Genomic DNA, 56,637 nt, shown 5'->3' with positions numbered 1-56,637 from the left:
TGTTTTGACTTCGAATTATAAATTGTTAAATCTTAGGAGATAGATGTCTGCCTAACTACAAGCACAAGAGTAGATGTGAAATTTTGTCTTTAGAACATTGCATATGTGTAAGTCTCAATCTTCAAGTTTATCAATCTATATTACTTTATTTCTAGTTGTCTATATTAAATTTGTACACAATTAATGTTGTAATTTCGTTATAATTATTATCATTGATATTTTTTTATTATTCTCATTCCAACAGAACTAACAAAGAAAGCATTTGATTATTATATCTCTACTAATTAATGAAACCCTCTTTGTCAACCAAAAGAGAATGAAAAGACAAATTAGTCTTCTATCACACAAAAAAAATGATGGGCAACAATGTAATTTCACAGGTCCAAAATTTACTGTTTTTAGTGAAACCTCACCTACAGGTGATATTAAAATACCTCCAATATTTAAAAAAAAAAAAAAAAAAAAAAAAAAAAAAACTAAAAACAAAAACCTCCCACTCCCCCCACGTTCTCTCGCTCCCCCCTCTCCTTCTCATTTTCTAAAAAAAACATGAAACATGTTTATACACACAAAGTGTGTAGGCAAATGCTTGTACTTAAAAGAATACAAGGTGAAAATTATCACAACAGAGCCAATTTAGGGTCTCTGGGTAGAGAGATAGAACGGGTACATATATAACACAACTCTTAAACATATGTTTTACTCAAATTGTTTAAAGTGAACGGAACATCACTATTATATTGAACGAAATAGTTATTGGTTTGGGAAGTGTTATTAGCACTCAATAAATCTCATTATACACTCCTTACAAGTGTATTTTTCTTTTTAATTATAGAAAGTTTGGAGTACAAAATGAAATTTTTGGAGTGCCAATAACAATTCTCATTAGTTTAATTAATAATATCTCTTTTTCTAGTGCTGAAAGAGTTTTCTAAGTTCAAATCACTACCTTATTGACTACCAAAAAAAATCACATAACACTGTTGATGCAGAGGATATGGGAGCTGCGTAAAGTATAAAACAACATACACGACACTGTTTTAAAAATCTCCACCTATCACCGTCTAGAATCTGTCTAGCACTGTCTTGCCCTCGTCTAGGCGCTAGGCGGCTGACCAATACCCTGATTAATCCTTAGACACTTGAAAATTAAGAAAACGAATCTAGACCTACCTAAGCACCCGTCTAACTCACCTAAACCCGTCTAAATGTTAGACTCAGCTCGCCGTCCTATTAGTGCATGATGTTTTTTAAAACTTGGATTAAACATTAACGATAGAAAGAAGAAGAAAACAAATCTTAATTAAATTTTTACAGCGGCTAATACCATTTTACCTGTGCTGCGCTGGTAAACAGTTGTCTTTTGTTACTTTGCTATCACCCATCTGCGATAAACATTAATTGCATTTGCATGTCGACTACTCAAGTAAAACTTCAAGATGCTAGTCATGTTTTCGAACGCATTGCAAAAGTCTTCGGCGCAATAGTCCATTGCATCTTGACACTGACCTTTTACAACAAGGCAATGTTTTCTGTTTAGAAAATGTTACGGAAACCATATTTTTAAATTATATATCCTAATTTATATGAAATGACAGTTACTAGTTGAATTATTTTTTTAATAATTTAAAGAAGAAATACAATTTTCAATCATCTGATCTATAAAATATGATATAAACAGATAAGCTCTATAACATCATTCTGTCTGTTTCAGTGTAAAAGGCCATGTTAATTTGATGATAAGTCAAAGTTAGGTTTGATGGAGGGGCTTCTTTGTTGATTTATATGTGATAGTTAGAACAAAAAAAATTATCAACAACTATTGTTCATGAGATTGAAATTCTTAATTTCGTAACAAATTTTGTCTCAAAATATGTACATGTTTGGAATTTCACCTTACGAAAGGCTTAGCAACTTTGTCAATTAAATTGTTTAAATAAGTGAACAGCAACAAAGCTTGTATAATATATTACATATTATACAAAAAATGAATGTTTTGTGTACTTATCAACTCTTATATACTTCATAAAAAATAATAATAATAATAATAAAATAAAATAAAAAAAATCTTATATACATTAACCTAAGCTTCATCACATATCAAGTTTTTAAATATAAATAAAATGATCATGCTGACATGCTACAATGGAATCACCCTTTTTTCTTTCTTGAAGTATCACTTATGAATCATGATCCTCTCCAATAAAATGAAAACTCGATAACGCCAGACGATAATATGTAAATGTAAGTTTCTACTTAAAATTCATAATACAATACGTGAAAATTCACAATCAGAGTCGATCCAATTTTCTTATTTATTTTTTATATTTTTAAGTTTTCTAATTTCTTACATTTTTTATATTATTAATCAGTAAGCATGTCGTAAATGGAGTTAATTTTCGGCAATCAGATCGAATGAATTGATAACGATTAAATTCCATAAAGTAACAAGAAGTGTAAGAAGTAAATTGGGATGTGTGGATAGCACACCCCAATTCATTCCACTTAATAAGGGCTTATTTGGAAGTGAATTTAAAATTGCTGAAAATCCTTTTCGTGAAAATGTTTTAGAATAAATTCGTAGTAAAAATACAAATGAATCCTGAAAAAACATTTGAAGTACTTCATGAAAAAAGTACATAACTGATGCTTCATGCTCCTGCGCTTCAAGTGTTTTTGAAATTGAAAATCATTTCTCTAAAATTACTTTTAATTATTTTAAAAGAACTTTTAAACGAATATTAAAACTTAAGATTTTTATTTTTTATTAAATCATTCCCAGACTAGTTAGAAGTCGTGCATCCATCAAATCAACGGACGTCTGAACAGTGGCGGATCCAGAATTTTAAACTCGGGGGGTCCCAATTATAAAGGTCAAAAAAATTATAGACAAAAATAACATTGAAAATTTAAATACAATACATTTTATTCAAAAATCATATGCAAAACAATATTACAAATTATAAAATCATAATTCAAGTGTCCATTACGAGGTTTCATAAGTTACTAGGGAGTACCTAAGTTATTGATTATCTAATATGAAGCACTAAATTTAAAGGGGTGTTGACACACCCCGACCGAGATCAGGGCGTGCTGGCCGTCACGCGAAGGTGACGTAGCCATGTGCGCGTGCGGAAGCTATTAAGATAGTAATATAAAAGTACGAATAATTAAAAACCTAAAAGCATACAAAGTACTAGTGTATGTGAGACACAATTCGGAGCAATTCTACAACAGTCCAAAAGGAAAAGATACGATGTATGTACACCCGAAGGTGACCCTACAATGGTGAGTGTCTGTCAGAAATGCCGGGACGCCCTCTGGGATAAACCACCGAACTTGCTAGACCACTAGAACCTGGAGGGGCGCAAAAACAAAGGCGTGAGTGGGCAAAAACAAAGTTCTTTGAAAACTCTTTAGCAAAATACATTCTAACCCCTCGCCGTAAAACCTGTATACTTCCCAGAAAATGAACATATATACGTATGTATAGGTATGTCAATCATGCTCCACATATGCCATTTATGCTCACAATATGCCATTCATGCTTGAGAATATGTCATGACAGAAACTCATAATCAAATATAAACGCTCAAGCGTAAATCATATCAACAACATATAAACTGGCAGCCGGGAGTCACCTAACGTGACATGTACCGCTGCACCTAGAGCTCCACGCTCAACTCAATCACTGAATCTGCACACGAGTCGGAACCACCTAACGTGGTCTGCACGACAAGCTGGGTGTAATATATATGTATGCTCTAGTGCTACGATCACGTGAAGCTGGCGATAAATCGCGGGTCACCTACAAGTCGGAACCACCTAATGTGATCTCTACGACAGGCTTGCACCTAACTTGGATCCAAGACGAGCATGCGGTGCTGGTGAACATACACGTGAAGGCTGTGCCCTGGCCCTGGACGGGAGCACTAACACCGGGGGTGCAGATTATAAGCTCTCTAAGCATTTCAAACTACTATTGCATAATAAACAGGAATGCATAACCACCTGAATACCGCTTACCTAGCACTTACCTGTGCATCCACCGCACCAAATACACATGTATATATGTATGTATATCACCAATAATACATGTAATGATGCGTAAATAACATTCATATGATGCATGGCATAAAACAATTAACCTTTTCTATTTAATTTCTGGGAATTAATATGTATATAGGTATATACGGAAAACAAAAGCCCACTCACTGATAATTAGAAGGGTCGTAGCCCCCCTGCCTCGAGTGCGTACGCTCGTCCTCGGAAAACGAATCACCTATACGCGACAAAGTTACGAAAACATTAATTTAAAAGCACCTAAGCAACTTCTCGTAATAACTTCTCATACATTGCTCAAATTGGACAATTGAATATACCAATGTGATCTACACAACCTCAGGATCACACCCATATTTTTAAAATAATTTTTGGACCACGCACGCGCCCCCACGCGCCTGACCACGCACGGACCCACGCGCCCCCACGCGCGGCCCACGTGCACTGCACACTGACGGTGTCAACAGACGCCGTCAGGAATATTCCGTTAACCTGACGGAATATTCCGTTAACCTTAACTGACGCCGTTAACTGACGCCGTCCACTGCCGTTAGGAATATTCCGTTAAACTTAACGGAATATTCCCCTTCCTTCTCCGGCCAGTCGCCGTCGCCGGCGCCGCCGCCGTCGCCGGCGCCGTCGCCGGAAAACTGGAAAATTTTCAAACCTTGTTTTCTCCTTCGTTTTTCAACCATTTTTCACGATTCAAAAGCCAAAATGAAGCTTAGGACTAGTAGAATCACGATAGACTAGTTTCAAGGCCTAAAAATTGCTAGATCATACCTGTTTTCAAGGTCAAATCTCGGCCAACTTTCGAACCTAGCCTTCCCGACGTCCAAACTCGTCCAACGAACTACTCCCAAGCTCCTGGGAACCTCACAAACACAACTACAAGCTTAGAATTTCCTAAAACAAGCTAGATTAATCTTGCATGAACAGTGTTCAAATCGGACCTCGTCGAAACGACGTGAAAACAACGATATCCTTACCTGAAAATGGCACCACTGGACTCCTCTCAACTCCACGAACACGATGGTGGTCTTGGTTTCTTGATTGGTGAAGGTTTGAGTGTGTTTGTGTGTTTGCAGAAGGAAGAAGAAGAAGAATTCGGGGAGAGTGAGAGAGAGACAGGGAAGAGACAGAGAAGAGACAGGGAGTGAGGGAATCCCGGGGGAGTGAGACGAGGTGTAGGAGTGTGTGTGTGTGTGTGTGTGTGGTCCTACACACCACACAACACAAAACTACACGTAAAAATAATAACTAGGGGTAAAATTGTAATTTTCCATGTACGTTTTAAAAATTCCGGGACGGGATGTTACAACCTACCCACCTTAATAGAATTTCGTCCCGAAATTCAAAACAACTAATTACACCCCTAACGGTCAAAGAACAATCTAGGATATAAATCCCTCATCCGTTCTTCTGTCTCCCAAGTAGCTTCTTCAACCGAGTGATTCCTCCACAAGACTTTCACCAAATTCACCGTTTTGTTCCTCAGAACCTTCTCTTTCCAATCCAAGATCGTTAACGGTTGCTCGTCATACGTCAAGTCTGGATTTATCTCTAACGGTTGAGGAGGTATCACGTGCAATGGATCGGCAACGTAGTGTCGGAGCATAGACACGTGAAAAACGTTATGCACTTTAGCCAACTCCGGAGGCAACTCCAACCTGTAAGCTACCTCACCAACTCTTTCTGTGACCGTGTACGGTCCAATGTACCTGGGACTCAACTTCCCTTTCTTTCCAAACCGCACAACACCTCTCCACGGTGAAAGCTTCAGAAATACCCAATCTCCGACCTTATACGTTCTGTCCGTAGCATGTCGATCTGCTAAACTTTTCTGTCTGTCCTGAGCTGCCTTCAGGTTAGACCTAATTACCTGAACATTTTGAGTAGTCTCCTCAACAATCTCCGGACCTACTAAAACTCTTTCGCCAACCTCTGACCAACACAACGGAGTGCGACAAGATCTACCATACAAGGCTTCAAATGGCGCCATGCCAATGCTCGAATGGAAACTGTTGTTGTAAGCAAATTCCATCAAATCTAACCGCTGGTGCCAAGCATCACTGAACTGTAACACCGAAGCTCGCAGCATATCTTCCAAGGTCTGAATAGTTCTCTCAGACTGTCCGTCCGTCTGTGGATGATATGCCGTACTGTAAAGTAGTCTCGTACCCAAAGCTTCCTGAAAAGCTACCCAAAACTTCGATGTGAATCGTGGATCACGATCCGAGACAATACTTACAGGGACACCATGGTACTTTACAACCCTTGAGATAAACAATTCTGCTAACCGGCTCAAAGAGTACTTCTCTCTTACGGGAATGAAATGTGCCGACTTAGTGAGCCGATCAACGATCACCCAAATGCCATCAAAGCCATTATGTGTACGCGGCAACTTGTACACAAAATCCATAGTGATATTTTCCCACTTCCACTCTGGAACGGGAAGCGGCTGCAACAATCCAAACGGCTTCTTTCTTTCTGCTTTAACCTGCTGACAAACAGCACAACTGCTCACATACTCAGCTATCTCCCTTTTTATACCCGGCCAATAGTAAAATGGTCGAATAGTATGATACATTTTAGTTGCCCCTGGGTGCATGGCATAAGCCGAGATATGTGCTTCATCGAGAATTTCCTTCTTCAAATCCACATTACTAGGCACGAACATTCTACCCTCTAACATCAACATGCCATCAGAATCACGAATTCTGAGGTCTCGCCTCCTTCCTTGATCTCGAGCTCGAATTAGTTCTTGAGTCTGTTCATCAGCTACTTGAGCTTCAAGCACCCGATCAACTAAGATTGGCCTAACTTGAAAATTAGCAAGTAATGCCACTTCTCGATCTTCTGCTTCTAATCTTACTCCCGTAGCACGCAAGTCCACCAAAAGAGGAATACGACTAGCGTACAATGCATTAATACGGCCCTGTGACTTTCTGCTAAGTGCATCGGCCACTACGTTCGCACGACCTGGGTGATAATCAATCGTGCAATCGTAATCGCTGAGCAACTCCAGCCACCTCCGTTGGCGAAGATTAAGTTCCTTCTGGGTGAAGAGATACTGAAGACTCTTGTGATCTGTGAAGATCCTACACTTCTCTCCGTAAAGATAGTGTCTCCACAACTTCAACGCAAAGATGATAGCAGCCAATTCCAAATCATGTGTAGGGTAATTCATCTCATGAGGTTTCAACTGCCGCGAAGCATAAGCAATCACCCTACCATGCTGCATCAATACACATCCCAGACCATTCAAGGAAGCATCGCTATAAACCTCGAAATCACCACTATCGTCCGGGAGTGCCAAAACAGGTGCATTAGTAAGACAATGCTTCAACTGTTGAAAACTTTGCTCACACTTATCATTCCACTCAAACTTAACGTCTTTCCTTGTTAACCTCGTCAGTGGCAAGGCAATCACCGAAAAATCCTTAACGAATCTCCGATAATATCCCGCCAAACCAATGAAACTTCTCACCTCAGTGACGGTTCGTGGTTGCTCCCAACTCTCCACAGCTGCAACCTTTTGAGGATCAACCAGAATACCTTGAGCAGAAATGATGTGCCCCAAAAATGCGACTTGATCTAACCAGAACTGGCACTTGCTAAACTTAGCATACAATTGGTGTTCCCTCAACCTCTTCAACACCAAAGTAAGATGTCTAACATGCTCTGCTTTGGACGTAGAATACACCAGAATATCATCAATGAAGACAATAACAAATCTATCCAGGTAAGGCTGAAATACCCGGTTCATTAAATCCATAAAAGCTGCTGGTGCATTCGTCAACCCAAACGGCATAACCAGAAACTCGTAATGACCGTAACGAGTCCTGAACGCCGTCTTAGGAACATCATTCCTACTAATCTTCAGCTGATAGTACCCAGACCTCAAGTCTATCTTAGAAAATACACAAGCACCTCTCAGCTGATCAAACAAATCGTCGATACGAGGCAATGGATAACGGTTTTTAATCGTCACCCGATTCAATTGTCTGTAATCGATACACAGCCTCAAAGTTCCATCTTTCTTCCTCACAAACAACACTGGAGCGCCCCAAGGTGAAGTACTAGGCTGGATAAATCCCTTATCCACTAATTCCTGTAATTGCACTTTTAATTCCCTTAACTCAGCAGGAGCCATACGATAAGGAGTTAAAGAAATAGGATTGGTACCTGGAAGCAACTCAACATTGAACTCCACGTCTCGATCTGGGGGTAAACCAGGTAAATCTTCCGGAAAAACATCAGGGAAGTGTCTAACCACTCTCACATCCTCAATTCTGCTAGGAACGGTCTCTTCCAGCACCACATGAGCTAGATACCCCTGACAACCTTTAGACAACATCTTTTTCGCTCGCAAAGCCGAAATAACACCGTGTCTTACTCCGCTTTGCTCACCCACAAAAGTAACCTCAGGTAATCCAGGACGGTGAAACGTAACTACTTTCCCGTAACAATCAATGTTGGCACGATAGAAGTGCAACCAATCTGTGCCCAAAATCACATCAAAATCAACAATATCTAACGGGATAAGATCAGCGGGCATAACAACACCCTCTACTATCACTGGACATCCTGGGTACATACAATCTACGACACATCTCTCTCCTCTAGGCATAGCGAATTCTAAATCGTACCCTAGAGGTGTGGGGCGAGGTTGCGTTACTTGAGCAAATGTATGAGAAATAACGGAATGTGTAGCTCCACAATCAATTAAGACTCTAGCAAAATAACCAAGAATATTTAACGTACCCATTATCAAGTCCGGGTTGTTCTGAGCATCCTGCAGGGAAATATTGTGAATACGCCCCTGGCCCTGCTGTCGTCCGCCGCGACCTCTGCTCGCATGAACACCGCGACCTTGAGCTCCACGCCCCTGACTGGGCTGACCCATCTGTCTCGAAGATCCTGCACTACTAGTGGCATTCTCACTCTGTTGATACTGTCCTCCTTGGTACCACTGAGAACCACCAACTGGAGCTGGAGGATACGGCATGTAGTTGCTGGGATATGGGGGATAACCACCTTGTGAATACGGGTCCTGGGGGTACTGATACGGTCCCGGGGCATAGGGAACAGCATCACCCTGATAGTGATAGGCACCACCTCTACCTGCTTGACCATAATTACTCGGACCCTGGATTTGCAGAATCGGTGCAGGTGGCGGCATAAAGGTCTGCTGCGGCTTCTGCTGCTGACCCTGGGGACAATTCACTGCTTTATGTCCCGTCCGTCCACACGTGAAACAAGCACCGCTGATCTGCCTGCACTCGCCGAAGTGTCGGTTATTACACCTCCGGCAAAATGGGGGTCGGTTTCGGCCACCATCACTTTGTCTCTGGCCTCGAGCACTTCCATAAAACCTACCTCCGCGTCCTTGTCCAGAGGCACTGAAACCACCACTAGACGAACTTGAACTTGCACCACCCCTTTTGAAGTTCTGAGTTTGGCGAGGCCCCAACGATGTTTGACCTTTTCCTTTGTCGTCTTTCTTCTGATTGCCGTTTTTCTCTTCGTCACTATCACTTGACATATTCTCAGAGTCCTCTACCCTCAACAATATCTCATAGAACTCCTGATATGACTCACAGTGAGTAGTAGTCACCATAGAACGCCATTTCTTCTTTGTGCCCAAGCGAAAACGACGAAGCATTTCCGCCGGATTACCAGCGACATCAGGATAGTAACGAGACAAATCAGTGAACTTACGATAATACTCGTTAGCTGTCATCTTTCGCTGTTTCAACTCAGTAAATTCCTGTTTCTTACGGTCGATATACTCAGGGGGTACAAATCTCCTTTGAAACACATCCTTGAAAACATTCCAATCGGTCCTCTGGGCTGGAGTCAACATACGAAGTTCTTGCTCCCACCAAGCTGCAGACTCCATCTCCAGAAACCATGACGTTGTCTCAACCCACCTTTCCATAGGAAGGTTCCCCTGGTTATGTAACACACGAAAAGTCTTCTCTATGTGTTCCAACCAACGTTCTGCGCCTTCATGACCCTCGTTACCTTTAAACTTATCCAACTTCAGGTTATACATAGTCTCCAGAGGAGTCCTCTGGGGAGGGCGCATCACTGTTTGAAGGGCTGTAGCAATCACTTCCCCCAACTGAGTAAGATCAGGGAAATTAGGCTCATCTGAGCGACGTGGTTCCCGACGAGGCGGCATGATTCTGACAGAAGACACCAACTATTAGAATACTCACAAAGACACAGGACTGCCAAACCTAGGCTCTGATACCAAGCTGACACACCCCGACCGAGATCAGGGCGTGCTGGCCGTCACGCGAAGGTGACGTAGCCATGTGCGCGTGCGGAAGCTATTAAGATAGTAATATAAAAGTACGAATAATTAAAAACCTAAAAGCATACAAAGTACTAGTGTATGTGAGACACAATTCGGAGCAATTCTACAACAGTCCAAAAGGAAAAGATACGATGTATGTACACCCGAAGGTGACCCTACAATGGTGAGTGTCTGTCAGAAATGCCGGGACGCCCTCTGGGATAAACCACCGAACTTGCTAGACCACTAGAACCTGGAGGGGCGCAAAAACAAAGGCGTGAGTGGGCAAAAACAAAGTTCTTTGAAAACTCTTTAGCAAAATACATTCTAACCCCTCGCCGTAAAACCTGTATACTTCCCAGAAAATGAACATATATACGTATGTATAGGTATGTCAATCATGCTCCACATATGCCATTTATGCTCACAATATGCCATTCATGCTTGAGAATATGTCATGACAGAAACTCATAATCAAATATAAACGCTCAAGCGTAAATCATATCAACAACATATAAACTGGCAGCCGGGAGTCACCTAACGTGACATGTACCGCTGCACCTAGAGCTCCACGCTCAACTCAATCACTGAATCTGCACACGAGTCGGAACCACCTAACGTGGTCTGCACGACAAGCTGGGTGTAATATATATGTATGCTCTAGTGCTACGATCACGTGAAGCTGGCGATAAATCGCGGGTCACCTACAAGTCGGAACCACCTAATGTGATCTCTACGACAGGCTTGCACCTAACTTGGATCCAAGACGAGCATGCGGTGCTGGTGAACATACACGTGAAGGCTGTGCCCTGGCCCTGGACGGGAGCACTAACACCGGGGGTGCAGATTATAAGCTCTCTAAGCATTTCAAACTACTATTGCATAATAAACAGGAATGCATAACCACCTGAATACCGCTTACCTAGCACTTACCTGTGCATCCACCGCACCAAATACACATGTATATATGTATGTATATCACCAATAATACATGTAATGATGCGTAAATAACATTCATATGATGCATGGCATAAAACAATTAACCTTTTCTATTTAATTTCTGGGAATTAATATGTATATAGGTATATACGGAAAACAAAAGCCCACTCACTGATAATTAGAAGGGTCGTAGCCCCCCTGCCTCGAGTGCGTACGCTCGTCCTCGGAAAACGAATCACCTATACGCGACAAAGTTACGAAAACATTAATTTAAAAGCACCTAAGCAACTTCTCGTAATAACTTCTCATACATTGCTCAAATTGGACAATTGAATATACCAATGTGATCTACACAACCTCAGGATCACACCCATATTTTTAAAATAATTTTTGGACCACGCACGCGCCCCCACGCGCCTGACCACGCACGGACCCACGCGCCCCCACGCGCGGCCCACGTGCACTGCACACTGACGGTGTCAACAGACGCCGTCAGGAATATTCCGTTAACCTGACGGAATATTCCGTTAACCTTAACTGACGCCGTTAACTGACGCCGTCCACTGCCGTTAGGAATATTCCGTTAAACTTAACGGAATATTCCCCTTCCTTCTCCGGCCAGTCGCCGTCGCCGGAAAACTGGAAAATTTTCAAACCTTGTTTTCTCCTTCGTTTTTCAACCATTTTTCACGATTCAAAAGCCAAAATGAAGCTTAGGACTAGTAGAATCACGATAGACTAGTTTCAAGGCCTAAAAATTGCTAGATCATACCTGTTTTCAAGGTCAAATCTCGGCCAACTTTCGAACCTAGCCTTCCCGACGTCCAAACTCGTCCAACGAACTACTCCCAAGCTCCTGGGAACCTCACAAACACAACTACAAGCTTAGAATTTCCTAAAACAAGCTAGATTAATCTTGCATGAACAGTGTTCAAATCGGACCTCGTCGAAACGACGTGAAAACAACGATATCCTTACCTGAAAATGGCACCACTGGACTCCTCTCAACTCCACGAACACGATGGTGGTCTTGGTTTCTTGATTGGTGAAGGTTTGAGTGTGTTTGTGTGTTTGCAGAAGGAAGAAGAAGAAGAATTCGGGGAGAGTGAGAGAGAGACAGGGAAGAGACAGAGAAGAGACAGGGAGTGAGGGAATCCCGGGGGAGTGAGACGAGGTGTAGGAGTGTGTGTGTGTGTGTGTGTGTGGTCCTACACACCACACAACACAAAACTACACGTAAAAATAATAACTAGGGGTAAAATTGTAATTTTCCATGTACGTTTTAAAAATTCCGGGACGGGATGTTACAGGTGTGCTATTCACACACCCCTTTTTGCTTCTCACACACCCTTTGTTTATTTCTGTCATTTGATCTTCTTTAATTCAGTCGATCCGACGGCCGCAAATTAAGAGGGTGTGTGGATAGCACACCCCAATTTAAAACACCGGTCAAATAAAACTCTCCCCAAACTCCCACTATCTTTCTAACCAAACACACCATTTTTCTCTTTTACTAGTTTCCAAACATCCACCTTCTCTCTCACTAAGAACAAAGCTGCCATACCTCCACCAACCGCCTCCCTCCCCATTCTCCCGAAGCCATGGTAGCTCCACCACCAAATTTCACCAACCCATGACAGATCATATCCATCTTACTAACCTTATGAAGGAAATTTCACCCATAAGAAAAATTATTAAGATGGTTGAAATAATTTGGGAAAGTTTGGGCTTATGTACTGCCCCCGCCAGACGACAGAGAAAGGTTGGAGGAGAAGTGGGTGGCACCGACGGATGAGACCATGGCAGAAGCAAGGAGGAGAGAGGCAGGAAGGGTCCCTATTTCTTTCTTCTCCGTGCGCGGTCATCTTCTCCGAGAAGAAGACAGCCACTGCAACCTACACAGACCTCATGCTCGAGTACGAGGGGTCCCCGGAAAATTTACAGCAACGATTTAGGATTGCCAACGGGTCCTGGGACCTCCCTGGTCCCTATGTGGATCCGTCCTTGCGTCTGAAAGGACTTTGATTGTTTGCGCTCCCTATCTCATCCTCTTTTCATTCTTTTCTATTTCTGTGATCACAGCTAAGCCACGTCAATATTTTATATTAATTTAATGAGAATATAAAATGTTGGGACGTGGCTTAACCGTGACTACAGAAATAGAAGGGGATGAGAAGAGTATGAGATGAGGAGGGCAGACAATCCAGGTCCCATCTGAAAACAATAATAAAAACTTGCAACGTGTTAAACCTCTGTCCTTTTTTATAACGTCACCTCTCTCCTTTTTTTATGACGTCATCTCTCACCATTTTATATATCCTTCTATTTCATCCTACTCACCAAAACCCTACGGTTCTCCATTTTCATCTGCCATACAACAACAAAAACAACTTCTCTCTCTCTCTCTCTCTAGAAGCTCACAGGAGTGAGAAGCAGCTGAGAAACTGCAACATGGCGGACCCATCGTCGTCTTTGGCCATGTGGGCATGGATGCTCAGCTGGTTCACGCCCTCCTCGCTCTTCCTCCTCCTCAACCTCATGATCGGCATCATAGTCCTCAGCTCCCACTACGGGACCCACAAAAATCCTGAGCACCAACAACTGCAGCAGCAAGAAGAGCAACCCGGCCTGTTCAGCTCGCCTCGACTCGAACGAACCCCCTCACTCTTGGACCGGGTCCGTTCGATAAACTTATCCCACTACAAATTCGAGCAACCGAATCCCGAAACCCATTACACGCCGCCACAGCATGCAGATTTAGATAATTCGACCGGATCAAACCGGACTCCCTCACCGCAACTCGAACGAACTCCCTCGCTATTGGACCGGTTTCGATCCATCAACTTTTCCCACTACAAATTTGAACAATCCACCAGCCCAGAAGTCCAATCCGGCGAATCAGCAGCACAACTTCCTGGTTCGAGTCAGACAGACAGCAATAATGCGGTCGGGTTAGCTAGGACACCCTCGCTCTTGGAGCGGCTCAAGTCGATGGATTTCCCATTCTACCGGCCCGAACATGCCGACCCAGAGAATAAAATTCATGAACCGGAAGAGTCCGAACATGAGGCCCGCGATCGGAGTTTTAGTGAAGAAAACTTGGTTCATCGGAATAAGTCGAACTCGGGTAATGGGGCTCGGGTAAACCAGCGTGAGAAGATAAAAAAGTCGACCAGCGAGAACTCGCTGCTCCGAGGAGGGGTTGAAGGAAACAACAAAGAAACGGACATTAGGCCGGCGATGCCGAGGGTGAAGAAAACGAAATCGTTTGGAGGACACGAAGCGGTTGATGCGAAAGCTAACGATTTCATAAACAAGTTTAAGCAGCAGCTGAGACTGCAGAGGCTCGAATCAATTAAAAAAAGTAGCCAATAATAAGGTTATTGTGTTTTTCCTTTTTAAAAATAATAATAATAATTTATAGGTTTATTTTCTTGCCTGTGAGACTGTGAGTTTGAAAATGTAATGGTATTTATTCAGTTTTGTGGATTATTTTGGTCATGAAAATTAAGGATAATGCTTGTGACCCTTCGTTATTTGCGATTAATGAATTTTTATCGTTCAAACATTATAATTAGAACCGTTCATAATATTTATCATTATTTAAAGATTATATTTGCAAAAAAATTATTCAATTTCGAGATCGTTTATTTTTTCATACGTATTAAACTAATTAACAGTTTGGTGACAAGTAGCATCATATGATGAACCGTCTATTTGTTTTATGCATATGAATGACTAAATAATCTTTAGATTGAATAATTTTTTCGCAGATATAATCTTTAGATGATGATAAAGATAATAAACGATTTCAATTATGATGTCTGGATGATAAGGATATGTTAATCATAAGTAGAGGGACAAATAATTTCCATATTAATTCTCCTAATATTAATTATGATGATCCGTCAATGGCTTAAGTTGGTATGATGTGTTGAGAGTTGTCCCACATTGGTGAGGGACAATGTTTGCTATGTGCTTATATGATCTTGGGCTACTACCCATATTGCTAATTGGTTTTATGGTGGAACCCCAATTTCATCATGGTATCAAAGCGGGTTGTTCTCGTGTGAAGCCAAACGGCCACACGCGTTCCACGTCATCCAGTTGTTGTCCACATGTAGACTTGAAAATCTGCCACACGTGCGTGGGCGTGTTGAGAGTTGTTCCACATTGGTGAGGGACAAAGTTTGCTATGTGCTTATACGGTATTGAGCTACTCCCCATATTGTCAATTGATTTTATGGTGGAACCCCAATTTCATCATGATGAGTATTAATTTTATGAATGTATACATATATATAACTGTACATATATTTAAGTTGGTATACATTTGTGCTTCTGAATTATGATACAAGATAGCAATAAGGATGGATTATGGATTATAATCGATGATGAAGGAATAATGTCCAAGGAAGAAGTGGAACCCAATTTCATCATGATGAGTATTAATTTTATGAATGTATACATATATATAACTGTAAATTTATTTAAGTTGGTATACATTTGTTCTTCTGAATTATGATACAAGATAGCAATAAGGATGGATTATGGATTATAATCGATGATGAAGGAATAATTTCCAAGGAAGAAGTCGTCGCAAGAATCTCAGTAATCTGATATGCATGAACATATTTATTTGTTTGAAAAAAGAAAGATATATTTTATATGTTGTTTAATATTTATATTTCTTCTTGAAAAAAAAAAAAGCTTTCTTTTTTCGGTGTTCAAAGTGCCACAAATTCGTCAACCGAATTAATTAATTATTACTCTTTACTAAAATAAATTATCGTTTTAGGGAGGTTATTATTGTATCAATGAATGAATAATTTATTAATATATTGTTAAATAAATATTATTACATTTAACAAGAATTTTTGTTTGTTCATTTATTACTGTTATTATTTTTTAGCAAAGATACATGTATCTTATAACGCAACAAGTATATGTATATGACTTCAAACTTCTAAGAACTAGAAGATCAAATATTTTCAAAACTTAATGCCCTTGAAGACAAATATACTTTAGAAGCATATTTTGAGAAATAGTTGAATTGAGAAAATAGAAGTTGTTTGAAAAAAGAAAAGAAAATAGAAGTTGTTAAAAAAAAAAAAAATCTAAATATGTATTATGAATATTTATGTGTTAAGCTCTTTTATGTACTATGAATATCTATGTGTTATTTCTTTTATGTATTCACCATTATGAATTTATATACTCCCTCGGTCTTGAAAGATTTTAAGAAAATTTAATATCTTATGCATTTAATTAGTGAGGTTATTGAGTACACTTGTCACATCCTGGTCCGGGCCCTCACCACATCCCGGGCTCAACTCCACCGTAGTACGATATTGTCCGCTTTAGGTCCCGACCACGCCCTCACGGTTTTGTTTTTGGGAACTCACGAGCAACTTCCCGGTGGGTCACCCATCATGGGATTGCCCTCACGACTTTTGTTTTTGGGAACTTGCGAACAACTTCTCAGTAGGTCACCCATCATGAGATTGCTCTCGCGCGAACTCGCTTAACTTCAGAGTTCTGATGGAACCCGAAGCCAATGAGCTCCCAAAAGACCTTGTGTTAGGTAGAGATGAGAATATACATATAAGGCTTACATGATCCACTTCCCTGGGCGATGCGGGATGTTACAATCCACCCCCCTTTAGGGGCCCGACATCCTCGTCCGCACACTTCTGGCCAGGGATTGGCTCTAATACCAAATTATCACATCCCGCCCCGGGCCCCCACCACATCCCGGGCTCGACTCCATCGTAGCACTATATTGTCTGCTTTGGGCCCCAACCACATCCTCACGATTTTGTTTATCGGACCTCATGAGCAACTTCCCAGTGGGTCACCCATCATGGGATTGCACTCGCACGAACTCGCTTAACTTCGGAGTTCCGATAGAACCTAAAGCCAGTGAGCTCCCAAAAAACCTCGTGCTAGGTAGAGATGGGAATATACATATAAGGTTTACAAAATCTACTCCCCTGAACGATATGGGATGTTGAGTTTGAACTAAAATATTTATTATTTTTTCAAGATTATCAATTGGGTTTTTATTTCAAATGATATTTGAAATTGAGCCACTCCATCAAGATGATCCCTAAAATTGAAAATCTATCAATGTAGTCATTGAAATTGGGTGTCGCCAATCAATGTGGTTTTTCTATCATAAATTTGTAAAAAATTTTGTTATGTGCAGTTGTGGAACATATATGGATCTCACGAATTTAATTAAATATTATTATGTGAATTAAAAATATTTAAATAATAAAAAACGATTTATATTTTTTATAATTAAAAACTGAGGAAAAAAAAAAATGAAGAATCACCACTCAATCAATAAGAAAATGGAGAGCTTCAAAGGAGCTTCAACAAACCCAGTCGTCCTTCTATTTCAGGTCTCTCTCTCTTTCTCTCCTCTGCTTACTGTTTATGCTTTTTCTTCTTCTGGATTTTTGGTTTGATGGCGTAAGAGAAATAGGTTGTGGGGAAAAAAACATAAAGTCTTGAAATTTATGGAAGTGTACAGATTTTCAGCAGTAAAAAATAACCCAGTTGGTCTGTTTTTTAATGCGGTATGAAAAACCAGGGGGGACGACAGTGACCGGAACCAAACACGTTTTGCAGATCTTGGAGAGCTTGAACAGTCTGCTACTACCTTCCCTCACGACAGCCGCAAGGTCGACGGTGGCACTCTAAAGATACCCAGAACTTCGTGGGAGAGTGGGAGGGGGCGGGTGGGGGTTATAGTGGGAGGGTGGGAAGGCAAGAAGATGATGAACAGTGTTCAATCATCTTCATCTTCATCTTCATTTTATTTATTTTATTTTATTTTTTAGTTTTTAATTATAAAAAATAAAATTTGTTTTTTTATTATTTAAATATTTTTATTCACAAAATAATATTTAATTAAATTGATAAAAACCATTTATGTGTCACATCAGCATTTAATAGAATTTTTAACGGAATTGTAATTGAATGATCACATTAATTTACAACAGTCATTTTCAAGGACTACATTGATTGATTTTTAATTTCATAGACTATTTTGATTGAGTGGGTCAATTTCATGGACCATTTGTGATTAAAAAAACCTTATTAATTTATCAAACATTCATCTGTTGAATTTTGCTGTAGATTTTGATTGGTTGGACGTTCTTAATTTGAAACACTATTTTTCTTTTCGCTCCCTTTGATTGCTCTTCATTTTTAATTTCTTAGCAGGTTATTCAGATCTTCATACTTGATATATTAACGATTGTTTATCTTTATTAAACTATATTCTTGGATTTAGAGTTTTGGGTAATTTTGATGTGGGACACTCTTTTTCTTTTGTCTTGATTAAAATCCTCACAAGGTTTTATTGAAGCTTGAATAAAGCACCCTATTACAATACTTAGAGGTCTCGTTTGTTTGACCTCCTTAGCTAGGACTGGACTAGTTAGAACTAATAACCAATGTTTGGTATAGCAAGAGACTAAGTTAAATGGGATTAGCCCAGACTCGTGTGGACTTTGGACCTCGCTAAGTCGCCTAAATTAGTCATCCGCAAAAGCAAGGTATTGCTAAGAACCTCACTACGCTGCCTTCTCTCACTACGATGCCTCCTTCGCGTGAACTGGTGAGAGCCAGGTATTGTTCTTCATCAAAGCCACCGATCATTGAGTGAGCTTCATCCAGAACAAGTATTGACACACCCCGTCCCGAAGGAGGGCATGCTGGCCGTCACGCGAGAGTGACGTAACCATTTACACAGTACGGAAGCTTTAAAGATACAATTTCTAAGATAAAACACCCAAAGGTGAGTCCTAATTTTTGGTCCATTCTGTCAGAACACCGCTGGATTCCTCGTAGCCACCAAGCTCTGAAATCTTAAACCTGGAGGGGCGCAAAACAAAGTTGAGTGGGTCAGCAAAACAAACTTATTCAGAACCTTCTTTTCTCTTTGAATATACTAACCCCTCGCCGTAAAACAAGTATAGTTCCCAGAAAAATAACATATATACGTATGTATAGATATGCCAGTCATGCTCAAAAACATATCAATCATGCTCAAGAATATATCAATCATGCTCAAGAATGTGTCATGTCAAAGCCTCATAATGATATGCAAGTGCTCAAGCATAACTCATATCAATAACATATAATCTGGCAGCCGGGAGTCACCTAACGTGACCTGTACGGCTGCAGATAGAGCTTCAATCTCAACTCAATATCTGAATCTGCACACGAGTCGGAACCACCTAACGTGGTCTGTACGACAGGACTGGGTGTAATATATACGCTCTAGTGCTACGATCACGTGAAGACTGTGCGAATAATCGCGGGTCACCTACGAGTCGGAACCACCTAATGTGGTCTGCACGACAAGGCTTGCACCTAACTTGGATCCAAGGCGAGCGTGTGGTGTGGGTGAACATCACGTGAAGGACTATGCCCTGGCCCTGGGCGGGAGCACTAACACCGGGGTGCAGATTATGAGCTCTCTAACATCTCAAACTACTACTGCATAACAACATGAATACCACTTACCTGGCACTTACCTGTGCGTCCACAGCACCAAATACACATATATAAATGTATGCCACTACTAATGCATGTGATGATAGTATTTCAATCGTAGCTTACCTGGGCCTCCTCAGCACCATGCAACAGTATGCATAATTATGGTAATGCACATATTAAAATATGATGCATATATGACAGGATAATTAATTCGTATTTCTTTTAAAATACGTTTCTGGAAAATACGTCAAGCATACGTATATATATATACTGAAAAATAACTGCCCACTCACTGATCACATCGACGTCTCATAGGTCCCTGAACCTCCCCTAGTTTGGTTACATTCTTCTTATGTATAATTTTCACCTATACAAACAGTAACCAAATTGACGTTATTTAACGCACATACACCAAACATTCGTCCATAACTTTCTCATACGTTGCTCAATTTGGGTGTATGAATATACCACGGTGATCAACACGATGTCACGAACACGTGACAATTTTCAGAACTCAATTTGGAGCTCTCACGCGCCCCCACGCGCCCTGTTCACGCGCTGCCCACGCGCGCGTCTTCTTCCTCGCGTCGCCGGACTGGTTTCGCCGGCGGTGGGTGTTTTGCCGGACTTTCTGGGTAAACTTCAAAGTGTCATAACTTCTTCATTTCTTAACCATTTTCGACGTACTATATATCAAAATGAAGGTATTGACGAGACGAACACATCCATACCTGACTTGACCCCTAACTCGCCGTGGATTCGCCGGAAAAAGCCTCGAAAGTTCCGGCCAAACTTTGAACTTGTCGTTCTCCGTGTTCCTACGTCCATTTTTCACGTAATTTATACCAAAATGAAGCCCTAATCGTAATCTACCACGTTGGACTAGTTTTAGGGCCTAAAAACAACGGAATCAAACTTTTCCAAAAATACGAAAATTCGGCCGAACTTACAGTTCGTAATCCCGACGTCCAAATCCTTCAAACGAAGCACTCCGAGCTTCCTTAGGACCTCACCAAGCTTCCTACAAGCTTCAAAATCCCAAAATCATCAAGTTTTGCGTGTGCATGAACAGTGCACACGCACAGTGAAATTGAAATCCATATTTTCCGAAGTGAAACTCACCTGAAATTGGTACCATCGTGTTCGTGTGGTCCTCAGGAGTACGATGGTGGTCTTAGATCCTTCGTTGGTATAGTTTTAGGGTGGTTTGTGGGTGGTCCGTGTGAGTTCGAAGGAGAGAGAGAACTGACAGAGAATGAGAGATTTGTGAGGGAGGAGAGAGAGAGACAAGATGCAGAAATGGGGGAGAGATTTGAGGGATGTGGGGTTCCTACCCAATCCCCAAATCATCAAGTTATAACATATTTTACGCCCCTTAGTCCCGTTTAAGGGCATTTTCATAACTTCACATCCTCGGAATTAAAATTCCGGGACGGGTTGTGACAAGTATCCCCTCTCCCTCTATCGAACTTAATTATTATTTTTTGTTGTTGTTTTATATTAGAATTACCATGATTATCTTGAAGTTCATCAATTTAAAAAGTAAAAGAAAAAAGAATTTGGAGTAGATCTAAATTTAATTATTTAGATCAGAATGTGAAATTTAGTTTTTATAATTAAATTTTAAAAATGAAATTTTAGTTCTAATCCAACACTGCAATGCTTCACAATTTTAGTACTGGTTAGTCCAAGCTAAGCCAGTCTAGTTTAGTCCATGAAGCTAGTCCAATCTGAACTAGTCTGGTACAACAAACGCACTCAAAGTGAATAATAAGAGAAGAGACAAACAAAATTATACACTCCATAAAGCAATTCAAACAATTGGGTAAACCTTATTATTACTTTAAATTGAAATTTGTTCATGCAAGACATAGTTTGTCATTTATTTTTTGCGTGCAGCAAGGCATCAATACACAATGGCACAATGCCTAAATTGATTCGGTTATTTTTGGAGCAGCTCTCATAACATGAATCCACGAAGCCTTCCACATAGCGCGTATCTACAATTTCAAGCAATAAAATTTGAAACAACTGCAAATAAAACTAACCAAAATACAAGAATTTAATGAGCTCGTTTAAAGTTAGTTGTGCTATTCCCCATATAGTTAATTGGTAACTTCTTCAATCCCTACACTCATCTTCCTCAACAAAGAACTCATGGCAAATTTTAAAGCTGGTGCTGCCTGCAAATACCAAAGGAGAAAATGTAGAGTTTGTAAATGCGCAGCATATGTTCGGCATTAGAAACATTTATAAGATTCTGGCTACAGTCGAGCCAGATCAAAGACAAGCATCAACTGAGACTAATACTCTTCAAGGGAATACATGGAGGGATAATCCTTTGGTTGGTTGCCTTGGTATTACCGGATTATTCCCCCGAGAACAAATAGATTTCTATGAGAAAGAACTTGAGATTACAAATTGATATCTAGCAATTTACAGGGAATTAAAACAGATGCTCGATTCACAGAAAATACAACCAACACAAGTAGCACCGGTCGTCCCTAATCAAGTAAGCCAGATATTAATTTTTAATGATTCAGTCTCCTTATTTTTTTTTTACTGAATTATTGTTAATTGATCTATATTTTTGGAACCAACAACATATATATATATATGTATGTATGTATGTAGACTAAAATAATTGATTTATTATTACTTATACTGTGAATTTAGTTCCCTCGGATCACGGTGTAGTAGACATCAAAATTTCAAAAGTTCGTCTTCCACATGGCTGAGATGAAAAAGTATGAAGAAGGGTACACTGAAACTTGCATGGGTGCATGAGGCAAAAGTTGAAGGCGTGTCTTCCAAACTCAACGTGCAGATGTACCCTTCTTCATACTTTTTTCACCTCAGTCATGTGTAAACACGAAACTTCCGAAATTTCGATGTCTATACCATGACCCGAAGACCTAAATTTCACATCAATTATTTTAGTCTATATATATATATATATGTTGTTGGTCAAAAAATATAGATCAACTAACAATAATTCAATAAAAAAAAAACAAGAAGACTGAATTAATAAAAATTAAAATCATATGCCCTACTTGATCAGGGACGACCGATGCTCCTTGTGTTGGTTGTATATTCTACGAATCAAGCTTCTGTTTTAATTCCCTGTAAATTGCTAGATATCAATTTGTAATCTCAAGTTCTTTCTCATAGAAATATATTTGTTCGAGGAGGAACAATTTGTAACACCAAGGCAACCAACCGAAGGATCATTCCTCCATGTATTCCCTGGAAAGAGTATAGTCTCAGCTGTCTTTAATCCGGCTCGACAGTAGCCAAAATCTTATAAATGTTGCTGATACCTAACATACGTGGGGTACGTGGACAACACAATTTTTTGCTTTGGTATTTGCAACAGCACCAGCTTTAAAATTTGTCATTAGTTCTTTGCTGAGGAAGATGACGGTAGGGAGTGAAGAAGTTGAAGTTCCATCATAAACTCAATTGGTAATATGGGGAATAACCCAATTATTCTGAGCACATGCAAAGTTTCTTTTCATCAATGTGAGATTTATTCTCAACAAGCTCCTTCACGTGTTATGTGTGACGAATTTTCAAGCCTAACACGTGGACAACACAACTCAAGTTATGTGGGGCACGTGTGGGGCCGTTGGGTTTCGCACATTGGACAATTTGCTCTGATACTATGAAGAAATTGGTGTTCCACCATAAAATCAATTGGCAATATGAGGAATAGCTTAACTACTTATAAGCACATGCAAGGTGAGAGTTGATGATAGATACATATGTATGTATATATGTATAGATAATACTAGGAAGACCTAAATTTGCAAATCACAAGATGTGTCATTAATAGAAAATAAGCACAATACTTAAAATTTAAGTGACAATTCAACCATCAACAACAACATCATTTGATTTATCTAATTTAGTTCCCTTAAAAATTTGATGTCTCTAGCATTACTCATGGATATAAGGTGTTTATCGATAATATGGTTAAGGGTTTTAAAGCCAATTGTCATTTGGAAATGTACCTTGTCTGTAAATGCATCCAAGGTTGTGTTGGAATTTGAAAATGTTTGGTGACTAGATATGACAACTCAAATCCTAGTGGATTAATTATGTCTCTCTTGGATTTCCCCTTGTTACAAAGCAATATATGTTTTTATTGCTTAACGGGAAAGCGGGATTTGAATTATGTCTCATTTTCAATTTCGAATAAAAAATATTAAATCAAAAGTTAGTTAGTAACGAACAATTCACTTTAGTTGACAAAAACGAAACATAATTTGAATCCCGCTATCCCGTTAATCAATAAAACGTATATTGCTTAGTAACTGAGGTAAAATCCAAAAGAGACATTATTAATCCATTTGGCTTTGAGATGTTAGAACTAGTACTCAAACATTTTCAAATTCCAACACAGCCGTTACATGTAACGACAATTGGCTTTGAAACCCTTATAAAATTATATTATCCAGCCTATTTACATATATACAAACATACATACATACCCATCTTCAACTCTCTAATTAACCCTAATTGCATTTGTTTTCCTAATACACAGCTAAACTTGGCATAAAAAAATGAAAAGAAACTTGTAATTTGAAATACACAGCTATATGGTATATAATTTGTCACTCCAAACAGTTAAATATGCTACTAAAATTGTTCTTTATATTATTGACTGAAAATTCTAGCACTATTAAGTACTGATCTGGTTATGCTGTGATTTAAAAAAAAAAAAAACAAGTATATATAAAAAAAAAAAAACATGACCTTTTCAGTGTTTGGTAATCCTCCTAGAATCACCTTTTTCACAATCTGGGTGGAAAAAGCCAAAGTAGCAAATGCAAACTTTGTAAAACGGGGTCTTTTGCTGTGTTTGCGCTTCTGCGCAAACCTATTTTTCCAGGCACAAAGACTTCGCTGTTGAAATTTCAACGGGATGTCCTGCTTACATTTAATTTCGGGTGGACACTTGTTCATCTGGAATTGAATGTAAGCAGGAATTCCTGCTGAAATGTTCAGCAGCGAAGTTAATTCCTTTTTCCAAAGACACGAGGTCTTGTGTATTATTTCCGAATCTTTTTAGTAAGGATCTTAGAGATTTGTAAATCGTGTCCGTTCATCGTATATCGTATGGTTAATTTTTATCAGGTATTGTTTGTATTTAATTTTAAATAAAAATATTTAAAATAATTTCTGATCACGATATACGAAAAACTAATATGATTCACGGATTCGCAGAATCCTCACAAAAAAATCCGGATTCTTTTAGTGTAACTTTCAAATACCAAAAAACAACCTTAAGCAGTTTAATAATTTACATGTCATACCAGGATGCTTTTATCATCTTCCATCACCTCTCTGTCCACAGTGCCGCCGACTGATCAAACTCGATATTCCTCTTCCGTTAATTCACCAATCTGATCAAACTCGAATAAGAAATTTCTTTTCCATTATAATTGTGGTCAGAAACTACAAATTAGCAGGAAAACTTACCACACAAATACTGAGCCAAAATTGATCATATTCACCTTCCCCCCTTGCCAGTTGTGAAATTGGTCAGTCCTAGGTGATATCGAAGTTCATCTTCAAGCAGCATAAGGGGTGTCAATCTTGTTGCCCAGCACAAGAAATGGAACAATTGCAGACTCCTTGCCTTTCTGTCCACACTGTCTGCCCGATCCGACGACCTCAATCTCATCAAGAAATCTTATCAACAACTTACCGACCTCTATTCGGGGAACTTTTTCAGAGAGTTTGAAGAACAGCCCACAAGGTGGTGACGAGAATGAGAGGGCTGCAATAGTTTATATAAAAGTTACTAAACACGTCAACACTATTTTTTTAATTATTAAAAACACTTGTGTTAAAAAAAAAAAAAAATTTATCAACCACACAATTTTATTTTACAATTATTTATCCTCGCAGTACATTATAAGTAATATTTTTTAAAACGCACAACGATACCATACTAGCCCGAAGTATGGTTGGTACTTTGAATTTGTTGTGATTCTGCCAATCAATGTTCATACGGATTAAATTCGATGTTATCTTATCTGGCATGCACTTTCTCTAAATGCTTGGTTGTACTTATCTTCCTAAAACCAAGACCATCTCTAACATTTGAGTTAAAACTTAAAATTTGTAACCTTGAAAATTTAGGTTTTACCCGAGAAACAACTTTTCCGTTCCAACTCCTTTTGGGTTAAAACTTAAATATTTAGCCCAGATTATTAAAGAATGAATTTAGACTTTTTTTTTAAAGTAACTTAAAAAAAAAAATTATGTAGACTATCCTAATTTAATTTTATGAACATTTTAACTCAAAAATATTTAGACTCTCATAAATATTGAAAAATTACTAAACTGATACCATGAAACTCATGAAACACTATGGAAGAATATAAAACACATAATAGAGATATATAAATAATTTATTATTATTATTTTAATCGTTGAATTTAAATTTGGACCGTTGATTTTTTTTATTTTTTATTGTTGAATTGAATGAATATATAAATATAAAATTTAAAAAAAAAAGAAAAAAAAAGAAGAAGTTTGAATGGGGGATCATTGGATCAACCAACGGTCCATTTAATCTAGGGCGTACATGACCATAAGAGCCATTTGGCTCAACATCAAGGCTGACAAGCACCCAGGTGGCTAGGACCCTGCCTCTTTAATGCCTCCACGTGTTGAAGTGTGAGGCTCATCTGGCGCTCCGTGCTGGACAAAAATTACGCACGTCCACGTGCATTTGGGGGACTCTCCACTAACCCGGCCCACTTTTTTGGCCGGTATTTGACCCAATTTTAACTTCTTATCCATAACCCTAAGTTATGTTCTCGTTTGAATACACCCTCCTAAAACTTATTCCAAGAATTAGAGTTGGTCAAAAAGATGTGTCTAAGTTCAAATCCTGTTCTTGTTGCTGGAAAGAATAAAACCTCCAATATTCAAGTATTTGGGCCTTTCCCGCCCAAGAAATTTAGAACACACATAACATTATGGGCCCCAAGCAACGATACGCACCGCAATTGGGCCAACAGGGTCCGACACACGTAATCCAACAAAGCCATTCCTATTATCTCACCGTCATCGAGCAGCTGCAATACACCGTCTTCAATTCACCGATTTGCGTAACCTAAACGCAGCGTTTTGACTTTCCCCAATTTCAGTGCGAGGGTTAGAGAGAGAGAGAGAGAGAGAGAGTGGGGAGGTACAGAGAGAGGAGCTTGAGGCTGAGCTCTGATGGCGGGGAAGCCCCAACCGGTTCGCGTGCTGTACTGTGCGGTGTGCAGTTTGCCTGCTGAGTATTGTGAATTCGGACCCGATTTCGAGAAATGCAAGCCATGGTTGATCCAAAACGCCCCGGACCTTTACCCGGATCTCGTTAAAGGTTCTATCTTTGCTCGAACCCTAATTTCTTTTTATTCAATTCGAATTAAAGTTTAGTTTATTTATTTATTTTTTATGATTACTCTGTTCTGTTTTATTTATTTGTTATTTTCAATGATTTTTTATTTATTTTATTTTTTGTATTAATTTTTATTTTTTTGTGCAGAGGCTAATGCTAAGGAAACTGATAAAGTAGCCAACCAGTTGCAGTCCACTGGTATTTCTTCTGGAGGTGGTGATGGAGCTGCTTCTTCAGGTATTGCTGTAAATATGTATATGTGCGTATATGTGTGTGTATATATATGTATATCATGTATGCGTGAGCATGTGTTTATGTTGGTATGTGTTTCCATTTCTGGTCTGGTTTGGATGAGTTATGAATGCTGGTACAGTATATATGTGAATGTGTGGGTGGAGATATGGAGTGCCTAAACATGTTTATGTTATTGTGTTTGTGCTGCTATGAGATGAATTGGGATGTTTTGTTTTATTCTTTACGGCTTTAATTTTATTTTGGAAAGCTTGTTTTCTGCTTTGTGAATCCAAATTATAACGATTTTTGTTTTTTTTTTCGACCTTAATTTGGTGGGTGCCATTTCAGCACCTAAAGAAGAAGTCAAGCGTCTCCCAGGTGGGAAGATTAAGAAAAAGGTGATAATTCGGAAATTGTTTTCTTCTATTAAATAGGTGTAACCCTTTGTGAACAAGCTCTCTGGGTTGATGGTTGCAAAACAATATTTCTTTTGAAACCCTTTAAATTATAATGACTAAACTTGGTATGGGTTTTTTCCGTAGGATAAGCAAGAGGTTACGATTGAAAAAGTCACGCGTAATAAGCGAAAATCTATCACCACTGTGAAAGGGCTGGAGCTTTTTGGTGAGCAATCTACTACTTTGCATCCTTTGTCTTTCTATTTGGAGATTCTTATTTTGTTCCTACCATAATTAACGCGGTTTCTTTTATTACAATTCAGGTGTCAAACTTAGTGATGCTTCAAAGAAATTGGGGAAAAAGTTTGCTACCGGAGCCTCTGTTGTTAAGGTATGATGGATAGTATATTGTTGTGTCTGTATGCGATGATGGTTTGTTATAATTAATTTGGAATGATTGGTTTCAGGGGCCAACTGAGAAGGACCAAATTGATGTTCAAGGAGATATCGCTTATGACATTGTGGAGTTCATTACGGATACTTGGCCTGACGTAAGCTACTCTGCTCACTGTTTCTCTTTCTTCCATATGATGTGTTGTTTTCAACTTTTTTATCAAAATGGGAGTTCTTATTTCCAATAAAAAGATTAACCTCTTTAACGCTATGTATATGAATGAATTAGGCCAAAGTAGAGTTACTATATTGTATGAATTAGATCGCTATATATGGTATAAATTTTGAAATGTGGTGAAAAAGTTGTTAAATTAAAAACTACACGCTGGTAAATGTAAACAGTTAGCCAAAATATGGCTTTGGGACATTTGTACCACGTAGTGTTAAATTTTTATTTCGTCGTTTGTATTTTACTACTTCATATCCATGGATAATTGCATGGGGTAACACCATCGGAATTATTTTTAATGAATTCTTTATAAAAGTCAGGGCACCAAGGATTATCCTTTTGTGCCTTTCTTCTTATTCTTTCTATTGTTGTACTTAGGGAGGTTTTTGATTTGTACTTAGGGAGGTGTTGATTGGATTGTGACCTTGGCTGTGAGAACGTATTCTTAATTTGAGTGGCATAAATTGTCCCTCGGTCCCCCCTTTTTAGTCATGTTTTTGTAATCTCGTGTTTTCGATGATAAGATCACTTATACTGTCCAAGTTAAAATTGGAATACACGCTTAGCTTAAAGTACCTAAAACTTTTCTTTGCCTCCTTTCTCAGGTCCCAGAAGCTGCAATTTTCTTTATTGAAGATGGCAGAAAGGTCCCAGCTGCTTAAACAGTATCATTGGCACACAAATAAGATGGAGCATGGTACCGTTCTCCTGTAGGTGCGAGCTTTAACTCGATTCAGTGTGCTATCAAATTAAAGGACCAGCGATCATACTCCTTAAAGTTCCAAGAGTACGACGGCCTATGAGACGTTTGGCCTTCCCTGGAGTCTCTTGTTATCTTGGTTGCAAGAATGGTACACATTTTGCAGTTAAATTGTATTTCAAGATCTATGTTTTGCTCGGTTCTTGTGTGTTACATATTACCTATAGTTAAATCCTCATGTTGCAGACCTAGCTGCTGCATCCTGTATTCTTTTACTTCCGTGAGTTAACAATTCAGAAACATCTTCAAATTTTACCAAATGAATTATATCTTTTACATTTCATCTTCTAGCTGTGAGTTCGAGATTTTTCTTCAATGCTATGTAGCACTTAGTGAAATAGAAAATGAATGGATGAAGTTAAAAATAGAATATATAACAATTGCGGAAATGAAATTTAATGGTTAAAATACTTGTGCTATATAACATTTGAAGCTACACCCCTGAATTTTCCAATACCTAAGGGCCTTTCAATTCATCCTATTTCATCAGATTTGTGATGTGATATGGTTCCAAAGTATGATTTGGATAAGGACAATTCCAATAAGATTTCATTCTTGAATCAAATTCCATTTTTGATTTATTGCATCTATTTCATGACCGGAACAAGGGAGAATGCACGTTACACCATAATTTTAAATAAGAAAATAGATTTTAAATGATAGCAGATCTATCTAATTGAGCCGGATCTGGTGTATCATAAGGGGTTTACCTTTTCTACTGGATTGAATAAAAAATAATTTTTGAATGAAGTATTCAACTCCAGGAATGAACGAACGATATTGGCAAAAAGAAAATTAACAAGAACCTAAGTGTAAATGACCTTAACCAACTGAGTTATAATTCCCTGCCATATTTTTCAGCCTATAAAAAGACGGTAAAATAGCTGTGGATGGTATATTAGTGCGCTAGTAAGTGTGAAATTTTTTAGATTGACAACCTTGATGGAGCAGCGAACTATGTCTTTGCGCTTCCCAAGCAGGAAATCCCTGTCTTTGCCAGCCTAAGTCTGGATGTCAGTCCATATTTTACTCCATGTTTTTTAGGGTAAAAAATGTTTCGTCAAACAATATTATAAACTTGTCAAACAATATTTGTCACCGGCCAAAAAGAGGCGTATCTAAAACTGGATTGTTGGCGGTACACGCACAGTGAAGAAGGATTCAAAGGAGTAACATTTTTCCATGTCCCAAAGTCGAATTATATAATATAAATTAAACTCACTAGCTTCTTTAATCCCAAAAAAATAAAAAAGTTTGAAGTGCATATAACCATTTCATCTATAGTTCTTCATCTTCAGTTTTCGTCTTGGAGATTGAGGAAAAGTATACGGGATAAAGAAAGAAGAAGGGTCGAGAGAGTTAAAATTACGAAAAAAGTACAAAACAAAAACATGAGTATAAAAATAACTTAAGGCATGTATGACCACTTCAGTTTTTTTGTTTGTTTGTTTTTTTTTTTTGCTTTTAATTTTCATATTGAAAGTTTTATTTGGTAACACGTGAAAATAAAAATGATACCTCAAAACAAAATGACCATCAAACGGCTCCTTAATATCTCATTTCTCATGTGTAACATTTCATATCCATTTCTTTTAAGAATGGTGCTATCCATACATTTTTTTTTACTTCCCACACACTCCATATTAATTTCTGTTATTTGATCCTTTTCGATTCATTTGATTTGATAGCCAAAAATTAAGGTGCGTGCAGGGGCGGATTTACTAAGGGACCAGGGTGGTCTCAGGATCACTCAGAAGCTCGAATAAATGGTTGTGAGAACCTCTTAGGACCACCCAAGTTCGGGCAGTGGTAGAGAAGAGCAGCAACCATGGCTGTTGTGCTATGCAAAATTGAAGGAGAAAGAAGAAATGTTTTTTTTTTTTTTTAAACGACTTGACCAAAATAACGTCGTTTTAAGCCAAATCATTAAAAAAAAATTTTAAACCCCCGTGATAGCACACACCGTTTTTTATTAAAAAGTCAAACAATTTGAAATTTAATAAAAGCCCATGACGTTTCACTAGTCTGTTTTCAATCAAATTCAACTTTATCAAATATAATATACCTAATTGCCTGCCTATTCCTCACACCACCCAAGCCAGTGAAGGCCATCAACAACAATTTTAGAATATCGGTAAGTTTCCTAGTTTAAAGTTAGTTCATACTTATTTTTAGTGTTATTTCACACATATTTATTGTTAATTTGTTAGGATTTTTAGTTTTAGTTTTTTATTTTACTTTTTAAGAACACTAATTAAAACAAGAGGCTGAACAGTGTACATATATGTAAGGGTCTTTGATAATGGTTTTTGATAAAAAGTCAAACAGTCACACACTAACGGGTTTTAAACTAAATTCAGCCATATTCATTGTTAATTTCTTAGGATTTTTGCATATCTATTTTAGTGTTAGTTCATATATATTTATTGTTCATTCGTTAGGATTTTCTGATATTACTTGAATTGTGTTACAGTGTATTTTTTTTTTTTGTCGAAGATTGTGTTACAGTGTTAGTTCATACATATTTTTTTGTCGAAGTTGTAGTTTGCCATTTATTTTTCAATGTTATTTTCGTTTTTTTTTTTTTTTTTTTTTGGAACTTTCATATTAGGACCACCCTATGTTAAAATCCTAGATCCGCCACTGGGTGTGTGTGAAAGGTAAAAAAGGGTGTGAGGATAGCACCACTCTTCTTTTAAATCCCTCTTACCATCTTTTTTCCACCTCTTCTTCATATCTTACTTCTCTAATGTATTTTTGCCTCTACCTTTCACAAAAAAATAAAAAGAAAAACAAAAAACGAAATAATTATCAAATGAGTCAAAAGTTGATTAAAAAAAACTGAAATTCCAAATAAGAATTAAATAAAAATAAACAGCTCCCAGATTAAAAAAAAAAAAAGGGGAAAATTACACACACGAAAACAATCATATTGAGTCCCTTTTTATTATATGAAAATTACACCCGGAGGAAATAAAATATTGCAACTACGTATATAATCCGTTGATGTATCAGCATACTTGTAAAAGAATGTATGTACAGAATTGCAGACCATGCTTAGAATTTGAACATTAATCTAACACAAGTAATAATTAACTCATTTTTCTTACATATCCAACCGACAGTTCGAAGGGAAAAAAATAGTTAATGCTCAATGTTTTATATTGCGTAAATTTGCAAAAGATGCAAGTGTACTGATTTGATTAAGTCTTCTTCTTGCGTACATTTGGAAAAGCCTGTACAACTTGGCCGGCCACGGCCACTAAGCGACGTTTATTAACGCCAGTCCATGCTCTCTACTATCCCACACTAATTAAATTTGTTAAAGTAATTTCTCTTCTATATATAATGCAACTTAATTTCCCTGTACATATCAACACACTTCTCTTTCCCTCTCCTTTCACCACCAAAAAAAATGGCTGAGAATTTTGCAGTTCCAAAATACTGGACTACTCTGAGTTTAATCCTAGGGTTTATGATGTTATCCGCAACCGGGGCAAGTCTACTCCTACCCTCACTCGGGGATGTGGACAGCTTGCTACTAAAGGATACTGGGTCCATCAATTCAACCTCTACTGATTATGGCCATATAGTTTATGAATTCCCAGCTGCAGTTCTTAATCCGACGTCGCCAAATGACATCGCAAGTCTAATCCTATCCGCAAACAACAATTCTGCGCCTTTTAGCGTAGCTGCTAGAGGCCAGGGTCATTCTGTTCGCGGACAGGCCCTGACCTCTTGTGGCGTTGTCATAAACATGACAGCTTTGATCCGTAATGGTTCTAGAATTGTGGTCTCAGTGAGCCCTTCTTTGGGTTCTTATGCTGATGTTGGAGGTGAGCAACGTTGGATCGATGTGTTGCGTGCTACACTGGAGCGTGGTCTTACACCGGTTTCGTGGACCGACTACCTTTACCTGAGCGTTGGTGGCACGCTCAGTAACGCTGGAATCAGTGGGCAAACGTTTCTATATGGTCCCCAAATCAACAATGTATATGAACTCGATGTTGTAACTGGTATGAGGACTTCTCTCACAATTCAGTACTACTCTATCTGGCTCTTTCACTTAAAAGTCCTAAAAACTATGTTTGCCTTGTGTTGCATGCATATTCACTGGAAATGAATGCATCTCAGCAAGCGTTATCAATATATTTCACCACTCATTAACTTCCAAATTTTCTCATATTAATTTCTTATTTTTTATTAGGTTCCACTCTAAAAATATCATCCCGCATTTTTTTCTTATAATTTTTTTTATATATTTTCATAAATTTGGAGTGCATAATAATAATTTTTGAATTGCAAATGCCAACAACACCTCCCTTATTATATTACCAAAATTTCTCAAATCAAGCTCATGGTCTGTTAATGAAAGTGAGAACTTAGAAAATTTTTTCTTGATTATTTTGATTGACCTTAAAGTATATGGATTTTTTTTTAAAAAAAGACGTTAAATTTTTAATTTTTTTTAATTCAGGGAAGGGGGAATTAGTTACTTGCTCCTCAAAAAAGGTGCCAGAGCTATTTTATGCTGTTCTCGGAGGCTTGGGCCAATTTGGTGTAATAACCAGAGCAAGGATTCCCCTCGCGCCAGCTCCGACAAGGGTATGAACTAATTTCTATTTCTTCTCCTCAGAGTAGAATATTGTTGTAGCAAAATATTTTTTTTCTTCTTGAAATATGATTTGAATTTATTAAGTTGTGCACTAATTCTCTGCAGGCTACATGGGTTCGAATGATGTACAGTAACTTCTCTGCATTTTCAAGAGATCAAGAACACTTAATGGCACCCAATGGATTCGATTATTTAGAAGGTTTCCTTCTAATGAAGCAAGGTCCTGTAGATCTTTCCTTTTACCCATTACTCGATCAACCAAGAATAGCAGCTTTAATAAATCAATACGGCATCATCTACTACATAGAAGCAGCCAAATATTACGATGATAGCACTCGAAAAACCGTGGACAAGGTACACCATTTTTTTCTTTACTACAGATTTTCTGTTAAATCACTAATATTGAAGGTAAATTAAAAGAGTTAGTACCATTTAAATAACTTTTTCTTGTTTATATAGGTAGTTGATAAAACGATCAAAGGGTTAAGCTTTGTCCCGGAATTTTTATTCGAGCAAGATGTATCGTACATAGATTTTCTGGATAGAGTGCACACGGAAGAGGAAAATCTTCGATCACTTGGACTATGGGAAATTGCTCATCCGTGGCTGAATATCTTTGTACCAAAATCACGAATTTCGGACATTGATTCGGGTGTTTTCAGGAACATTCTTCTCAAACAAAATGTTCCTACGGCGGTGAGCCTTATTTACCCCGTGAACCGAAAAAAGTGAGTTTCTGTGAACAAAAATAATAAGGGTTTCTGTTTATTTATTTATTTGTTTTATTTTTGGTAAATCTAATGTACTTTGTATTAAATAATGTTTCAGGTGGGATGGTAGGATGTCTGCAGTTATTCCAGATGAAGATGTTTTCTATGTTGTAGGGCTCTTGCATGCAAGCGGATTCAACGACTGGCAGGCATTTGATGAAGTAAATAGACAACTATTGCAATTTTGTAAGGATGCTGACATTAGGGTTAAGCAGTACCTTCCCCACTACGAAACACGGGAGGATTGGAAAAACCATTTCGGAAGAAAATGGCAAAGTTTCCAAGACATGAAAGTTAGGTTTGATCCAAACAAGATATTAGCACCAGGACAAAGGATTTTCAGTGTTTTGTAATTAATAAAAATATGCAATTTTTGGTGATTTTTTCCATTTCATAAATTGTCCCCAAAAGTTTGAAACCTACGAATGTGAAATCCGTATTATCCTATTCAGAAATGTGAAATCTAAATGTTAAACCCATTCATTCAAAACTTTCATTAATATAGCAATTTAATTGAAATTAACTAGTTATAAACATAATTAAGTCAGTTTAAGTCACAATAAACAAGATCCAATATGCACTAAGCAAGCTTTTCCCCACAATTCAATATTGAGAAATGGATAATGCTAGTAATTTTTAAATCAAATTTGCAAATCAAATAATATGTTACCAATAGGAAATAAATACATTAATTAAAACTTGAGTAATAACCTAATCATCAATAACCACATTATTTGTTTTACAAAATTTGATTTAAAAATTTGGTCTCCCTAGAATTACTCTTGAGAAATGTTAAGGAGACTCTCAAAAGTGAGACTCTCCAACATCCGTGGACTCTTCGTTACCTCATATTTTTTACACAATATTTTATAATGTTAGCACAAAAATTAACGATAAACTATGAGATAATAGATCAGAGAATCCATGAAAAGTTCTACATTAAAAAAATCCCCTTAGCATTTCTCTTCCATATTTGCACCCCAACAATGGGGTAACATAAATGTATTGAGGCAGCTAGCGAGGGAACCTTACTTTTACATATGTGCTAGTTATCTCAACACTAGTTAGTTCAGTTCAAGCCCAAAATAATTCAGGACTAATTCAGTTTGGACTAGGAGAATATGGGGATCAACTCAGAATTTCGAAAACGAACAAAAAGAGTAGAGTCCAGAATTAATAAAATAAAATAAAAAGTAAAGTTTGGATGTGAATCAATTTGAAGATATTGAAGGAGTGATCACTTTCCATGATTTTGTCAATAATACAATGAGAGGGAGACTAGTTTGGATTTTGTCGGAGATTGCATTTATCATGTGAAATATGTGGACAAAACTAGTGTATATTGCTTGCTAATTCTGCTAATCATTATTTAACATTTGCTTGTTTTCTTATTGAGAAATTTTTATGTATATCAGGAGCATTTATTATAATATGAGTGAATGACAAAATTGATATATGTTGTGATTTTTGTTTTCTTAACAGAGTTTTTTTTTTTTTTTTTTTTTTTTTTTTTTTTTTCTCAAGAAAAAGAAAAGAAAATAGAAAGGTAGAGAAACCTAAACGACGTCGTGGCCGTATAAAGCTTCGGTTGAAAACCCTTTGCCTTTCTCTCAACACAGAGGCAGCAGCTCTCGTTCCCGCACCATTTTTTTTGTCCAAATCGAAAACCCTAGAATCAAATCACTAACAATCTTCAAAGATCCCGTCAATTCAGCTGGGGTGGTATCCTGTACAAGCATCCTCTTCAACTTCCGAAAAGAAAGGCTAATTTTTTCTGCCGAACAGGTTAGAATCGTTAGATACTGTCACCAAAGGTTTCATCTTTTTCGATTTCGTCTGCTATTTCTCCTATTTTTTTTGCCTTCAGAGATTGTGTTTTTGCTGTGTTGTTAGGATTTAGGATTGGATATGGTGTTTTTGCAGCTGTGAAAGGTTTCGATTTTTTTTGTTTGCATTTTTGCTTTTTCTGTTTTGGTGTTCAGGGCAGTGATTAAGTGGGATAAACAAGTTTTTACTGTTGGAATTTGGGTGTTTATGTTGGATGTGGATTTCTTATTAAGTTGTTACGGTGTTGTTAAGCATATATTATAAGTCTTTTTCTTGATTATTGAGGATGAATGATGAAACTGTTGTTTAATATATGTGTTTGGATTTCTCATGCCTCTCAAAGCAGCGTTTGAAACGCCTTAGAGGTTTCTAACTTTTGGAAAAACGGAAATAGGTAGTGGAACTGTTAAAATTTTGTTTAAGATTGATCTCTTGTTGCTTGATTGTGATTCAATTTGGTTGGCCAATTTCTAATTTAATTGTTTGGGAAATCGAATTTTCGTAATTCTGGAGGAACTTAGCTGACAAGCTGTGTTTTGTAACATATCAGAGGCGAAGATGGTTTTAACAGAAGAAGAAATCACAAGGCTTTACAGAGTTCGAAAGACTGTGATGCAAATGCTGAAAGATCGGAATTACTTGGTTGGAGATTTTGAGATCAACATGTCAAAAGAACAGTTCAAGGACAAATACGGAGAGAACATGAAAAGGGAAGATCTTATCATCAATAAAACTAAGCGAAGTGACAGCAACGATCAGGTGTTTCCCCGCTGCTTTTTATTGCAGTGGATGTAGTACTTTAACTGTTGACGGTGTCTGATTGTTGGTTTATGTGTTTCAGATTTATGTCTTCTTTCCTGACGAACCAAAGGTTGGGGTCAAGACAATGAAGACTTATACCAACCGCATGAAATCGGAGAATGTGTTCAGAGCAATCTTGGTTACTCAACAAAGTCTGACGCCCTTTGCAAAGACCTGTATCAGTGAGATATCGGGAAAGTTCCACTTGGAGGTTTTTCTGGTGAGGTTCATAGCTTAATCTGTTGTTAGTACGAAGTTGTGTTCTTGAAACCTCAATAATAACACGTTAATCAATTAAACCAGAAATATCAGAGTTCATAGTATCAGAAATTTGAAGGCTATACACATACAAATCACCGTTGCAATTACCTAATTAGTTTGTTTATATTCTAACTTCTAAGGGCCTTTATCTGATCAAATGCTTGTAAAAGTATTGTTAATCTGATGAGTAGGTATGGCCCTACCCTTTAGAGGGACAGGTTGGATGCATAGGGTCATCTTAATAATGTCCATTAACCAAGAGGCCTAACTAGGGTCATCTTGAATAATTACTTTGCATTGTTTGATTTACTTTTTCTGGGTATGCAGCTTTAACTTCAGCTTTGCAAGAGAATTATTTTTACTCCACTAACAAAAAATTGGCTCCACCTATCATTCTATCAGGTGCTTTCAATACGAACTTAGAGGATATTAACGTTTGCTCTGTCTCTATTGATTCAGGAGGCAGAATTGTTGGTGAATATTAAAGAACACGTTCTAGTTCCTGAGCATCGGGTGCTTACAAATGAGGAAAAGAAGACTTTGCTGGAGAGGTACACTGTTAAAGAAACCCAGGTCAGTGCTGCACATGGTTGTTAATCTTGCATTTACGAAATTCCGATGCTACATAAGGCATGCCATGACTTTAAATCTTGATTTATAACACTAAAAAGTGTTACAAGTCTACCACCTCATTTATTCAACTGTTTGTGTTGGAATATTAACTCAAGTACAGAGTCATGCTTAATGCGTCTTAATACCATCTAAACTATTACGACAAAGTGACAAAGCTTTCTCTCTCCTCCTAATGGCTATTTTACGTTTGTTTTCCAAACACATCTTAGCCTGCATATCTGTGGCTAACTAGGGAAATTTGCATACTGACTGTTTCTCTTGTATTTGTGTTGTTTATTGTCCAGCTCCCTCGGATTCAGGTGACTGATCCAATTGCGAAATACTACGGACTTAAGCGTGCACAAGTTGTGAAGATAATTCGACCAAGTGAGACTGCAGGGCGATATGTCACCTACCGTTACGTTATATAATTACTCTTGTGTCAGCTCGACTTGATAATCTTTCATTCATAGTTATGTCGGAATTGGAGCTCTAAAGCGAGCAGTTGCTGCAATCCCGATTTTAGGGAACTGAGATGATGTTTTGAACTCATTTTGTGGATTCCTCAGTGGTGTATGGACCTGAATTCAGTGTTTATATGATTACGCATTACGACTTGCTAGTATTGTTCATTGTGTTATTTTATTGATCTTTGAGGTAAAAACTCGATTTGTGATGCAATGGCTTGCATCATGTAGCCAAAACAATCCGTTGAATTCGCGCACAATTGACCATCGACAAGATGAGATTTCGATTAGTAAGCACAAACTTGTGGCAAAGCATGTATATACCAAGCTACATCAAAATTCAAGATAAGGACTCCACCCGGCTGAGTCGTCAACGGGTGCAACACGACAGAAATTTATATGCTGATTGGCAGTGTCTAGTTTGAAGTAGCCTTGTCCTGCTGCAGAGCTGCCTTGATGAAGTCCACGACGAGCGATGCTAACTCGGCTTGATGCGAGGTGTACGAATGATTAGCGCCTTCTATAAGATGTAATTTGTGGTTAGGTATTATCTTGGCAAACTCTAATGCATCTTCAACAGGGATGACCTCGTCGGCAGTTCCATGGATTGTCACCACCCTGTATGTAGAGAATCGCCGATAAACTTGGTCATGCGGGAAATGCAACAAAAAGAAAGGAAACATGAAACCATGAGAACAGAGTTAACTAAAGTTTGCTTACCGGCATTCTTTGTCAATCTGAAGGCATGATTCGTGCATATCAGTACTTAGGCGATCCATCAAACTCTCCTCGGTCACACGATAATTACCATCTCCTACAAACATGGCATCCATTAACCTTGTTAAACGCCAGCATACGCGTTGCTCGTTTTTGTGTGTTTTAAGTGTGTGCATGTGTTACTGAAAATTACGCAATTCATCTGCATACATCTGCCCTCGTAAACGAATTTTGCAATTCACCACACGATAGGAATTAGAAAATTACCTGACTTATTCTTAACATCAATGAACCCTTCCTTCTTGATTACTTCCATAAAGTCTTTCCCCAAGCATTCTTCGATGCCCTTCTTCAGATCATAACGTCCACAAACATTGACAACCGTACGAATGTCATGATACGTAGAAGCATACAGGAGCACAGCATCGCCTCCTGTAGTAACAATTTTCAGCAATACCGTTGGTACACGATAGGAAATTACTCATTCGAAACCTTCATCAACAGCATTTTGTCCTCTATTTGATCCGAATAAAATCTTACATAACGATCGTGCAAAACAATCCAACGTACCTTTACTGTGTCCAACAATTGCACTGGGTTCACGTTTTGCCCCAGAGAAGTACTCGACCACAGAATGCAAGTCATCCACCTCTCTCCGATAGTTACCAAACTGAAAGGTGCCTTCACTTTCCCTGACAACCAAAAACCCACAACTAATGAGCATCAATGTAATCGATAGATCTCAAACTGACAACAATGCAAACTTTGCAAGTAGGAACAATACGGCGAAGACAGAGCCATGCTTACAGGCTTACAGCTATGAAACAAACGAGGTGCACACAACGAAAATCTACTCAAAACCTATTATATTCAAGGATTTCAAACCCTGTAATTCGACAGCCTTACCCATTTCCGGCAAAGTCAAAACGGAAGGAACTGATCCCTTCATTTTCCAGTGCAACAGCAAGGTTCACCATAATATAGTTTTCCTGGAAATCAAGAGTCACATGCTGTGAACTTTGCCCACAACGATTCCAAGTTGCCAACCAATCATTACAATTTTCCACAAACGATGTACTATTCCTTTTCTTTCAGTAGAGCGATAGCATTAGTGGGTTAGATAGTTAGTTGTTAGGGGGTAGGGAATCAGTGAGGATCGAACCTGCACCAGAGTGCATTATTCTTTATTCATCAATTCTTAAACATTGTCGTCTTCAAATTACAAACTAAATCATCTAACAATCAAAGTTCGACGATAGATCGTGAATGAAATATTAGAAAAATAACTTAAATTAAGAACATACTAATCAAGCTGGAACCGAATCCAACAACAACAACAATAATAACAACACTTGATGTATCAAAAATTCAACCTCGGTGTCTCGGAATCCATGACATAAGATTACGAGGTCCGCGGAACCGGTTTCGTGTAACAATCCCACAAGCTTTTCACCGTGTTTGTTGGGTACGATGATTTTCTGTTGCTGACCCACTGAAACAAGATGGCAATAAGAACATGAAAATTCACAAACAAACATATACAACGTGAGACGATGAAATTTCTGACCTGGGTTTTTTTGCAGCTTCTGCCATTTTCAAGATTCGTTTTGGGCTGCGATTGCGGGAAAGATTAAATTTTGGTGAAGGGAAGCTTATGGAAGTGAAAGAACTTGAGAGCAGCATATTAATTGAGATTATAAGCTAATTAACGATTAATTAATCGTCAAGGCAGTGGAAGTTTACCTAGAAACTTTTGCTTGCTGCTCTTGTTGCTCTGAATTGCAATCCACACGGCTCCAGTGAGTTTGGAACTGGGGGAGTATTTACGTTTTGGGTTTTCAGGTTTTGGTCCACAACAGTCTCTTTTTTACCTGTTGGACCCTGATTATTTATGGGATTCTCGAAACTGCCATTTTATCTATCTTTTCTTTCAGAAAATGATAAACATATATATATGGTTATTCAAGCAATATATACACCAGTTTAGATTCTTACACGATCGTGTTTGATCATGTCTGTTATTTTCTAACTTACTATTTTCAATGATTCAAGCAAAATAATTATATAATACACTTTGGCAATGACATAGCAAGTTAGCAATACTAGCACCAATCAAGAATTTCATGCGAGTGCACTCAACCATTAGGTTGAGAATAGGATCAGTAACATTTGTATTTATTCGTAATTAGGAGATCTCATACTATCGGCTCATGTAGATAATGAGTAAAATACCCTTTTGCAATTTAGCCAAAAACCCCTCGTTAAAGTATAAATAAAAAGCATGTACTAAAGAGACGGGATTAGAACCTGAGTACAGAAAGGAAGAGACATCACACATAGTTGGCTAGGTTCATATCAACCTTGGCTTAATTGTTGTTATGCGACAATGAGTCATTGTGCCCCTAATGTCTCACTTAACACCTCGTAATTTTCCTCCATGTCTCACATTATCCATTTCGTCAATGAATCATGAACTTCTTCACTATTTCATGCAACAGATCATAGCAATGGTTTACAACAAATACAAACCGTCATACATTTGGCAAAGGTTAAACCAATAAAATATTATCTCAGAATCACCACGGTAAGATGAGGATTCTCTTATTAGTACATAAGCATGATATGCTAATTAACCTTGTCCTGCTGCAGAGCTGCTTTTATGAAGTCCAAAACGACTGTCGCTAACTCAGCTTGATGTGAGGTGTAACAATGGTTAGCTCCTTCGATAACATGTAATTTGTGGTTTGGTATTATCTTTGAAAACTCGAATGCATCTTCGACAGGGATGGCCTCATCAGCAGAACCATGGACTGTCAACACCCTTTGTACAGAATAGTCCATGAACTCGGTCATGCTCACAATGCAAGAAAAAGGCAAAGGAAACATAAAACAGTGAAAACAAAATTAATTAGTTTGCTTAGTTACCGGCATTCTTTGTCAATATGAAGGCATGATTCGTGCATATCAGTACTTAGGCGATCCATCAGACCTTCCTCGGTCACACGGTAAATCACACTTCCTGCAAGCACAGCATCCATTTATGGTGTGAAAGGCCAGAATATATACACATTGCTTGTTTTTGTTTGTTTACTTATGTGGGCAATTGTCGAATGATCACCACACATGGTGAGAATAAACACAACCATTGCAAATTACCTGTCTTAGTTTTAACATCAATGAATCCTTCCTTCTTGATTATTTCCATGAAGTCTTTCCCAAATTGTTGTGCAATGCCTTTCTTCAGATCATAACGTCCAGAAAGATTGACAACCGTACGAATGTCATGATACTTAGAAGCATACAGCAGCACCACACCAGCTCCTGCATGCAGTAACATCAATCTATAAACAATTTTGGCACAAAGATACAGAAATCGTGATTATTTAAAACAATCCGGCACATACCTTTACTGTGCCCAAGAATTGCAGTTGGTGGCCGGTTTGCCCTAGAGAAGTGTTGGACCACAGCATGCAAGTCCTCGGCCTCTCTCCGATAGTTGCCATACAGAAAGGTGCCTTCACTCTCTCTGAAACCCAAAGTAAACCACAACTTATTAGCTTTAAAGCATAATTTGCTATTAAATTCATGAACTTATAGTCCTATAACACCAAATTGCCTTACCCATTTCCAGCAAAGTCGAAACGGAAGGAACTAATTCCTTCCTTTTCCAATGCAACAGCAAGGTTCACCATAGTTGTTTCTTCCTAGAAATCAAAAGACCATGTTGCTGATGTATGCAATAAAATTTTAATCAAAATATGACCACAGATCGAGTTATTAACGAAGAGAAATGATTTCTGCACACTAATTTTTTGATTCTGCACACCCTTGTTTATTTCAATCCATTGGCTCTCATTTGCTTATTCGATCCAAAGGCTACAAGTATACAGAGGTGTGCATGGGGAGGAAAAAAAAAAGCCCGTTGACTGTCGATATCATTTCTCTCGAAGAAATATTTCATAAAGTAACTTAAACTCAAAGCATCCTAGCTAGTTATAAAGATGGAACTAACAACCTTGGAGGCTCGAAAACCATGGCATAAGATTACAATCTCCGCAGAACCAGTTTCATGTAATATGCCCACAAGCTTTTCGCCATGTTTGTTGGGTATAACGATTTTCTGTTGCGGAACTACTGAAACTAGTGCAATAGACATTAAGCAAACAGCCATCAAATTTCTTATCAAGTACTGTAAACATATTGCTCTGAGATTGGTTTCTTGCAACTACAACACATACAACATACATAAGTACACAAATACATATATTAAGGGAGATGATGTTTCTTACCTGCTGGGTTTTGTGCAGCTTCTGCCATTTTCAAGATTCGTTTTGGGCTGCGATTGAGGGGAAGATTAAAGTTTGGTGAAGGGAAGCTTATGGAAGTCAAAGAACTTGAGAGCATCATATTAATTGAGATTATAAGCTAACTAACGATTAATTAATCCCCAAGGCAGTGGAAGTTTACCTAGAAAACTTTTGCTTGCTGCTCTTGTTGCTCTGAATTGCAATCTACACAGCTCCTGTGAGTTTGGAACTGGGAGAGTATCGGACCAATCCAGTCAGATCAGTCCCAACCAAATACTGTCTTGGGTTTTTCAGGTTTTGGTGCACAACAGTCTCTCTTTTACCCGTTGAACCCTTATTATTTCTGGGATTATCAAAACTGCCATTTATCTATCTTTTCTTTTGGGAAATGATAAACATATGTGGTTATTCAAGCAAAATATACACCACTTTTAGCTTCTCATATAACAGTATTTGATTGTATCTGTTGTTTTCTAACTTAGTATTTTTTTAGTATTCAAGCAATATACTAATATAATATACTTTTTGGCAATAGCATAACAATATCAGAACCAACCAAGAATTTCACTCAACCATCAGGTTGAAAAGAGGGTCGGTAGTATTTCTATTTACTCGTAATTGGGAGGTCTAATACTATCGGCTCACATAGATAACGAGTAAAATACGTAATTATAGTTGACCCACTTTGCGATTTAGCTAAAAAACCCTTATTAAAGTATAAATGAAAAGCCTATAAAAAATGTGATTAGAACTTGAGTGCAGAAAAGAAGACACATCACACATAATTGGTTAGGTTCATGTCAACCTTGGCTTAATTGTTGTTATGTGACAATAAAATATCATTGTTCCGCTAATGTCCCACTTAACCCCGTGTACTTTTCCTCCATGTCTCACATTATCCACTTTGTTAACTCTCTCATCAAACCCTAATGCTTCAAATTTGAGTTGAATAGAACCTTGATTTCATGAGGCAATAGTATATATATACATCATGAACTTCACTAATTCATCATCATGAACTGCACCCAATGTGTGGCCATTGGACTTGATATAAGCAAGGTATGAACTGTTCTGAGAGGCTCTAAGGATCCATGATGCACCCCACAAAAGCTCTGTTGTGTTTGGCTCATACATTTGTGAGTAATTACGGGTCATGTGTTGACAACAATTGAAGACCATGTGAATGCTACAAGGAAATGGCAGCAGCCATTTGTGACTTTGTGTGTTTCGGTGGAAGGATCACATTTCTATGGGCTGCATTGAAAGCTGCAGACGAGTGCTACAAAAGAAAAGCAAGAGTACGCTTGCTTTTTGACTTTGGGAGCATTTTGCTAGAAATGTGATGTCTTGGCCCCTATAATGCAAGAAAATGCTTGCATTGGGCATGCTTGCCGAGTGAGGGGGCATGCATCAGAGAAGCATCCAAAGAGATGGTGAGGGCATTTGGCTCTCCCATGGGCACGGTTGAGAAAAATCAAGAGAGCTAGCTAGAGTGAAAGATCTTATGGTTAAAGAGTGAGGCTCTTAGGAGATTTCTGTGAGTGGGTGTACAAGGGATTCAGGATTAGATTATGTCGATCTAACTCATGTGTAACTTGTACTGTTATTCTTATAGTGAAGAGCAATATCTCTCCGGAGACGTAGGTAGGATTTTGCTGAACCTCGTAAATCTCTCGCTGTCTTTATTTCTTGTATTTTTATTATGTTCAATTGCATGAATAATTTGGTGAGGTTCTCATCTTAATCTCGATTCTGCACCGAACGGGCCTAGGCACAACAAGCTCATCCTAATCAACATCACAATTGGAATCTTGAAAGGAACTTTAACGGGATTAAAATAAGGGTAATATGCACCGATAGAACTGGTTACAAGTTTTAAATAAAAAAATAAAAGTGAGGGACTATATAAATTATTGCATGTTTGGTGTCTCTTCAACTCTATTTTTGATTAAAAGTTAGTAACGTGTTTCATTTGTACCTTTTTTCCGTAAATGAAAGCAATTAGAAGCAAATTATACATATGCATTTGGGTTACATGGGTATCTTGGGTATTAGCAGTAAAAAGGGCAGACCGCTTAACTAATTGAGTCATTGTAAGAACCTTTGTACTTGTTTGCAAAATCAAAAACATGCATGGCGATCAAAATTTTAAAATTAGCGTTCTTGTTAACACGCGGTGAAGGCGAAAAGATTGTTAAAATGAAGTCAAATTTTGTTTATAGATGTCTACTTTCGTTGCTGTGTGGAGCATTTTTGCAGAGTAAGAAGAGTCAGAGTCTTTGAACACCATGGAAGCTGCAGCCAATGCAGCAGCAGTCTCAGCTGCAAAATCTGATCCCGGATTTTGGGTTGATACCTTGTACACGTTGTGCGGCGTATCTATGTCCTTCGGCCTTTCCCAGCACCAGACCACCGGTGGTCAATGTTAGGATCTGTGACCTGCAATCACCAAAACATGTGACTGTCTTTAGGACGTCTCTTCAGCTCCAAACCATCATCGTTAATCAAAAGTCAATTCTTATAGCCTTCGGTTGCAGGGTTTAGTGCCATATTTTATTGTCTATTTAGTATCCCTACTTCTAACTTTTTGTAACTGTGTGAAAGGCCAGAATGCACATTGATCATGTTTCAAATGTTGACACTCAGATCACCACCATATTCAATATGATTTCCTACGTAATCTTGCAAACTCACTCACGATATAATCTACATTTGGTGTGACATGTCACAATGCCATGCGATCTTACAAACTCACTCGTGTTATAGCACGTGGTAACACGACTGGCTGCCTAGCTAGCTCTCTCCATTGCTTGAAATTAACTTATAGAGAAGGATGGAGATCGACTTCCTTAGCTCAATTATGCCTAGCAGCTTCTCTCTAGTCTCCAAAAAAGTGGAAGTAGGGGGGCAACTTTTTTCTCGAAAGATTGTGTTTTTGTTGTGTTGTTAGGATTTAGGATTGTCTGATTTAATTGTTTGGGGGCTACATCTGTAAATGTAGATTTTGTTGTAATATCTGTGAAATCGGATTTTCATAATTCTGGGGAAACGTGTTTTGTAACATATCAGAGACGAAGATGGTTTTAACAGAAGAAGAAATCACAAGGCTTTACAGAGTCCGAAAGAATGTGATGCAAATGCTGAAAGATCGGTACCGGAGGCTCTGGGGAAGTCGGAATAGGAGAGCACTCATCTTGGGGAAGTCGGAATAGGAGAGCGATCATCTTGGTTCTTGTGTTTCAGATTTATGTCTTCTTTCCTGACGAACCAAAGGTTGGGGTCATGACAATGAAGACTTGCACCAACCGCATGAAATCGGAGAATGTGTTCAGATTGACACTTCTATGTACGCTCGCATGGACCTGAATTCTAGTTTGTATATTTACGCATTATGACTTGCTAATATTGTTCATTGTGTCATTTTATTGATCTTTAAGCTATAAATTTAATGATTATACCAAATTCTGAGGTAAAAACTCGATTCGTGGTGCAACGACTTGCATCATGTAGTTAATGTCACTGAACGTAGAAAAACAATCCCCTTGAATTCGCTCGCGATCGACCATTGAGAAGATGAGATTTGAATTGGTAAGCACAAACTTGTGGCAAAAGCATGCATGTGTGTATCAAACTGCATCAAGATTCAAGATGAGGACTTCATCCGGCTGAGTAGCAACGGGTGCAACACTTAAGAAATTTATATGCTGATTGGCAGAGTATCTAGTTTGAAGTAGCCTTGTCCTGCTGCAGAGCTGCCTTAATGAAGTCCATGACGACCGATGCTAACTCGGCTTGATGCGAGGTGTACAAATGATTAGCGCCTTCTATTAGATGTAATTTGTGGTTAGGTATTATCTTGGCAAACTCTAGTGCATCTTCAACAGGGTTGATCTCGTCGGCAGTTCCGTGGATTGTCACCACCCTGTATGTACAGAATCGCGGATAAACTCGGTCATGCAGAAAATGCAACAAAAAGAAAGGAAACATGAAACCATGGGAACCGAGTTAACTACAGTTTGCTTACCGGCATTCTTTGTCAATCTTAAGGCATGATTCGTGCATATCAGTACTTAGGCGATCCATCAAACTCTCCTCGGTCACACGATAATTACCATCTCCTACAAGCATGGCTCCATTAACCGTGTTGAACGCCAGCACATGCATTGCTTGTTTTTGTGTGTTTAAGTGTGTTGTGTGCGCATGTTACTCAACATAAATGGAAAGAAGCTGAAAAGAATTATTAAATTACCTGACTTATTCTTAACATCAATGAAACCTTCCTTCTTGATTACTTCCATAAAGTCTTTTCCATAGTGTTCTTCAATGCCTCTCTTCAGATCATAACGTCCAGAAACGTTGACAACCGTACATATGTCATGATATATAGAAGCATACAGAAGCACAGCATCGCCTCCTGTAGTAACAATATTCAGCAATACCTTTGGTACACAATACGAAATTACTCATTCGAAATATTCATCAATAGCAATGTGTCTTTGATCGTGCAACACAATCCAACGTACCTCTACTGTGTCCAATAATTGCACTGGGTGCACGTTTTACCCCAGAGAAGTATTCGACAACAGAGTGCAAGTCATCAGCCTCTCTCCGAAAGCTAGCATGCTGAATGGTGCCTTCACTTTCCCTGACAACCAAAAAACCAAAACTAATCAGGATCAATAAAATCGTTAGATCTCAAACTGACAACAACGCAAACTTTGCAAGAACAGTACGATGAAGACAGAGCCACGCTTACAACTATGAAACTAACAAGGCCCACACAACGAAACTCTACACAAAACCTGTTATATTCAAGGATTTCAAACCCTGCAATTCGCCAGACTTACCCATTTCCGGCAAAGTCAAAACGGAAGGAACTGATCCCTTCATTTTCCAGTGCAACAGCAAGGTTCACCATGATAGAGTTTTCCTGGAAATCAAGAGACAGAAACCGTGAAACTTTTGCTCACAATGATCCCAAGTTGCCAACCAACCAAGCATAACAATTTTCCACGAACGATGAACTATGCTGTACTATTCCTTTTTTTGAGTAGGGTGACACCGTTAGTGGGTTAGACAGTTAGTTGTTAGGGGGGAGGGAACCGTGAACCTGCACCAGAATGTATTATCATCAATTATTAAAACATTATCGTCTTCAAAATACAAACTAAATTATCCAACAACCAAAGTTCGACGATAGATGTGAACGAAATATTTGAAAAATAATTTAAATTATAAACATTCCTAATCCAGCTGGAACCGAATCCAACAAAAACAATAATAACAACATTTGACATATCAAAAATCCAACCTTGGTGGCTCGAAAACCATGACATAAGATTACAAGGTCCGCGGAACTGGTTTCGTGTAACAATCCCAAAAGCTTTTCACCGTGTTTGTTGGGTACGATGATTTTCTGTTGCTGACCCACTGACATCGCAATTCGAAAAGAAAAAAAAAAAACAAAAGTCCACTAAACTTTTGGTAAAGTCGGCAACTTGATGGCAATAAGAACATGAAAATTCACAAACAAACAAATATAACGTGAGACGATGAAATTTCTGACCTGGGTTTTTTGCAGCTTCTGCCATTTTCAAGATTCGTTTGGAGCTGCGATTGCAGGAAAGATTATTTTGTGATGGGAAGCTTTATGGAAGTGAAAGAACTTGAGAGCAGCATATTAATTCAGATTATAAGCTAGTTAACGATTAATTAATCCTCAAGGCAGTGGAAGTTTACCTAGAAACTTTTGCTTGCTGCTCTTGTTGCTCTGAATTGCAATCTACACAGCTCCTGTGAGTTTGGAACTGGGAGAGTATCGGACCAATCCAGTCGGATCAGTTCCCAACCAAATAATGTTTTGGGTTTTTCAGGTTTTGGTCCACAACAGTCTCTTTCTTACCCGTTGAACCCTGATTATTTATGGGATTATCAAAACTGCCATTTATCTGTCTTTACCTTTGGGCAATGATAAACATATGTGGTTATTCCAGCAATATATACATCACTTTTAGCTTCTCACCTAACAGCGTTTAATTATGCCTGTTGTTTTCTAACTTAGTATTTTTTGGTAATTCAAGCAATATACTAATATAATATACTCTTCGTCAATAGCATAACATCAACATCAATCAAGAATTTCACTCTACCATTGGGTTGAAAAGATAGTCGGTAGTATTCCTATTTACTCGTAATTGGGAGGTCTAATACTATCGGCTCATATGGATAACGAGTAAAATACCTAATTATAGTTGATCCAATTTACGATTTAGCTAAAAAGCCATTATTAAAATATAAATGAAAAACCTATAAAAAGACATGATTAGAACTTGAGTGGACAAGAGAAGACACATCACACATAGTTGGCTAGGTTCATACCAACCTTGGCTTAATTGTCGTCATGCGACAATAAAATCTCATTGTTCCCCTAGGGTGGGACAAGGCGTTCCGTCCCACGTTTGGTGCGCCTAAAATGGTTGGAACGAGCTCTACGGGACGAGTTTTGGGTGAATTTTCGTTCCACCTCACCCCCTGGAACGACTCCTTCCACATCCGTAGAACACAAAATTATAACCTCTCCGTCTCCTTCTTCTTCCTCCTTGTTTCCATCCGAGGGCATCTTTGCTCCCACTCCGTTCCGTTCCGTCCTGTCCCGTCCCGTCCCGTCTGCATACCAAACGATACCCTAATGTCTCACTTAACCCCCTTTACTTTTCCTCCACGTCTCACATTATCCATTTTGTCAACTCTCTCATCAAAACCCTAATGCATCAAATTAATAGAACCTTGGTTTCACGAGGCAATGGAATATATACATCATCAACTTCACTAATTCATCAGCATGAACTGCACCCGATGTGTGGCCATTGGACTTGATATAGGCAAGGTATGAACTGTTCTTAGAGGCTCTATGGATCCATGATGCACCCCACAAAAGCTCATCCTAATTAATAGCACAATTGGGGTCATAAGAGGAACTTTAATGGGATTAAAATAATGATAATATTTACAGATAGAACTAATTACAAGCTTTAAATAAAAAATAAAAGTGAGGAACTACATAAATTATGGTATGTTTGGTGTCCCTCCAGCTCTGATTTTTTATTAAAAGTTAATGACGTGTTCCATTTGTGCATATTTTTTTGTAAAAGAAAGCAATTAGAAGCAAATTATGCATACGCATTTGGGTTACGTGTATCCTGAGTATGAGCAGCAAAAAGGGCAGACCGTTGAACTAATTAAGTCACTGTAAGAACCTCTGTACTTGTCTACAAAATCAAACATCTGCATGGAGATCAAAATTTAAAATTAGCATTCTTGTTAACACGCGGTGAAGGCGAAGAGATTGCTAAAATGAAGTCAAATTTTGTTTATAGATGTTTACTTTCATTGCTGTGTGAAGCAACTTTGCAGAGTAAGAAGAGTAAGAGTCCTTGAACACTACGGAAGCTACAGCCAATGCAGCAGCAGTCTCAGATGCAACATCTGATCCCGGATTTTGGGTTGACACCTTGTACACATTGCGCAGCCTGCAATCACCAAAACATGTGACTGTTTAGGACTTCTCTTCAACTCCAAACCAACGTCGTTAATAAAAAGTCAATTCTTATAGCCTTCAGTACCATGGTTTAGTGCTATATTTTATTATCTATTTAGTATCCCAGTTCTTTTTTTTATTAAAAGTTTAAGCGGTTTTATTTGTGCATATTTGCTTGTTTCTTTGGATCATCATGTGTTGGGGCATGGGGAAGATATAGAGGAGGACAAGAGAGAATAACGAATGGTTTTTCTTCCTATATTCCATTTGAGTCTCTCTGGATATCAGCATTCATTTGCAGGAATATATGTGTTCTCCATAGCGTAAATGTCTAGTAGAAAGCCCTAAGAGAAAGAAAAGGGGTGAAAAGGAGGAGGAGGTGGAAGGTTTGTATAAGAGAGTAAAATACGTAAAATAAATGCAAAAATTAGACAGAAATTAGACTTATGGTGTGCACTTTTATGTAGCTAATGGTAGAATTTTGAGTGCATTTACAATGTATTTCTTTATCTATTTTTCTCATCATGTGATGAGACGTACGTCGTCTTATAAAAAAGATAAAGAGATGAAAATATACAAACAGTCTACATTGCAGAATTTCTACGTAACTAAGGTTTTTTTTTTTTTTTTTTTCTACTTGCTTTGCTCGGGGCAAAAGGAAAAAAATAATGTAATGTAAAAAAAAAAAAAGTTCAAGTGGAGTAATTAAAGACGTAAAAAGAGTGGGGGCCACGTGCGCTTAATTGCAGCGGAATCACTCTCTCCTCTCGCAGCCGGCATGAAGAAAAGGTCCATTCCACCACTAGCTCTTCTTGTCAGAATTCCTCTCTCCCTCACTCGGTCTCTCTCTCTCTCTCTCTCTCTCTCTCCCTCCCTCCCTCCCTCCCTCCCTCCCTCTCACTCTTCTCGCGTTTCTTCTCTCTCCCCCGCTGTCATTGTGCACACACGGTGTATAGCTTTCCCGGCAACATTGTGCACACCGGCTCAGACCGGCTCTGTCTCTGCGATCGACCGGACGGACCGGTTAGATCGGAGGAGGCACTGGGTCGGAGCGGATGGACCGGTTGGACCGGGGTCGGACCGGATGAACCAGGTCAGGCCGGCTGGACCAGATCGGACCGGGTCGAAGCGGCTGAACGAGGTCGGACTATCGCTCGGCCGGCGGAGACGAGCCAACGTTGACGGAATGGGCTTCGGACCCGATGGTTTGATAAGTTCCATGATGTTTGGGAGCCATGGCTTGAGGGGACTTGTTAAATGATCCGAAAGAGCAGAAGCTAAAACTTGTGGGATGCAATGCAATAAACTCAACTCTGAATTTTAACTTTTTACCAAACTCGAAATGGATACGAAAGAAAATGATGGACAAGATTAAGGGCTGGTTTGATATTGTTGTGTTTTGAAAAAAAGCTGTTTCTGCTGTGCTGTGAGAATAAGCAGCTGTGAAATAAAACAGCAGAGTGTTTGGTAAATTTTTTTATAAAAGTGCTTTTGAAAAAAAAAAACAGTATTATAGTGTTTGGTAAAATTTTATGTAAAATATATGTGAAAAAAAAGCCGGTTTTTCAAAGCTGGGTTTTGCAGCTTCTTGTTTTTGGCTTTTTTTCACCCAAAACTGTGAAAAAAAGCTGAAGCTGAATGTTTACCAAACACAAAAACAGCTCCCAGCTTTTTTTGAAACCAGTTTTTTTCATAATCACCTCAGGCTGGTTTGGTATTGCTGTGCTTTGAAAAAAAACTACTTCTGCTGTGCTGTGAGAATAAGCAGCTGTGAAATAAAGCAGCAGAGTGTTTGGTAAACTTTTTTGTAAAAGTGCTTTTGAAAAAAAAAACAGTATTATAGTATTTGGTAAACTTTTATGTAAAACAGATGTGAAAAAAAGCCGGTTTTTCAAAGCTGGGTTTTGCAGCTTCTTGTTTTTGGTTTTTTTTCACCCAAAACTGTGAAAAAAAACTGAAGCTGAATGTTTATCAAACACAAAAACAGCTCCCAGCTTTTTTTGATACCAGTTTTTTTCAGAATCACCTAAGTACTAAACCAGGCTTAAAACCCTTGTTTTTAAATTCCTTAATTTAAAAAGAATTCTGGATCAGTAAATCAATGGTTCACAAAATGGATCTCCGAAATTCTCACTCGTTTAAGTAGTCAATAGGTTCAGACTTGTTCAACCTTGAAGAACAGCTTTCTTCGGGGTCCGTTGGTTGTCAATAATCCGAGCTACTGCCCTCAAAACCGGCATCTTCACATTATACTTGCACTAGTGCAATCACAGGCACAGCTCCTGCTGTTGATACACCTTCAACCACCTAGTAAACCGCATAACGTTACCACGTGATTCATGGAACTTTGTAGACCGGTGGTTGTTGCCGGCTTCGCGCCCATCTTCACGTGAAGATGGGCCTGGGATCTGCCACAACCTTGAAGTGCTGATTCTCAGATAGTCACAAGCCAGAAGCTGCTGAGTTGCATTTGCCAATTCTCTTGTCTTTCGACGCTACAACCATTGCTACAAAATCAAAAAAGTAGCAAAACATGATTAGTACCTTTAAAACATGATTTAGTGGAATGTTGATTCAACAATGTTGTTTCTTTTTTCCACATACCTGTTGGTAATTTATTCATCAGCTCCAGAGCAAAAGAAGGCCCTGATAGTGCAATGAAAGGTTCCCGATGATTCTTCAACGCTTGAGGAGTGATCTGAGACACGGTCCTCAGCGTATTGACCTCTAAACTCTTGCTAACTGATATGAAAGGCAAGCCTGGATTAACATGTTCTGGAATCCTTCAAGAAACGACAAGCTGAAAAAAACCTGCACAGGGACAGCATGAAAGCAATAATCGGCACCCAGCAAAGCAGCTTCTGCATCAGTTGTTGCAATTATATTTTCTGGCACCGCAAATCTTGGTCCATGGAGTCCCAAAAAGGTAAGAACTCCAACCTGTCCGATGCTTCTTCGGCCAAATACGATATACAAGTGGGACCTGCACTATGAGCAAGCTGTGTGAAAAACCCCTTCTTTTCCAGCTTCGCACCAACTTGGGCGAAATGGGATTCTACCGGCAAACCATGGATTTTTTAGTTTTCGCTATTGGTTACTGGTCGAGCCAGTGGAATGGAATGAGACAGCAGCAAATGACATGATTGACCACAAATTGCTGAAATAATCGCGGCTGAGAATTGTTTGCCATGGCATCTGTGCTACCGATGGTTATAATATGCATTCACATCCTCGGTGAGTTGCATACATAAGAGAAATGGCCGGGAACAGTGTCGTTGTAGAGCCCGTCGAAGAAGCGGGCGTGGTCCTCTTTGTTCAATAGTGTCGTTATCCAAGATCACAGCGTAAGAGGTAATGTGACAAATCTGGATGTTTGGATCATTGTTAGTAGGCGATGAGCTTTCTGAAAAGAGACTCTGCATTGGATTCAATGTCTATTGGTTTTTCTACTTAAATGGACTGAGTCCTTAGTTCTCTGCAAAATAAAATGGACATTCTTGCTATCCTAGCATATATGCCACGCATTTTGTTAAGCAATACGGACAATAACAGTGAGCACATCCGGGTTGAAGCTTTAAGTCGTTTAAAGCGTGAACCCAATCATTTAGCCAAGCAAAACCCTAAACTGATAGTGGATACTCTATTTATTGTACAGTTTATAGGAACATGTTCTTTTTATTTTGTTATTCATGTCGTCCATCAATTCTTCATACCTAGTGTTAGAGTTTGTATCATCTTCATAAAGATTTTTCAGTATGCCGGAATATGATGCGAAACACCATATATTATTATATAATTGGAGGATCACTTGAAAAAGGATTTGGATCCCATCCAGATCCAAATTGTAGAGATCCTAGGGATCCTCACATCTTAATCATTCATAGTATATCGTGCGATCAAAAATTATTTAAATTTTATTATTTAAAATTAAACACAAATAGTACCTAATGAAAACTAGCCCCATGATATACGATAAACAACTAGGATGTGAGGATCCCTAGGATCCCCACATAGAGAATCCGAAGAGGATCCTCATCCTTTGAAAAAGTTTTCCTCTACTTGTAAAATGATTAATGTTGTGTCTCGTGTTCTAGACACACTTTTAAAATCTCTCATCCCCCGTCCCGACCATTTGACCTCCATTTAAAAATAATAAAATAAAATAAAGAACAAACAAATGTGAAAGGGCATGAATAAATAAAAACGTGTTCAAAATAAGAAAGAAGTGAACTAATAAAAAAAATTATTTGTCACCGTATGGCCAGAAAAACCGACAAATAAAATAATACAATCAGTGACGTTAAGCTTTGGCTCATGCATGTTGCATTTAATTAAGGAGTTTTAACGAAAAGTTCATGATACTGTTTATTTGAACGAAAAATCATATTTTTACACTAAAAAGTCAATCCTGGTACTATTCACTTTACCCTTTATTTTGTCCTTATCGTTAAAACTCAAAATTTTCAAATCATTTTCATTAATTTTTTTTTAAATTAATCCATAAGACTTTGACGGCTGGTTCTTTCATTTTTGTAGCGGAACCAAAACTTCATGTTCGCAGAACCAATGTAAGATATACAAAACTTATAATCTTTACTACTTACAAGAGTACTAGGTGTAGAAGAAATGAAAAATATAGAGGGCGATTATCTTATTTTTCTTTTGCATCAATAAGATACCACATATTATGGTAAAATGTATAAGGGGATATAGCACCATTTTTTTCACAATTTTTAATATAACTTTTTGTGAAACTCACTTTATAATGATTTTTACGATCTGAACTGTTTATCTTTTAAATCTTCTTTCAAAGATCATGTCTACCTAAAACCATGACCGTTGGATTAAGGGTTCTTTGTAGAAACATATTCATCCACTTTCTTCGCTACAAATGAATGTCATGGTTTTGAATTTATCTAATTTTTTGTAATAATGATCTATAAATGATATTTTATAAGATAACTAGTTCATATTCTTAAAATACGGTACAAAACAAACCTCACAAAAACTTGTGCCTAAATTTACGTAAAAAAAAAAAGTAGTGTCACAATCTGTCCCCAAGATATAATTACCGTACTTAATGGTAGTGAAGGACATAAGCTTAACTAAGGCTACCCATCCTCACATTTTTGCTTATACATTTTGTATATGAATTACAAGAAATAAAAACAAGTGGAAAAGTTGTGTGTCCATAGATGAGTCTCCATTGTGGTCTATTAACTGGTGGCTACGATTCTCTTAACAATCGCCATCGAGCATTTCTCACCAAAGAACTTATGCTCCAGTCAATTGTGAGAGAAGAACGTGTTGGGGAAGACAAAGACCGTTCACACCACATGGTGATTCATTAACCAAGTTCATTAGTATATCAAATAAAAAAAACCAAGACATCGGAAAATTTGTCTTTTCCCGAAACCCTAAACATTAATTAATGCGATTCATTTGTCTATTTACTTGAAGAGAAGATTCACGTCGGATTCTT

General features: G+C 38.3%; 7 protein-coding genes and 1 long non-coding RNA gene across 18 annotated transcripts; 4 read left to right on the top strand and 4 right to left on the bottom strand.

Annotated features, from left to right (window-relative positions):
* The first annotated feature begins 13,597 nt into the window (after positions 1–13,597).
* Positions 13,598–14,844, top strand: LOC137746473 (pathogen-associated molecular patterns-induced protein A70-like). Its single transcript, XM_068486491.2, has one exon. It carries the CDS (start codon positions 13,598–13,600, stop codon positions 14,681–14,683), a length of 1,086 nt encoding a protein of 361 aa, XP_068342592.2. The 3' UTR covers positions 14,684–14,844.
* Positions 14,845–21,634: 6,790 nt separating this feature from the next.
* Positions 21,635–25,607, bottom strand: LOC148698806 (uncharacterized). The gene is made up of 3 exons (XR_015952306.1): positions 25,307–25,607; positions 25,141–25,230; positions 21,635–21,822 (listed from the first exon to the last, which is right to left on the bottom strand). It is a non-coding gene; the product is annotated as an uncharacterized LOC148698806 (long non-coding RNA).
* A 1,303-nt stretch (positions 25,608–26,910) lies between these two features.
* On the top strand, positions 26,911–29,524 carry LOC137747348 (translation machinery-associated protein 22). Its single transcript, XM_068487445.2, has 7 exons — positions 26,911–27,209; positions 27,375–27,464; positions 27,810–27,859; positions 28,004–28,085; positions 28,183–28,250; positions 28,327–28,410; positions 29,087–29,524. Exons 1-7 carry the CDS (start codon positions 27,062–27,064, stop codon positions 29,141–29,143), a joined length of 579 nt encoding a protein of 192 aa, XP_068343546.2. The 5' UTR covers positions 26,911–27,061; the 3' UTR covers positions 29,144–29,524.
* A 3,132-nt stretch (positions 29,525–32,656) lies between these two features.
* Positions 32,657–34,979, top strand: LOC137746678 (cytokinin dehydrogenase 4-like). The gene is made up of 5 exons (XM_068486683.2): positions 32,657–33,257; positions 33,719–33,846; positions 33,962–34,210; positions 34,316–34,584; positions 34,685–34,979. Exons 1-5 carry the CDS (start codon positions 32,657–32,659, stop codon positions 34,977–34,979), a joined length of 1,542 nt encoding a protein of 513 aa, XP_068342784.2.
* A 1,215-nt stretch (positions 34,980–36,194) lies between these two features.
* Positions 36,195–38,752, top strand: LOC137747409 (DNA-directed RNA polymerases II and IV subunit 5A). Its single transcript, XM_068487515.2, has 5 exons — positions 36,195–36,411; positions 37,004–37,212; positions 37,295–37,474; positions 37,975–38,088; positions 38,433–38,752. The coding sequence occupies exons 2-5, from the start codon at positions 37,012–37,014 to the stop codon at positions 38,556–38,558; spliced, it is 621 nt and encodes a 206-aa protein (XP_068343616.1). The 5' UTR covers positions 36,195–36,411; positions 37,004–37,011; the 3' UTR covers positions 38,559–38,752.
* A 102-nt stretch (positions 38,753–38,854) lies between these two features.
* LOC137747411 (uncharacterized) lies at positions 38,855–41,180 on the bottom strand. 3 transcript variants are annotated; one of them, XM_088688638.1, is made up of 7 exons: positions 41,055–41,180; positions 40,685–40,923; positions 40,218–40,300; positions 39,882–40,003; positions 39,579–39,743; positions 39,315–39,408; positions 38,855–39,212 (listed from the first exon to the last, which is right to left on the bottom strand). In XM_088688638.1, exons 2-7 carry the CDS (start codon positions 40,847–40,849, stop codon positions 39,011–39,013), a joined length of 831 nt encoding a protein of 276 aa, XP_088544764.1. In that variant the 5' UTR covers positions 40,850–40,923; positions 41,055–41,180; the 3' UTR covers positions 38,855–39,010. The 3 variants fall into 3 exon arrangements, with proteins under 3 accessions (XP_088544764.1, XP_088544770.1, XP_088544767.1); XM_088688644.1 differs by lacking the exon at positions 41,055–41,180 and having other exon boundaries at positions 40,685–40,806; positions 40,883–41,047; XM_088688641.1 differs by lacking the exon at positions 41,055–41,180 and having other exon boundaries at positions 40,685–40,944.
* A 585-nt stretch (positions 41,181–41,765) lies between these two features.
* On the bottom strand, positions 41,766–49,491 carry LOC137747407 (uncharacterized). 5 transcript variants are annotated; one of them, XM_088688658.1, is made up of 8 exons: positions 49,358–49,491; positions 43,601–43,647; positions 43,327–43,442; positions 42,933–43,015; positions 42,716–42,837; positions 42,468–42,632; positions 42,237–42,330; positions 41,766–42,132 (listed from the first exon to the last, which is right to left on the bottom strand). In XM_088688658.1, exons 2-8 carry the CDS (start codon positions 43,626–43,628, stop codon positions 41,937–41,939), a joined length of 804 nt encoding a protein of 267 aa, XP_088544784.1. In that variant the 5' UTR covers positions 43,629–43,647; positions 49,358–49,491; the 3' UTR covers positions 41,766–41,936. The 5 variants fall into 5 exon arrangements, with proteins under 5 accessions (XP_088544784.1, XP_088544779.1, XP_068343614.2 ...); XM_088688653.1 differs by having other exon boundaries at positions 43,327–43,445; positions 49,358–49,490; XM_068487513.2 differs by lacking the exon at positions 49,358–49,491 and adding an exon at positions 43,779–44,008 and having other exon boundaries at positions 43,327–43,451.
* On the bottom strand, positions 47,015–49,498 carry LOC137747408 (uncharacterized). Of its 5 annotated transcripts, XM_088688673.1 has the most exons (9): positions 49,358–49,438; positions 49,185–49,228; positions 48,930–49,048; positions 48,637–48,728; positions 48,466–48,548; positions 48,142–48,263; positions 47,868–48,032; positions 47,643–47,736; positions 47,015–47,540 (listed from the first exon to the last, which is right to left on the bottom strand). In XM_088688673.1, exons 5-9 carry the CDS (start codon positions 48,534–48,536, stop codon positions 47,339–47,341), a joined length of 654 nt encoding a protein of 217 aa, XP_088544799.1. In that variant the 5' UTR covers positions 48,537–48,548; positions 48,637–48,728; positions 48,930–49,048; positions 49,185–49,228; positions 49,358–49,438; the 3' UTR covers positions 47,015–47,338. The 5 variants fall into 5 exon arrangements, with proteins under 5 accessions (XP_088544799.1, XP_088544797.1, XP_068343615.2 ...); XM_088688671.1 differs by having other exon boundaries at positions 48,466–48,728; positions 49,358–49,498; XM_068487514.2 differs by lacking the exon at positions 48,637–48,728 and having other exon boundaries at positions 49,358–49,498.
* Positions 49,499–56,637: the final 7,139 nt, after the last annotated feature.

The sequence above is a fragment of the Pyrus communis genome, chromosome 2 (genome assembly GCF_041283825.1).
Source record: "Pyrus communis isolate YQ-2024b chromosome 2, ASM4128382v1, whole genome shotgun sequence".
NCBI lineage: Eukaryota > Viridiplantae > Streptophyta > Magnoliopsida > Rosales > Rosaceae > Pyrus > Pyrus communis.
This window is presented reverse-complemented; position numbering and strand designations above follow the sequence as displayed.

Excerpts from the sequence above, each read along its gene's own strand:
- LOC137746473 (XM_068486491.2), top strand. The coding sequence starts at position 13,598 with ATGACGTCATCTCTCACCATTTTATATATCCTTCTATTTCATCCTACT.
- LOC137747348 (XM_068487445.2), top strand. The coding sequence starts at position 27,062 with ATGGCGGGGAAGCCCCAACCGGTTCGCGTGCTGTACTGTGCGGTGTGC. Across the intron at positions 28,086-28,182 it reads GAAAGGGCTGGAGCTTTTTG|GTGTCAAACTTAGTGATGCT; the intron begins GTGAGCAATCTA and ends ATTACAATTCAG. Across the intron at positions 28,411-29,086 it reads TTACGGATACTTGGCCTGAC|GTCCCAGAAGCTGCAATTTT; the intron begins GTAAGCTACTCT and ends CTCCTTTCTCAG.
- LOC137746678 (XM_068486683.2), top strand. The coding sequence starts at position 32,657 with ATGGCTGAGAATTTTGCAGTTCCAAAATACTGGACTACTCTGAGTTTA. Across the intron at positions 33,847-33,961 it reads TCGCGCCAGCTCCGACAAGG|GCTACATGGGTTCGAATGAT; the intron begins GTATGAACTAAT and ends AATTCTCTGCAG. Across the intron at positions 34,585-34,684 it reads TACCCCGTGAACCGAAAAAA|GTGGGATGGTAGGATGTCTG; the intron begins GTGAGTTTCTGT and ends ATAATGTTTCAG.
- LOC137747409 (XM_068487515.2), top strand. The coding sequence starts at position 37,012 with ATGGTTTTAACAGAAGAAGAAATCACAAGGCTTTACAGAGTTCGAAAG. Across the intron at positions 37,213-37,294 it reads GAAGTGACAGCAACGATCAG|ATTTATGTCTTCTTTCCTGA; the intron begins GTGTTTCCCCGC and ends TATGTGTTTCAG. Across the intron at positions 37,475-37,974 it reads TCCACTTGGAGGTTTTTCTG|GAGGCAGAATTGTTGGTGAA; the intron begins GTGAGGTTCATA and ends CTATTGATTCAG.
- LOC137747411 (XM_088688644.1), bottom strand. The coding sequence starts at position 40,994 with ATGCTGCTCTCAAGTTCTTTCACTTCCATAAGCTTCCCTTCACCAAAA. Across the intron at positions 40,807-40,882 it reads GGCAGAAGCTGCAAAAAAAC|CAGTGGGTCAGCAACAGAAA; the intron begins CCAGGTCAGAAA and ends GCCATCTTGTTT. Across the intron at positions 39,213-39,314 it reads CAGATTGACAAAGAATGCCG|GGTGGTGACAATCCATGGAA; the intron begins GTAAGCAAACTT and ends CTCTACATACAG.
- LOC137747407 (XM_068487513.2), bottom strand. The coding sequence starts at position 43,628 with ATGGCAGAAGCTGCACAAAACCCAGCAG. Across the intron at positions 43,016-43,326 it reads ATGGTTTTCGAGCCTCCAAG|GAAGAAACAACTATGGTGAA; the intron begins GTTGTTAGTTCC and ends TTTGATTTCTAG. Across the intron at positions 42,133-42,236 it reads CATATTGACAAAGAATGCCG|GGTGTTGACAGTCCATGGTT; the intron begins GTAACTAAGCAA and ends TTCTGTACAAAG.
- LOC137747408 (XM_068487514.2), bottom strand. The coding sequence starts at position 49,209 with ATGGCAGAAGCTGCAAAAAACCCAG. Across the intron at positions 49,049-49,184 it reads AGAAGCTGCAAAAAACCCAG|TGGGTCAGCAACAGAAAATC; the intron begins GTCAGAAATTTC and ends TTGCGATGTCAG. Across the intron at positions 48,264-48,465 it reads TTTGACTTTGCCGGAAATGG|GGAAAGTGAAGGCACCATTC; the intron begins GTAAGTCTGGCG and ends TTTGGTTGTCAG.